This window comes from Silene latifolia, chromosome 1, assembly GCF_048544455.1.
Source record: "Silene latifolia isolate original U9 population chromosome 1, ASM4854445v1, whole genome shotgun sequence".
In the NCBI taxonomy this organism is placed as follows: domain Eukaryota; kingdom Viridiplantae; phylum Streptophyta; class Magnoliopsida; order Caryophyllales; family Caryophyllaceae; genus Silene; species Silene latifolia.
Window position 1 is genome coordinate 21,521,651 of NC_133526.1, and position 71,569 is coordinate 21,593,219.

At 40.1% G+C, this 71,569-nt stretch overlaps 6 protein-coding genes across 11 annotated transcripts; 3 read left to right on the forward strand and 3 right to left on the reverse strand.

Moving 5' to 3' along the window:
* Nucleotides 1-21,625: 21,625 nt before the first annotated feature.
* On the forward strand, nucleotides 21,626-23,868 carry LOC141601132 (NAC domain-containing protein 100-like). The gene is made up of 3 exons (XM_074421401.1): nucleotides 21,626-22,192; nucleotides 22,472-22,749; nucleotides 23,108-23,868. The coding sequence occupies exons 1-3, from the start codon at nucleotides 22,003-22,005 to the stop codon at nucleotides 23,654-23,656; spliced, it is 1,017 nt and encodes a 338-aa protein (XP_074277502.1). The 5' UTR covers nucleotides 21,626-22,002; the 3' UTR covers nucleotides 23,657-23,868.
* A 2,037-nt stretch (nucleotides 23,869-25,905) lies between these two features.
* LOC141601137 (uncharacterized) lies at nucleotides 25,906-30,383 on the reverse strand. 5 transcript variants are annotated; one of them, XM_074421408.1, is made up of 4 exons: nucleotides 28,144-30,383; nucleotides 27,316-27,410; nucleotides 26,760-26,926; nucleotides 25,906-26,646 (listed from the first exon to the last, which is right to left on the reverse strand). In XM_074421408.1, the coding sequence occupies exon 1, from the start codon at nucleotides 30,303-30,305 to the stop codon at nucleotides 28,269-28,271; it is 2,037 nt and encodes a 678-aa protein (XP_074277509.1). In that variant the 5' UTR covers nucleotides 30,306-30,383; the 3' UTR covers nucleotides 25,906-26,646; nucleotides 26,760-26,926; nucleotides 27,316-27,410; nucleotides 28,144-28,268. The 5 variants fall into 5 exon arrangements, with proteins under 5 accessions (XP_074277509.1, XP_074277519.1, XP_074277518.1 ...); XM_074421418.1 differs by adding an exon at nucleotides 27,506-27,569 and having other exon boundaries at nucleotides 25,906-26,926; XM_074421417.1 differs by having other exon boundaries at nucleotides 25,906-26,926; nucleotides 27,316-27,391.
* A 926-nt stretch (nucleotides 30,384-31,309) lies between these two features.
* LOC141601150 (protein NEN1) lies at nucleotides 31,310-36,315 on the forward strand. The gene is made up of 6 exons (XM_074421422.1): nucleotides 31,310-31,776; nucleotides 31,893-32,050; nucleotides 32,960-33,006; nucleotides 33,829-33,892; nucleotides 34,483-35,171; nucleotides 35,765-36,315. The coding sequence occupies exons 1-6, from the start codon at nucleotides 31,503-31,505 to the stop codon at nucleotides 36,000-36,002; spliced, it is 1,470 nt and encodes a 489-aa protein (XP_074277523.1). The 5' UTR covers nucleotides 31,310-31,502; the 3' UTR covers nucleotides 36,003-36,315.
* Nucleotides 36,316-38,421: 2,106 nt separating this feature from the next.
* Nucleotides 38,422-43,011, forward strand: LOC141601158 (mitogen-activated protein kinase 3-like). Of its 2 annotated transcripts, none has more exons than XM_074421430.1 (7): nucleotides 38,422-38,611; nucleotides 39,170-39,392; nucleotides 40,719-40,848; nucleotides 40,990-41,127; nucleotides 41,714-42,046; nucleotides 42,247-42,430; nucleotides 42,588-43,011. In XM_074421430.1, the coding sequence occupies exons 2-7, from the start codon at nucleotides 39,217-39,219 to the stop codon at nucleotides 42,755-42,757; spliced, it is 1,131 nt and encodes a 376-aa protein (XP_074277531.1). In that variant the 5' UTR covers nucleotides 38,422-38,611; nucleotides 39,170-39,216; the 3' UTR covers nucleotides 42,758-43,011. The 2 variants fall into 2 exon arrangements, with proteins under 2 accessions (XP_074277531.1, XP_074277533.1); XM_074421432.1 differs by having other exon boundaries at nucleotides 38,440-38,611; nucleotides 39,155-39,392.
* Nucleotides 43,012-43,051: 40 nt separating this feature from the next.
* On the reverse strand, nucleotides 43,052-43,588 carry LOC141641741 (uncharacterized). The gene has a single exon (XM_074450391.1). It carries the CDS (start codon nucleotides 43,586-43,588, stop codon nucleotides 43,052-43,054), a length of 537 nt encoding a protein of 178 aa, XP_074306492.1.
* Nucleotides 43,589-47,751: 4,163 nt separating this feature from the next.
* On the reverse strand, nucleotides 47,752-48,348 carry LOC141641755 (uncharacterized). The gene has a single exon (XM_074450405.1). The coding sequence runs from the start codon at nucleotides 48,346-48,348 to the stop codon at nucleotides 47,752-47,754; it is 597 nt and encodes a 198-aa protein (XP_074306506.1).
* Between the last annotated feature and the right edge of the window lie 23,221 nt (nucleotides 48,349-71,569).

Here is a 71,569-nt window from a genome sequence, read left to right on the forward strand (position 1 = left end):
AGTGGGACGTCGCCCCCACGCATCACGAAGAAACGCTGGGACGGCCCGGCAAGTCCTTAAGGGTTTATGCATGAATCGTAGCACTATGAGTAATGTTTTACTTTCCAACACTTTCTTTTCAAGTTTCACCTCGGAGGAAAAGACCCTAGAAACACAAAGTGTAACTAGTCCTCTTTTCCCAGTAGTCGCCAAATCGTGGACAAGGCCCTCGGGAACTGCGTCCGAGGGATCCACACCCGCATAATCGACTCGAGGTTCTTTCGAATCGAATTAAGACATATTAGAGTCGCCACCAAGTTTTTTGGGAACTTGGAACCGTTCAAGTCAACTTTACACCTTTCATCGAAAAGCATAAAGCCAATCGACTACGAGTGATTAAAGATAAAGACTTGTACCCTATATCACTCGATTTGAATGACTCTCATAATCCAATGGTATTTAGACGGATCCACAAACCATAGATCTTGAGTAAGGGGTGAGAGTACGTGTTGGGAAGCCCATAAGGACACCCAACCCCGCCCGTCAATAACGGCCTCTACTAAGTCAAGTGTCGGAGTTCAAACAAGGTCATAGCTACTGCGATGTATGATATGCAAACGTTGTTTTAACCCTATCATGTGACAACAATTTCTATGTCGTTTTAGATGCAACTAAACTAACTTTGTCAAAGTTGTAATTTAGCATGTGGGTTGATTAATCTAACAACATACAAATAAAACAAACAAGGCTTAAGGGGGAATGGGGGAGCCGTTGGGATCTACCTATTACAAACCAGGCATTTCATGCCGACACAACAACAAATTAAAGATACAACTCGATCTAAATACAATTGCTACATACGGAATCATAAATGACACAAAACACGGCCACTTGGCCTAGAAAACCGTGCACATGAGGGGTGGCCCACAGCTCACATGACCCACGGCCTTGGGTCACTCCTCGTAATGCGTGCTCGCGCTTAATCTCATCGAATTAGACATAGGGCTACGCACCAAAGCATGCATTAGCATAAACCGGGCCATGTTGCTTTAGACAACATGCGGTTTACTACGCTTCTACAAGCATTGGGAACAACCGTCTAACCAAACTAGACCAAGGTTTTTGAAGAGGTTTTGACTCAAAAAGAAGTAAAACAAACTTGAAAGATTACAACTCGATAAACAAACTGTAAATTACAAGCTACAAAACAACAAAGAACAAATGATAAACAAGGAACGGAAAACGAAACGAGAAGGGCAAGACACACGGCCAACTCACGGCCCAACCAACGGCCAAGACAAAGCCAACCTAGATCCTAAGTTAGATTCATTGGTTAGATCGAATGATTGCGAAAAGGGATAGGAAACAAGTTAGAAAACGAGTTAAAAACGATGTTGATTGATTGTCGCATGAGGGTGCATTCTACACGGCCCAAAGGGTCTAATTAGGTTAAATTCGCTAATTAATTTAACTCATCGAGTGTCAATAAGAAGGTGCTAATCACGCACTCTTATACTAGCGAGAAATTAGGTGAAAGAGAGAGATGCATTCAATTATTTATAGAATCGTCGATTGATTTTATAACTTACGTCGAAGCCACCTATCGTGTCTAATTAGGTTATTAAATTAAATTAATGTTATCTAAATACGTCATAGGTTAATAATCAGAGGTTAAACTAACATACAACGGCTCCTAGGGTGTGTCGATTTGGCCGAAACAAAAGGGGGTCGAAAGCGAAGAACGAAGTTAGACAATTGTTTTATTTATGCCCTACCTTGAACACGAGGATATGTAAATGAGACGGGGGTGTACGACCGACAGAAGGAGCGGTTTCTTTTCCCATCTCAAGTCAACGCGGGTGTTCATGGTGGTACTTTAACTCATACTCGGACTAACTAGTTTCATAGTTAATTAAAACAAACGATAAACAAAACGAAAACAAACAAAAAACAAACTATAAAAAAGACATAAAAAAAACGAAATAAAAAAGGAGAGAAAAGGGGATTTGATGCACCCTCAACCTACATGTATCGTTGACACCGTCTTGGGTCGTAATCGATGGTAGATTTTATCTCGAGAGGCCGTCGTCGACGAAGAATAAAGCAAACACGCGTTTTGGAAAGTTTCTGGACAGCGATTTTAAAACAGTGATATCTCCCTCGTTTCACGACGAAAATTCGATTCGAAAGATGTTTTGGAAACTAGAAAGAGAGGAGAACAAGGATCTTAAAGCAACCCCTGCTCGTTTTGGGTTATTGGGCACGAAAAACGAGCACAAACAGAACTGGACAGACAAGAAGAAACCGCGAAAACAGAGTGTTATTTCACTCTGTTTTTCGAGGGATTTCGTGTACTCTCAAGGGCAATTTGGCTCGTAAATCTTTGTCTAATGTGTAGATGGATGTTATGTGGTTAATTAGGAACAAGAAACTCGAGTTTTGATGGAGGTTTGATGGAGGAACGAAAGGGTTTTCGAAGAGGACACACAAACAGTTTCAGTTTGTGTGTCGGTTTGGTTTAGGGTTTTTGGAGGATGTTTAGGGTTTGTTTCTGAGGTTTAAAGCTTGTAGGTGATGGTAGGATGTATGGAGAACTTAGAGGAATGAATGTATGGTGAAGGGGTGGTATTTATAAGGGGTTAAAGTAGGTTAAAAGAGAGGGAGGGGCAATCGGGCTTGCTGAACATAGCTGCTGTCCAGCAGCTTTTGGGAGGCTTTCTAGGGTTCGTTTGGGGGGGTTTCTTGGTGATTAAGGTAAGGTAATATGGGTAGGATATTAGGGTATGGGTTAGGGTTAATGGGTACGAGTTTTGGTGGTGTTTGGAGCGGGTTTTGGGCTCGGGATTGAGCTGCCAAAACAGGGGGCTGCTCGGTTTAGTGCGGGCTGCTTGGGGTTGTTTTGAACGAGAATTTGGGCCATGGTATGGGGGTTCGAACATGGGTGGATGGGTATTGGCTTAGGTGGGTTAACATACTCGAGATTCGTGCCAATTCGTAAAAGAAACGGGCTCAAAAATCGAGCTAAAATCGAGCTCAAAAACAAGTGTTCAAAACGAGTTTTCTTCGTTTTTCAAATCGATTTTTCAAATCAAATAATCCATTGAAATAAATGACTTTTCAAATCAAATATACTCATAAAATGATTTTTCAAATCAATTATTTATTTTATTTTCAATAAAATAAACTTGGGAAAATAAATTCAAAATAAAATAAATTAAATTGAAATCACTTTAAAAAAGCTTTAATTTAAATATCATTTAAATTAAAAAAATGAACTCACTAAAAAACATTAATTTAAATATCATTTAAATTAATAAAATACTTCATCGACGACGCCCATTCTACCTCGTAAAACGAGCCCAAATAATGACAATGACAACTAAAGAATACATGTGTCCTATCATCATCGGGTGTTTGTCGGGTTCTCTATAAATTCCAATATCGACGGATACGGGTATCTACAACTACATCCTCGGGTGTCGAGTTATGTGCTACATTTAGCTTGGCCAAAGCTTACAGTAAAGCTTGGTGATGTGGGAATGAGCTTGCTACTAATTGCCAGACTGAAAGATCAGCCTTTGTCTTCTGTAATTGCTTGAGCAAATGGTCAGTGGAGTCCTCTTCGTTATCATTTGGGGTGACAACGTTGGTTGGACCATTTTGAGTAGTGCTTTGATATGGACGACCCGAACGAGTTAGGTGGTCCACATCTTGGTCTTCACCATTTTGGACTATTTCTTTGACTAGGGAGTTTTCAATGAGATACTCGTGTTCATCATCATCGGCCCAAACTCCATTGAGTGTAGCTAGTTCCCTCATTCTCATGATTTCATCTTCTAGTCGTATGATTTGGTCGACTAGTTTATCAACTACGGTGACTATTTCTTGCATAGTAGCATTTCGAGAGAAGATTAGTGGCACGTGCTCCTTGGGTGTTGCGTTGGGATCATGTAAAGTTGTCACCACATTTTCTAATTCCCAAACTTGTCTATCCACGCTCCTTGCCCATATGATAAAGTCGGAAATGGTAGGGGAGATAGTAGAGTAGAACCCCTCATTCTCGATTGTATGGATCTCATCTTCAATTGGGGAAATGAGGTGTGAACAATCTAAGGTAGATTCGTCACTTGTAATCACTAGAACTCCAAGAGGATTCTGAGTGTTGTTGGGTTTACCTCCTGGCGGTATCGGTAATCGACCATCTTCAATCATGTCTTGAAACACATTTTTCAATTTGTAGCATTTTTCTGTGTCGTGTCCCTTACCCCTATGGTATTCACAGTACGAGTTCTCATCCCAGAATTTGGATTTCCTTTCGGGTTCGGGAGTAGGTCCAATGGGTTGGAGTTTGCCCTGTTTCATTAACCTCTTAAGAGCGTTGGAGTAAGTATCCCCAAGATTTGTGAATTTCCTTGGTGGGGTACTTTTCTTGGATGGCTCGAGAAGGTTAACCTCGTCGGTCTTGCTAGTGGAGCCGTATGAACTACTTGTTGAGCCTTGATATCCTCGACCTACCGTTTTGGACAAGAGCCCTTTACGGATGTCATCTTCAACCCTTGTTCCTAGTACAGTTAAGTCCTTGAAACTTTTGATGTTTTGGTATCTCAAATGATTGGCATAGATGGGTTTGAGATTATCCACGAACTTCTCCACAAGGGTAGCCTCATCCGGGCGTTCAACTAGTTGGGTACTAGTCTTCCTCCACCTACTTAGGAAGTCGGTGAATCCTTCTTTGTCATTTTGGGTAAGAACCTCTAGAGTGCGCATGTTAACTTGGATCTCGGCATTATCCGCATATTGCTTAGAAAACTCGATTGCGGCGTCTTCCCAAGTATCGATGTTCTTGTGTTCTAGAGAGTAGAACCATTGCTTTGGGATGGTGTCAAGAGATGAAGGAAAGATCCTTAAGAACATCTCGGGTTTGATGCCTTTGATAGACAAGTAATCCTTGAAGGCACGGATGTGGTTCAAAGAGTTCTCGTGCCCCTTGAATTTAGGGATATCCGTCATATTGAAGTTGGTTGGCAATTTGGAATTGACGGCCTCGTACTTGCGATTATTCTCCCTATAAATGTCATCCCCTTTAAGGTACATCAATTGCTCCTCTAAGTATTGGAGCCTTTTCTCGGCTACAGTTAGTCCCATGGGAGGATTTTCGTCCCTGGATTCACTCGCGAAGTCACCTACTACTTTACTTTCGTGAGGAGGCAACCTCCCTTCTACGGCGTAGATCCGGCCCTCGATAGTCTCAAGGCGATCATGGACTTGGTCTTGGGTAACTTGGATTTGGGCTAGCGCGGCTATGATTCGATCATTACCATCTTGAAGTTGGTGGAGGTTTGTTTCGCTGGATCCAGGCATCTTGAAAACTGGATAAGAGATCGATGACGAATCAAAACACGATCGACCAATCTAACACACTTGCAAAAAGAAGAAATGTTTTGACTCGTGAAGTGGGTGTGTTCCACTTGTGTTGAGTGAGCTCCGAAGAAATGACAAAATTTTGAAAATGTGTATCCTAGTCAACTATAGTGTAGTCGTAGGAGTGGACTCGAAATGAGGTTTTGAAATGGGATTGTGGCCCGAATTTTGACTTGACAAACGGACAGAGTTTTGACTGGGTTTTGCGCTAATCAATGGCCTATTTCGAAATATTTATTTAAAAAAGGGTTTTGATTTTTGCAAAATCGTCATGGTTTTGTTTAGAAATGGTGATCACGTAAGGTACAAACATTTATACAAGCATTATAACGGGATGCTGAGTGCATTTAAAAGGGTTTTGGTTTAAATGGTGGGTTGCCATACCGAACCATCAAACCCGAAGTCTGTGGAGAGGCTCGTATCAAACAAGAGTAAGGCCGATTCCTAGTCCATTTCCTCAAGTAGTGAAGGCCCTTGATACAAACAAGAGTAAGCATCATGGTATGGATGACGTCAATCGCTATCCATCTTTAGGCCCAAATAAGAATTAGGACCGTTTAGACGGGACGATTGGTCGAATAGGTTGGGTTGGGCCTAGGAAGGCCGAATAAAACGGTCTAGGAAGACCGAGTTATGAAAACCGACGATTGTCTTGTACAAACTATTCCCTAACCTTGTTCAAGTTTCACCCTTAGCTACACGTAAGTGTATTATCCCCAGTGGAGTCGCCAAACTGTGGACAGCGGGGGCCCACGGGGGCGCTTGGGAGGAAGAGAACAAGTGTTTGCATTTTTGTTGGAGTCGCCACCAATTTTTATGGGAAATTGGAACCGTTCGAATACCTCGTGTCATGTCAAGACACAAAGTAAAGACATGAAAACTAAGCAATCGTTACCCTTAGCATTCTATGTCTAGAATGACTCTCGTGGATGCCAATGAACACGGGTGTTCACAGAGATCTGGAGTAAGGGGTGAGGGTACGTATTAGGAAGCTCTTTTGATCGAACACCTAATCCCGCCCGCCTCGATAGCGGCCTCTACTAATGATTAGGGACATCATCTATACTTGATATATCGTCAATTATATGCATGCATTGCAACATCCAAGTTTTGATCCTAGCATGTGAGAATTAGGCTAAGTCGGTGAACAATTAATTAGCATACAATTAATGTCGAAGTAGGATTTAATGTTCAATTACAGGTGAAAACATACAAATGATACAAGAAATAATGATAAATACAATAAAGAAATTACAATAATGAAAATTACAATAATTACATTGGGATAGGCGATTTATGTCGAAAATACCTCTAAAACGGATAATTTGGGAAAACGAATAAAAGAATAAGTTAACGAACCAAACAGAAGGTGATAATACGAATAATAGTTAATTATACGTAAGCTAATTAAACCATGTCAAGGCAAAACGGAGTTCAGGGACAAAATTCAACCCGGAACAGGCGCAGCAGAGCTGCGTCTTTTGGAATAGGCGCAGCAGTTGCTGCGTCTGTTCCTGACCTGAATTCTGGCTGTGAAGCCGGAAATGCGTGTTGTTAATATCGTTGGTGAATTTAATGATTGATTAAATTATTTACTCGGATGAAAGTGATTAATAGGTTATTTACATGTGAATGATGGGTCATAAAACAATAAAACACGGATGAGACGAAATTAAACGAATTAATATAAGATTAATGAGAATTATTAACAAGTTAACAAACTAAATCAATTAATTAGGTTAAATACAACGGATTAATGACGAATATATGATAGATATGACAAATAACAGATGTAAATATGTCAATGATGAATTCCAGAGACCCAATATTGGTGAATTGAATCTCTAAAACCCGAATTGAGTTTAGTGACGAAAACCCGCAAATATTGATTACTTGGGATTTAAGTCGAATTTATGATAAATTATGTGTGCTAATGAATGATAAACAATATACATGTGAAATTATTGTGCTATGATAACAAAGATTTAAAGAACAAACGAAACAAAACAAATACTTGACGAATTACAGAGGACGAAGGAAGAAGAAAGGAAGCAGGAACTGCGGCAGCCTCACGAAGAGGCGCAGCAGGAACTGCGCTCCTTCGAAGAGGCGGCGATTGCTGCGTCCTTTCTCGATGCATCTGTCTTCGAAAATCCGTAAAAGGTTTTAAACAAGGTTTTAGAAATCGGTTTTAATTGGTATTTTCGACATAAACCTTACAATAGTGATACAATAAGATAAAATACGATAAATAAAATAAGGATTATACACCCTCAGACTTACATGTTTGACGAAACGAGAAGGACTAAGTTATCGATTAGTGATGCTCGACGCGAATGTAAAGAAAGTGCCCTCGTAAGAGGAAAACGAATAGATTAATTAAGTTGATTATTGTGGAGTTGGTCAAATTGGTCGGTCATGCAAACGAGGCTGGTACTCAGAAGGATCCGAGCTTACGTGGTCGAATGTTCAAGCACGTAGACGCCAAAAAGTAAGAACAAAGGTCTAGAATGCAAAGGGAGAAGAGAAGGGCGGACACTCGCGTGAGAAATATGAGGAGCGAAGTCTCCTATTTATACTAATCACGTGAAGGAATTAGGGTTTCGGAGACTCTTTGGAAGTGAATCTCGGAAAGATATGAAAAAGATACGAAAATACGCAGGAAAGGACCTGGGAAGAGGCGCAGCAGCCACTGCGTCTCTTGGAAGAGGCGCAGCACCTGCTGCGTCTGTTCCCAAGTGGTTTCCTCCTGCGAAAGAAAGATTTCCGTGTTTAAATTATGGAATAAAGAGATAATTCGGTTTTCCTTAATATTTTGTGTGAATATTACGGGAAATTGTTTACCAAAGATTAAAGATTGTGAAATATTCATAAAATATGGAATAGAAATGTCCGGAACATTCCAGAACATTCTGACTCGGGATTTAACGGTTATCAGAAAATGAAGACGGTTTTAGGCCCGGACTCCAAATGTACTCTGATTACTGTCAAAACGACCGTATCGGCACGTAGATGACAACTAAGAGGTAGACATTAGTGTTTGAGCAATCACTTGACGATAAACTTACGAACTGTCACAAATCGTTCCGCGTACCAAACATGCGGCCCAATCATCACCGGGTGGTTTGCGGGAGGTGCAGAAATGAGGCATCTACACCTGACAGATTCCAAAGGATTTTTTGAAACACACCCATACTTGCAGCAGGAACTCTTGATCGGTCTTTCGGGGAAGCTGAAGTGTTCCAATAATTTTGAAGGGCAATGTGATAGCCAATCTTAACTGAGTAATTCCCAGATGATGAGGCAGACCAATAGAAGATGTCGCTGCCTTCAGAGCATCGAATTGGAATAGCAAGAATGTCCTTAATGGAAGTTTCATCAAAAGACATAGACACAATTCTATGGTCCCAACTGTTGCCGTTACAAATAAGATCTTTGATTCTCAAATTACACAAGTTGGGTGATGCGGTCGTTTCTACACCAAAAATAAATACCTAACTCAACTAACAGAAGCTAGTGGAAGTAGGGTCGATCTCCACAGGGAGGCTAAGTTGCTATCTATCTGTTAAACTCGGTCTGTTAGGGTGTCACAGAAATGGGGGTTTTGTATTGATTGTGAACTAAACTACTGCAGCTAAAGGCAAGAGAAGGGAATAAAAGGGAATTCAAAATAAGAGAAAGGAAGTATGCTAGGAGTCGGTCTACCGTGGCAGCTATCAGATCTTATACTATCGGGAATACTAAGGCGATTAGACTATTGATAAGAAGAGCTATGGTCGTCACCTTTCGGTCCTTAAACCGCCCTAGAGCGTAAACAGCTTAACTTTCGCCCTCACTGCAATACCCTATTGTAATTAAGCAAGCCTTCCCTTCCAATCTTTCGATCTAGGTCGGGGTTAACTAGATTTATGGTCTCCTGCATGCATTCATTTGACCGGATAACAGTTAAATTGCCTAATACAATTCCTATCGCAGGGCTAATCTATTTAATACAGTTAAAGCATCGCTACCACGGCTTCCCTAATCCTAACATACTAGGGGGAATTTAGCTAGACATAGAATTAATAAGAGCAATAAATAAAGAGGGAGAGGGAATAATAACCATTAAATAAAAAGAGAGAAAGGAAGAAAGAATTACTGAATTAAAGAGATCCGGCAATGAACAGGAATAAAAGTAACAGTGTATAGAGAAAGGGGAAGAGCAACGTCATCCTTCGATGATTACAAATGACAACCTTTACTCCTATTTATAAGAAAATAGGAGTAGAGGTTAAACCTAATGACGGAATTAGAGCTAAAAAGCCCAGCCCGTAGCAAAGTCCACTCGATCGAGTGGACTAAAACCACTCGATCGAGCAAACCCGACTGAACGCTCGATCGACTAACAATGTCATCGATCGAGTAAGTGCATAAAAAGAACTGGTCGATCGACTACATAGTCTACTCGATCGACTGATTATTGACTCCTAAACCACTCGATCGAGTAACAAATCACTCGATCAAGTGAAACTTGACTTCAGCAGCTCATCATTCTCGTTAGTTTGACTTTGACTTGTCCTTTTAGCGCCCAAAACACCTTCACGCATCCCAAGACAGCAATATTTCCCGCTCCAAATCTACTCTTCTTCCAAATGCATGCTAAATGGACGGTAAATGACTTGATTTCGCTACTTTCGGGTTCATTCCTACAAATAAGACAAAATACACCAAAGTAGCATATTCGAGGCATTTCGTAGCATAAAACCACGATAAAAGCATAGAAATACGTGCATAAAATAGGCTAAAAAGACTATGTAAAATGCACGTATCAAATTTCCCCAAACCAAACCTTTACTCGTCCTCGAGTAAACTAAAATGCAACTAATGGAACGGAAAAGATAACTCAGAGCTAGCTACAAATGCCCACTTAAGCCAATTTAATGCAGACAAACTAACACTTATAGCTAAACAGTCAAATGCAAACGAGTTATAGGATGTTTATAAATAAAGCTGAACCGTCGACCTTGCAAGACCTTTAATAATGGACTCTCACGGGTCACTCTTTCTCTCATGAAGCAAAGGGTAAGCATATGAATGTAAGAGAGAAGAAGAAAAATAGTCGCTCACCTAGACTACGACCTACATAAACATGCATGCAACTAATATGATAGACAATTCTAGCTACCGTACACACATTCCAACCAACAAGGTCCTGTCACAGCCGAGGGCTTACAAAAATATGGAAAAGTGAGGCAATGGGTAAGAAAAGGCAAAACATTTATGGGAATGTGGAGGTATAGGTGACCAAGCTAGTACCTAAACAAAACCATATGAAACATATCCATTTCCAACTCAATTATGAATCTAAGCACATGCCCTTCAATTGACACAAAATCTCACCAAACCAAACTGAACATACTCCTCAAATGATATAAGATAGAACATAGGAGCAGAAACCGTCAACAAACAACATCTTTTTTTTTTCTTCTTTTTCGAATTTCTATTTCTTCACATTTTTCATTTTTTTCCGATTCTTTTTTTTTCTTCAACTTCTTTTTTTTTTTTTCATCTCACGTCTTATTTTTCTTTTTCATTTCTTTTTTTCTCATCCTCCTTCTCTTCATAAATTACCAACTCCGAATCAATAGATACAAGCCAAACTTGATACAATAGACAATATACCGCAGAAACAATCTAAACTAGCTTGACAAGGCAGGCTAAATTTGGATGTAGCTAAGGGTCAACTGGCAAATTTGGCTAATGTGGAGTTTATGGGTAGAAATGAAAGAAAGGGAAATGTAAGCACCTCCCTGCATGTGACACCAACCACTAACCCGAATGTATGCAGGCAAAAAGCAATTGAATTTCATATACGTGCAAATTGATGAACATGTTATGCAAGGAGTAACTACTCACAATCCTACATAAAACTGGTCATAAATGACACCAGCTTATAAGGCTCTAAATCTTAGAAATTATAAGTAGGTTGCCAAAATTTCAGGTCAAGTCTATTCGTTCAGCGAAATTTTAACATTAACTCGTAGATATGCAAAGAGACAAAGCTAATAAGATAATAAATTCAATGCAAGGCCTAAGCAAAAAGACAAACGCAGTGCAATATCATCATTGAAATCTACCGTTCCGACTCAACCTATATGCTAAATTAAACGTGAATTTTTTTGCATTTTTAACAATTTTCCAAATTTTTATTGAATTTTTTGAATTTTAACAAAAATAAATAACAATGCAAACATAAATTAAATGTGATAACTGAAATGCAATAAAAAACAATATGCAGACACAGATATGGATGCATAACCTCCCCAAACCAAACCGTACAATGCCCTCATTGTACCAAAACATGGAAAGGAAAATGCAAACTAAAGGAGGAAGAGAGTAAAAGCGAAAACTCACAAAATGCGCGAATAAGGGGACCTCCCCAAACCGACCATGAAATGGGAGGTTGCTAAGGCCCGGAAAACCGTCTCAGGAAGCTAATCCAAGTCAATAGCACTCGATCAAGAGGAATAGTAGCGGATCGAGTGAACTGGGCATTCAAAAACTGCTCGACCGAAAGGTAACTAGGTCGATCGAGTGGTTCTCCTTTTGCAGGTGGTCGATCGAGTAGAGGAAATGCTCGATCGAATGGATTTGGCAGCAAAAGTGCTCGATCGAGTACAACAAGTACTCGATCGAGGGATCCTCAGCGTATTCCTGCAAAACGCAATGAAAAACAGCCCGCAAACTAACTAGACAAGCATACTGAGATAGTTTTATGGTATAAGAACCATTTATTACAACTGAAATTAAATAAAAAGCAAAATAAAATCGCCGGGTTGCCTCCCGGGTAGCGCTAGCTTCAGTCAGGTCCCAGCTCGACCTTCTTTTCTTCAAGCCTCTCTAATCAATCACAATCAAAACGGCTCAAAGCGCGCAAAAGAACTTTGTCAAATAAATAGTCTGCGCATGTGCTACACAACAGCATAAGTAGCACCAAAGTGGAATAACAGAATAGGAAATTAAAATAATAAACCGTTTAAGTCTAACAAATTTCCTATGAGCGCTCCTAAATTTATCCACAAAATATAGGAGCGCGGGAGCAATTGTCAATATATGGGGGTCCCGATTCAGATTAGCAAACTTGAAATGATAAGGACGGTGAAAATTCGTTAAATTATGCGTCCACATATGAGGGGGTATAGCTTTGAAAAAGGAAGCATGAATAAGACGAGGCAATTTACAAATAATAATGAAATTACCGTTTGCTACCTCAGGTCGATCACTCTTAATGACGGAATCATAGATAAAAGAATTCATTACCTCTTCCGTGCTAGGAGTAATTACCGTCTCAGCTGCTTCTTCATCGACCTCCTCAGTGGAATCCATCCCGTAGATCGCAGCTTCGAGTGTATCCGACTCGGCTGTGAATAAGGGAGGTTCACCGTAACCTTCATCATCGTCAAACTCGTCATCCAATATGAACCCAAGTGACGAATTAAAGCTCCCAATGGCCAATTCAGTCGATCGAGCAGAATAATCACTCGATCGACCACCTTCCTCCCGCATCTCACTCGATCGAGTAAGAAAATCACTCGATCGAGAATCATCCTCCTGCATCTCACTCGATCGAGTAAAAATACTACTCGATCGAGGGCTTCCTTCTGAAACTTCACTCGATCGACTAGTTTTAGTCACTCGATCGAGTGATTTTTCCTGTATAGGGCTGAAATCTTCGCGTGGGGCAGTGAAATATGATAGGAACTCGTCGTCTGAGTCATAGAAGTCATCCTCATCATTGGGCAACACGGTTTCCTCAGGAGAAAAACCGCTCTCAGCGAGATAAACCTCTTCTTCTTGCATCTCAGCTGCTAACTGAGCTATTTGTGACTTCAGCGCATGGATTCGAGTGTCCATATATCTATCACTCTCTTGCATTTGGGATACTAGGGTCCCCATTAAATATGTCAGCTCCGCGATTTCTTCTTTCTCCATCTCAGCTGCTAACTGAGCAACTGCAGACTCGAGATTATCAACTCGCGAGACATACTCTTGCGCTTGGAATGCAAGTGTCTCCATCAAGGATTTCAGCTCCACAATGTCTTCTTCTTGTATATCAGGGGGATCTTGTTGCGGCGGCCATTGATAGGGTGGATGTGGCGGCACAACTACAGCTGCATTGTGCTCGCAGAACCACATCTCCGTAGCGAGATCACCTATTTGTTCCATATAATGGGACATCGGTGATGGGTCAAAGGTACTCAAGCCTTCCCTTTGATCGTCTTTCACCTAGAACTGTCTAGGTAGTACCGGAAGGCCTATCAAAACAAAGACTCAAGGAAAAAGATTAAAACGGCCTCAAGGGAAAAATCCCCTGAGGCTAAAAACAGATAAAATTAAACAAATAAATAAATAGATTGCCTCCCCGGCAACGGCGCCAAAATTTGATGCGGTCGTTTCTACACCAAAAATAAATACCTAACTCAACTAACAGAAGCTAGTGGAAGTAGGGTCGATCTCCACAGGGAGGCTAAGTTGCTATCTATCTGTTAAACTCGGTCTGTTAGGGTGTCACAGAAATGGGGGTTTTGTATTGATTGTGAACTAAACTACTGCAGCTAAAGGCAAGAGAAGGGAATAAAAGGGAATTCAAAATAAGAGAAAGGAAGTATGCTAGGAGTCGGTCTACCGTGGCAGCTATCAGATCTTATACTATCGGGAATACTAAGGCGATTAGACTATTGATAAGAAGAGCTATGGTCGTCACCTTTCGGTCCTTAAACCGCCCTAGAGCGTAAACAGCTTAACTTTCGCCCTCACTGCAATACCCTATTGTAATTAAGCAAGTCTTCCCTTCCAATCTTTCGATCTAGGTCGGGGTTAACTAGATTTATGGTCTCCTGCATGCATTCATTTGACCGGATAACAGTTAAATTGCCTAATACAATTCCTATCGCAGGGCTAATCTATTTAATACAGTTAAAGCATCGCTACCACGGCTTCCCTAATCCTAACATACTAGGGGGAATTTAGCTAGACATAGAATTAATAAGAGCAATAAATAAAGAGGGAGAGGGAATAATAACCATTAAATAAAAAGAGAGAAAGGAAGAAAGAATTACTGAATTAAAGAGATCCGGCAATGAACAGGAATAAAAGTAACAGTGTATAGAGAAAGGGGAAGAGCAACGTCATCCTTCGATGATTACAAATGACAACCTTTACTCCTATTTATAAGAAAATAGGAGTAGAGGTTAAACCTAATGACGGAATTAGAGCTAAAAAGCCCAGCCCGTAGCAAAGTCCACTCGATCGAGTGGACTAAAACCACTCGATCGAGCAAACCCGACCAAAACGCTCGATCGACTAACAATGTCCTTGATCGAGTAAGTGCATAAAAAGAACTGGTCGATCGACTACATAGTCTACTCGATCGACTGATTATTGACTCCTAAACCACTCGATCGAGTAACAAATCACTCGATCAAGTGAAACTTGACTTCAGCAGCTCATCATTCTCGTTAGTTTGACTTTGACTTGTCCTTTTAGCGCCCAAAACACCTTCACGCATCCCAAGACAGCAATATTTCCCGCTCCAAATCTACTCTTCTTCCAAATGCATGCTAAATGGACGGTAAATGACTTGATTTCGCTACTTTCGGGTTCATTCCTACAAATAAGACAAAATACACCAAAGTAGCATATTCGAGGCATTTCGTAGCATAAAACCACGATAAAAGCATAGAAATACGTGCATAAAATAGGCTAAAAAGACTATGTAAAATGCACGTATCATTGGGTGAATCAGTAAGAAGCTCAACACATCGTGGTCTCGGCACCGTTCCATGAACCCGTTTAGTATTCAAAACACCAAGGTCAGAAAATGGGGAGAAGTTCCACGCTAAATGAGGTTTGATGAGTTGAAGGCCCCAAACAATACATTTCCATCCCCACGAAGAATTACTCTTGCCATCGTTAAAAAACAGATCACCATCACGCCACTTTAGGCCATATTTAGCACCAATAGACTTACAAAGGATAGAATCTGGATGAGTGATCATTCTCCATCCAATCTTTGCAAGAAGTACTTGATTGAACTCCTTCATACGTCTAATACCCAGACCACCATTCCTTTTGGGTTGACTTAGGAAAAGCCTGCTACACCAGCTAATAGAGGGAGATTTCTTATGACCCGCCCACCAAAAATGAGATAAAATAGCATCTAATCTTTTTGTCACACTTACCGGTATTTTGAATACCGATAGAAAGTAAACCGAGAGGGAGGACAAGACAGAAGAAATCAGAGCCAATCTACCCGCCGGCGATAGAAGAATGCAATTCCATGAAGATAATCGCTTCCTCACCTTATCAATGATAAACTCAAAAATTTCTCTTTTACTTTTATTCCCACCTGAGAGTCCCACGTCCGTAGGAATACCCAAGTAAGATCCCAAATTAGTGCCACACGGTATGTTGAAGGTTTTCAAGCATTTTCGAGCAAAGGACAGACTAGAGCTCGAACTTAACATCATAGAGGACTTATTATCATTAATAACCTGGCCGGAGGCATGACAATAATCCTTAATAACTTTGTCAAGGCTTTCGCAACTCTTAGAATTACCTTCAATAAAAAACATAGAATCATCCGCAAAAAGCATATGGGAGATAGGGATACTATTTCTGTTGATCTTTATTCCCCGTATAATCCCCTCCTTCTCCATACGTAGAATGTTTAACGAGAGAATTTCCGTGCACATAACAAAAATATAAGGGGAAAGAGGATCGCCCTGACGAAGGCCGCAACTCGGGTGGATACGTCTTAAAGGAACTCCATTAACCAGAATTTCATACGACACCGTCGTGATACACTTCATAATCAGCTGAATGAAATTAGGAGGGAAACCCATCAAGATAAGCGTGCCTCTGATAAAGTTCCAGTCCAACCGATCATAGGCTTTACTCATGTCAGCTTTAAAGGCCATCCTACCCATCCTACCACTTCTAGATGAGGAAATTTTGTGTAATATTTCATTCGTAATTAAAATATTATCACCAATATGCCTCCCAGGAACAAAAGCATTTTGAAAGTCACCCACTAGTTTTCCCATGTACTTTTTCAATCGGTTAGTGATACATCTAGTAATGACTTTCATTATAACATTGCATAAGCTAATCGGTCGGAAGTTATCAACTGCTTCAGGTGCACTAGAATTCGGGATAAGAACTAAGAAAGTCTTATTCAGAAATTCTGGTGAGCTATTACCATTGAGGATAGCCAAGACAGTCCCAACAACATCATGCTTAATAAAATGCCAACACTTATGGAAGAAGATAGCGGGAATACCATCGAGTCCGGAGATGTTAACGGACCAAGTTGAAACACAAAAATGCATTTAACCTCCTTAGGGGTAAAACGAATGCAAAGTGCATCTCTGTCATCAGGAGAAAGGAACTCCTTATTAATACTGAACAAATTTTTCACAGTCGGGCGGTACTCATCAAAAGTGATTTGATTCACTCCTTCTTGAAAGAGTCTAGAGTAGAATTGGACAAATAATCCCTTAATTCCTTCACTGTCAAAATTCCACTCTCCATTATCCATTTTAATCCCAGCAATGTAATTCCTGCCTGCCCTACCCTTAACCCAATTAAAGAAGTACTTGGAGCACGTATCTCCCTCGGTGTTCCATTTCATCTTGGCCCTCTGTTTCCAATATTTAGCCGAGACTTTAGCATACTCCACTTGACTAGCATATGCAGTGGTAAAAGTTCGAGTCACTCCCTTCGTCTGAATTTCGTGGAGCCCTTCAACCAAATTGTCATCAAAATCACTCCATTTATTATTCCATTCTTTCCTCTTGGAAATAGACCAAAGACGCATACAATTTCTAGCTCTTGATAACTTACGTATCATTCTCGGTGGCGAGCACGAGACAGCTCGACCCATTCGTTATGTACCAGGCGAATACATTCCTCATAATCCAGGTTCCAAGCCTCCATACGATAAGGTCTTCTACCATTACAAGTAATTAAATCTGTTTCAAAGATAATAGGCGCATGATCTGAAACTTGAATAGGAAGATGAGTAATACCGGAATTCGGAAAAATATCATTCCAATCCCACGATCCGTAACCCTTATCAAGACGTTCCAACACTACACTATGATCTTCTCTCTTATTACACCAAGTAAAACTTGGCCCCTTAAACGGAATATCTATCAGAAGATGCTCAGCTTTCCATTTATTAAAAAGAGCAGCCCCCGGAATCCGGACCCTTACTACCTCCCCATTTATCTTCTTGATAATCAACTTGGTTAAAGTCCCCTATAAGGAAAAAAGGGTTGTCAAAAGATCGAATCCATTCACTAAGATCATTCTAAACAACTTCACGTTTATGGGTGACTGGTTCGCCATAGATAAGACATAAGTACCAAAAACAACCGCTACATTGCGTGACTTTGATAATAATGAAATTTTGACATGCTAGAAGACATTCAAAATTGGCATCGTGTCTAAATCCAAACCAGAGACCTCATTTGGTTTCATCAGCATCGACACCAAAGCTCCGAGAAAACCCAAAAGAACGGAACATAGGATCAACTAAAGCTACTTTACATTTTGTCTCAGCTAAGAAAATAAAATCAAAATAAGTACTCGAAAGAAGCGCCCTAGTCTTAGCGATAAAGGGGCAAAGGGATTATTAAATCCCCTAACATTCCAACAAAGTCCTTTCATTAAGAGAAAAACCACCACAGCAATACCAACCAACTCCACCCCAGGCTCATAACGACACAACCCAACGATTCCCCCACCACGAAACCAATCCATAAAGGCTCACCGGAGGCAGACAGAAGAAAACAATAGCCATCCAAAAGTCTCACAGAAAACCAATTGAAAAACGGAGCGAAAAGGCCACTACAAACCCTTACCAAATCAATCTCAAACACGCACAACACAACCCACCAACACTAGAGAGAACCAATTAAAACCCGCAGCAAGCCCAGGGACATTAAGTAATAAACCACAAGACCACAGTCACCCAAAAGTCAAAATAACACCAACATGACAGAAGCCACCTAGCCAAGGGCCAACACAGACCCTTACCATAAAAGGCAAAAAACAAGGAGAGGAGCACTGAACACAAACCCCGCAAAAGACGCCCAATTTCACCAACCGACACCTCCCAGGACCACCGCCATACAAGCAAAAGGCCGAACAAAGGGGCGACAAAGACAAAACACCAGAGACACAAGAAGACAATAAACAGGCCAAACCAGGGGTGGGGGGAATGGGGGGATCACCCCTAGGTTGCAAATATGGTTTTCGGTGACAGGACAAGGGTACGGAGGGACGGGGGTCCGACTCAGATGGGGCATAAAACCGACCTAACAAACGGTCAAAGACATCCCATTAAACTAAAATGGAACGACAAACAACTCCACACGCCTTCCATGAACACCAAAGTGCATGGAATTCCGAAACTCCTCGGAAGAGCACAACTCCAGCCACCAGGCTCGTACACCAAACCTTCCCGCACGCACCAAACACCATCACAGGGTGCGACGGAGACTGAAGACAAAGAAGGAAGGCCGCAACAGCGAATCCGGCAGCAAGAGCGACAACAACAAACACTACAGACATCAAGCTCGGCAGCAACAAGCTCGAACTATATAAATGAAAATAAATTTCGACCGATGGGTTGACCGCTAACAAACGTCTAAGTTGAAGAAAGCCAGAAAGAGACGACCCAAACCAAAAACGCCATTGTTGTTGACTGGCATTACACCTCACACGGTCACTCCATTCAACTTCAACAACCGTTTAGAACATAACATCCCCAATAAAACCTGCAAAATCAAACAGTGACATCCCAGATGCGACATATTGATTTTAAGGAGTTTTTCTTCAAAATCAAACAGTAAAATTGAATTCAATTATTGTAAAACTTTAACAATAGATTATAATTCTTCAAGTAGTGAAGTAATTACTCGGTATTTGTTTAGCAATTGTTAGTAACTTGTTTATCAATTATTTTGTTCAAAAATTCGGGTTTGTCAATTAGTAACTTGGTAATCAATTATTATCAATTATCAGTATCAATCATTAACTTTCCGTATGACTTGGCTTAGCCATTGAAAAAGCCATATGCTGTCAGAAACTGAATTAGAAATTTTAAGCATGCTTAATGCAGAGAAAAGAAGGCAAGGCTGTGTAATTGTATCACCCTTCTCCGAAACCCAAAAGTGATTGCCAGTCACCTGAAACAACACCAGTTGACCAAACGAACAGTGTGAATTCTGTTATATGGGTTGCAGAAACTATAGAGTATAAAACGAAATGAATGCATACATTGGATGAAGGGAAATAGGGAAGGGAGGAAAAAAAATCAATTGGTGAGGTGATGAAAAAATGACGAGGGTAAAATTGTAAAATTCGTATGTGAAATAGTAAAATTTGTATATGGCTAGAAATTTTGACATAGCAAATTAAGCAACAAGCCCTTGTAGCTTACCATCGTAGATGCTCTTAAGATTTGAGTGATAATGGACTTTTTGAGGTTGAAAAAAGAATATTAAGTGCTTGTTTGGTTGCCCATTCAATTCATGGGAATTCTAAATTCCATGAATTGAGTTTTTAGAAACTCGTTTGGTTATCCAAAATATTGCAAAATGGGGGAATTCAGAACTCCCGAGTTTCCAACTCCTACTCACACTTGTAGGAGTTTAATTATCTAGCTCCCCTGGGTAATTGGAAACTCCTTCATCTTATCCCCACCAAATTTACTCATATAACCTCTAAAAAATTACGGGGTTGATATTAGTAATATTATAGAGGGATATATTGGTATTTAGAAATTAGAATCAGGTGAATTACTTGGTTTAACCAAACATGAGAATTAGTAAAATGAGTTATAAATCAAATTAAAATCACATAATTAGACAAACAAAAGCAGGGTAGGAAATAGGAAAAAATACGATGATATCCAATGGTGGAGCTAGGGGGCGAGGGCAAGATTTTTGGGATTTTTAGTTAAGTTTTCCGAAATTTTTTCGAGTGTACCTTTCATAGTTAACCGTTCGTTCTTAAAGATTTTCACCCCTAAATTCAAATTCTGGCTTCGAAACTGATGTTATCCATACGACGAGTTTTTCGGTGTGACAAATGATTGTGCCGACTATAATTTGTATTCATATAAGTACATCAATCATATATTTTTTTATTTAATTATGAATATATCACCATAGGTTAAAAACAAAATTACGTGAAATCAAGTGACTTGGCCTCAATTTTAGCTAGATGCTAAACAGTCGTTTGTCAAAAGATATCAACACTGACAGCTTGAAAGCATTTGTAAATGGATATGTACTCTGTACTACAATGTACTAATTTAGTAATTTCCAAGAGAGACATTTTAGGGGCAGTTGTGACCCGGAGAGGGCTAGTAGAGGCGCTGTTCTTCACTATTGTAGAAAATTTTCAAAATTTTTAAAAGTTATTAATATCATTATGTATTCACCTCCACTAAAAATTTTTCGCCCTATTGACTTTCAATTCTGACGCGACCACTATTTAAGGAAGTTATGATCGAATTAACTTGGATTATGGCTTCTTTGAAGTCATTTTAGCTTCGCACTTCACAATGCACAAATGACGGATGTTTGTCTGTTGGAGTCAGTTGGAGATGGAAAATGGAGGGAGGAGAGAAAGATGTACTATGAAAATAAAGACACTAAATAAAACTGTTATACTTAATTATGCTTATGTGTAAAAGCTAGATTTGGTAAACTGGACAATCTGGTCGGGTGCACATCGGGTCATATTTGGGTTTCACAGAATTCGGGTAAGATCGTGTCAAGTCGAATCAATACAGGCCCGGTCACTTTCGGGGGAGTAATTATCACGTTATTTACGGATAACCGACCGTATGTAACAATAAACATTGGGCTCCGGTCATTTTGATCAAGTCAATTCGGGTTATTGGGTCAATCTCACGTCCTCAATTCGAGAGTCGAGTACAGATCAGTTATTCGGGTCAGGTCGGTTCATTTTCAAGTTTCAACGTTAAAAGGCTAATTACAAATTAAACTTTTTAATTTCACTATTGATAGAACGAAGGGGTTCAATTACCGCTTTCACACCCTTTTCAATAGAAATGCAATTCACAAATGGCAAAGCTTCCTTCCATCCCACGTCTCTTTCAATCAAGAATTCAAGACCAGTAGTATTGAGGAAAGTCATCTACCCATTTATACAAAATTTTCATCTCTTAAATCCCCCCAAAAACTTTCTCACTTCTTAATCAAACATATTCTTCTTAATCATCTCATCTTCTCCTTTGATCTTACCTAAACAACTTTCTTAACTAAACCCCATTTAGAATCATTAATGATTTCCAACACACCCTCTTAAACTTTCTTGTTTATTTTTTTCTACAAAAGAAATAATTTGCATTTTATTGGAAATTCTATGATTTAAAAAGAGGTGTTTTAGTTTAGACAAGAACGAAGAAATTACTCGAAAAGGCTACATATACACGACGTGTACAAGACCTTATCTATCATCAAGATCACTAGCACTTTCAAAAAGTACTTATTTTTGTTGAGGGTTTTAAGAAAAATAAAAAAAATGGAGAACATGGAAATGGTTGATGGAGGAGAACAGGAAGCAATGGATTTACCACCAGGATTTCGGTTTCACCCGACCGACGAGGAGTTGATCAGTCATTACCTGACCCCTAAGGTCGTCGACAACGATTTTATTGCACGAGCTATTGGAGAGGTCGATTTGAACAAGTGCGAGCCTTGGGAATTACCAAGTAATCAACTTCTTACACAAAATTTCACTACACGTCAAATTTTAATCGTTCTCGAATTTGTCATATAAAAACCTCGCACCTCAAATTGACTAATTTATGTAATTATGTTACTCGACTTAAATTATAGGTTGAATACTTCTTTCAAGACCAAGTCGAGTAGCATATGGTTAGTCGATTTGAGGTGCGAGGTTTTGAAAGAAGTCTACAATTTATCTATGATTCATGGATTAAACATGTTCATTTTTTTTATTTGATTATGGTATTTTCGATTGTTCATAGGTCGGGCGAAAATGGGAGAAAAGGAATGGTATTTCTTCTGTGTAAGGGACAGGAAATACCCGACAGGGTTACGGACAAATAGGGCAACCGAAGCCGGGTATTGGAAAGCCACAGGGAAAGACAAGGAAATCTTTAGAGGAAAAGCCCTTGTTGGTATGAAGAAAACATTGGTGTTTTACAAAGGACGAGCTCCGAAAGGCGAGAATTCCAATTGGGTTATGCATGAATATCGGCTTGAAGGTCGATGTTCACCGCAATACCTCCAATCTAATACAAAAGTAAGCATTCATTTCCTGATTCCCTTTCCATATAGCTTAATTTCCTTTCCCCTGTATTTCCTCTGTTTTCCTCTGTTTTGCATTGTTTCCGTTTTTAAATATACTTCTACGGACCATATAAATGGTTTTTTCGGGTTATAAACCGGTTCGGTCATTATTAGTCGAGTCCGTTTAGTGTGATTTCGTCATTCCAAATTGTGTTCATTAAGTTTATTTTAAAATTTGTGTATGTAGAGAAAATTTCAGTTTAATACTCGTATCAAATACTCTCTCTGTCCCAGTGAATAGTTTACGGTTGCTTACGGAGGTAGCAAGTCAATTTGAGTCGATTTAATTAATTTCTTATTGCGCCGTGCAGAATGAATGGGTGATATGTAGGGTATTTCTAAAGAATGCAGCAGGAGAGAAAATCCCTTTTCCGAAGTTAATTAGACCGGAATCATACAACAATGAGTTTAATCCTTTCGGAAATTTACCGCCATTGACGGAGTCATCACCTTATACTACGACCACGACTACGACTACTAAAAATTGTGCATCTCACGTGCCCTGCTTCTCCAACAACATGCCCATGGATACCTCATTTGATGGGTTTGTCAGCAACCAATTCCACTCGATTCCAGCGAATTGCGATATCAATGGTTACGCTAGAATTGGTGATGGTAATTCTTATTTTCAGTCAAGTTATACAATGTCAGACCAAAATCTTCTAAGGGCTATTCTTGAAAATCATGGAACAGAGACCAAACAGAGTATAAAAACAGAGACAGTTAATTTCGGTGCATTTATGGATAATTCTGGTTTAAGCAATGATAATTACGACATGGGTCGGACACCGTTTGATTATACTCATGACCCGTCGACTTCTGGTGGACCGGCGGGTTTGGAGCATGTTTGGAATTATTGAAGAAAAATATAGGTAGAGATGCTGATGCATGTAGCAGGAATAGAAGCAAAGAAAATCATAGCAACTTGAAAAAAAAAAAAAAAAAACTAATAATATTATAATGTTAATTATTTCATGTAAAGAATTATTGCAATTGGAATTTGGAAGGTGAGATGGTGATTGAATTACTATAATAGGATGTGTCAACTATTTGATCATCTTGTTTTTTTCGTCGATTGATATCGTTCTCATTAATTAATTTTGTTTCGATTTGATTTTGATTACATTTGATTTAATATTTGACGAATTAGTTAGTTGTCACTGTTGATGGTAAGACTTACTTTCCGGGCTATCCGTAAGGTCGGATGTCTTACATTGGTCTGTGCGGTTGAGGTCGAGTGCCACGAGGCTTAGTGACCGGCTTCCTACGGGAGTACGGGACAACCACTTTCCGATTGGAATCACTCTATATGATACAATTCGGGCAGACTACACTAGTGACATCGCCTAAGTGATGTCACACGATGACTTCAAGAGAATGATGTCATCTTACATTATCAAGGACTATGGGAAGATGATGGAAAGGCAACATAGTAGGCATCCTCTGCCCCCTCTCTATTAGAGACAGCGAATGAATAATAGTATAAGAGAAACTTAAAAAAAGGTTAAAACTATTAACTAAAAATTTCAAAGTTTTCATCATTTAACGGGAGTAAATGCTCTACTAACCCTCTCAGTCCACCATTAAACTCGACTTATTAAAGATAGACAACCCATTTAATTTCAAAGTGGTAATGTCATGAAATTCATGGCCATGGGTCACAACAATAACTAACCAATTAATCATGAATACGTTGTTTCTGTACTATAATACGATATTGCCGTTTTAAGGGAGATTTATTGATACCAACTTGAACAATAAGATTACAACGTTCTGTTATTATTATGGTATACACATCATTTGTGAGTCATTTTCTTTCTATGAGCTCAGAATGCATGAATCTAAATCCATCATAGGATAAAGTTTGGTAAAAGGACCATTTTCATGTCCTCATTCATCGATTGCTCTCTTTGTCTTTATTCAACTCAAATTAATGGAAAAAGAAAATAGGTAGTGCTGCTATAACCGTTTATGCCTTCTCATTTTTTGCGTCGAAAAAGATGTTTTATCTACGTCATGGATAACTACGGACTACGGTATGTCGGTATGGAAAAAAGAAAACGATAAAAACCGAATCAAACAACTTTTGACGAGCATTTTATGGTTGGATAGTTGGTTGAAACTTGAAAGTGATCGTCTTGTAGTAATTTTTTCGAGTATATTGGTTGGTCTTTTGCTCGTCGTAATTTACATATGGAGCCACTATGGAGGTACATAGTTGGTGCATGTTATACCATGGTTTCTCAAAACAAAAAAATTAAGATTTTTATTTAGTTTTCGTTAATCGGTTAGCCTTTTAAGTTATAACCAGATTGCTCGTTTTTGCAACTTTAAACCAATTTCTTTTTATTATGTCATAAGTTAACAAATCTTGTATGATCACAAATTTACGGTTGATTATGTTTGTCAAATACTCCGTATATTACATTTTGATTGTGATTCGTGGTGTGACGATCAAACCGTAATTTTAGTTCATCACGCCGGTTTGCCTATTCATAATAGATACGGAGTACTTGAGTGAAACAATTCCTCGATATCGAACTCACCCATCGTCTTCCATTTTCTTTATTTGGTTTGATAAGTTAGTCTAAACGTATGATTATAGAAGACACAAGAGGTGAGTGCGTGCCTAATTAATCAATTTGAACCAAGCAGAGCAGATTATGAGACCACATAATATTACTTTTTTTTTTCTGACTATGAGGAACAAAATAAAAAAAGTTGCGAGACGGTACGTAAACTTTTTTTTTTTTTTTTTTTTTTTTTTTTTTTTTTGCAATCGTCGCACTACATGTCATTAATTGCTAAGAGTTTTTACTTTAAACGGAGAGGCAATTTTAATTTCCCGATTGGTTTGTTACAACACATTTGATTTATAGCCGGCGCAATATAATTTCTCGCCTTTTACGTGTCTTAAAGTAAAGACAGTGATGAGTAAATTAAGGTGACCACCAATAACATAATAATACGGAGTAACTCTTTTGTAAGACCATTATACGTGTACGACTACACGATACAGTCTAATTAGAAGGCCGATGTACGACAGAGTCTAATTTGATAACTGTGATGACGTAAATATGATGAAAGAAAAAAAAAAAAGGCTACAATAAAACAGAAGCGATGACAGTAAATCAATTTATCAGGGTAGCAACAGTCAGATTTTCAATAACACTTGCCGGAGTATAAAAAAGAAAATTAAAAAAATCTTCTCTGTTTCCGATAATAGTTGTGCAGGAATCTTGTGCATCACTATTCACAACAGATAATGGCCATGAGGGTCTCCAGTTACGAACTCCGGTTCTCACTTGTATCCTGAAGTGAACTGATGTAAACTGATATCAGGAAACATAAACACAGATCTCATATCTGCACAAAGCTGCCTGGCATTTATGTTGATTAAAGTCTCACATCACACACGAGGCTGTAAGCCACAGACAGCAACACCTGTACGAACTAATCCACTTTTTGAAATACGCAATCCCAGCTGCTGGCGATATAGTTTCATCAAGCTCCAAATTAATACCAACTTCTGCCCGAGTATTCTAGGACCTGCTTTACTCATCATTTGTGAACATAACAGTATCAAAACAAAGTCCAGCAGACTAAATACTCCATTTGTCCTTGCTGATAGTTCAAGGACTCCATCTGTTGAGATATGTTTGCTGTAGTATTGGAGAATGAATGTGGGTTCCCCTAGCCTACTTTCATGTGCTTAAATAAAATCGATCCAAAAGCACGCCCAAAGAATCAAGTCTTTTAAGTATTGTTTTCAGCAAGGAGTTCAAGTCCATTTTGTGGACACGGTATGCAATCAACAAACCTCTTCCATAGAGGGTTCTTGGTCACAAACCTTGGAGATAAACATAGATGAGCATGAGTCCGCAGGACCACAGCAGAAGATTTTCACTTATAAAATCTGGAAAATAATATGGCCGAGAAAGCCTGAGAGAAGCTTAAGCTTACATTTGAGTCGAGTACTTCATTGATGAGAACTGGCATTCCTCATAAGCCCCATTCTGCTAGAGTGCTAAATTTCATGAAAAGTTGGAGATATACCTTGCCGAAATTGGCCTCCCAAGTCCCAAGTCTTCCACAGCTAAGATTTCATAAAATAATAGTCCCACAAAGGCCTGTAAAGAAACAAAAGAAAGAAATTGTAGGTGCATACTGAGTTACTGACACAGTAACGTAAATGGTATACTTCCAGTGACGCAAAACTATAAAAGACTTATGCATCCTAGGTAACATGAACCAGACCTGATATTAGACAAACATAACTTCAGAGTTAGATGAAAAAACACAACTGCCAAAACAAAACTAACTTGAAGATAAGTTTGCAGACCCGAGATCATGTTGTTTAGAGGGAGAAAACAAATGAGGGCAGAGAGGATTGTTGAAGGAAATTTTGTATTGATCGAATGAATGATTTACATTTACAGGATGCTATATATAGACTAGCATCAGAATGCTCAGCTTCTTCTACAATCTTCTAACAAACTACTAACAAACTACTAACAACCTCTAACAAACTCCAGCTGTCTGCTCCGCTCTGCTGTGATCTTCTGCTTGTTAAGGATTCTGCTATTGCTCCTGCACTGCACGTCCAATGATATTCTACAAAGGTTACCAGATGTACCAAAGAATCAGCCTTTATTAGACGAGTCAGAAGGGCCATAGCTACAGGAATAAAAAACTAAACTACATCATACCTGAATGAGACGGGGAGGAGAGAAACCCATCATAATTTTTCAATTGATAATTTAACAGCATAATCTGAATGAGGCGTATAAGGGGGCTGGAGGTAAGCAGCCTTATCCCGTGTAAACAGTACAAAGCGGCAGTATCCACATAACCCATAAATAATAATTGCGTCGATAATCGAGATTGCATCAAATGAATGCCACTTGATAAATAGAAGTAAATCTAGTTTAGTGTGTCATTACATAATCTACGTTGTTCCAACTCTTCATACTTTCTAGCATACTTGTGCCCGACACTCAACAAATGGGCATGTTTATGACACTTAAGCCAGAAACACGTAGATTTATCTTATATATCTAAAGTGCGACAGGTGGTGTGTTGAACACTTCTAAATGAGTTTGAGTAATGTAGTTGATGATAATAAACTCAATTCTATCTGTACTGAACCTCATGCAGACAATAACAGCAACAACAACATTACCCCAGTGCCTCAAGGGCTCCCACAAATTGCGGGGGTAGTAGGGTCGGATGTAAGCAACCTCATGCATACAATATTGAACTATATAGCAGCTGCAGGATGACGTAAGAAACCTGTAGTTGTAACCCAGTAATCACATCAAAATCAACAAGGAGCAATAGGTCTTACCAGGTAAGGTTCAGAAAACTAGAGATTTTAAAGCATGACATCCCAATCTGAAGTATTCAGTATTCACGTGTTTCATCAGCAAAACCGTTACTAATTTATATCATTCTCGAAAGCCAGTTTGCTTGTTACAAAAACAGGCCTCGTATCTCCTGTGGCTTCCCAATCCCCGAACTGGGTAGCTCCTCTAAGCACTTCGAAGCCGATTTAACAGCCCCAATTTTTTGGTATGCCTTACATAGGAAGGGGTATATGACTTCGTCTGGCAAGAACCCTAGCTTGAACATATCTGCCTGGAGCATCAGCAGATTAATAACATGATGCGCTCGAGCATGGGCGAATATAATGATTATGTAGGTTAGTTGATCAGCTCGTAAACCATGAGCTCTCATATCTGAGAAAAACTTACTGGCTTTAAATATCCTCCCTTCCTTGCACAGACCTTGTATAAGGGCTGTATATGCAACATGATTCACAGGAACTTTGTTAGCATCAAACTGATTTTTAATCCCTTCCAAACTTGCCGAACTAGTAAGTTGGAGAAAACGTTTGAACGCATCATTGACACGCCCATTTTTGCATAACCCATCAATAAGACAAGAAATTGTGAACGCATTAGGGTGAACCCCAGCCTCCTCCATTTCTCTGTATATCAGTAGAGCAGTATTTGTGTCCCAATTCTTGAAATAACCATTTATCAAACTTGTGTAGGTGACAACATCAGGAAAAATCCCTTTTATTATCATTTCCCGATATATTCCTATTGCAGCCTGCATATTCCCCTCTCTGCAGTATTCATGTATAAGTGGAGAAAAGGTGAGAGCATTTGGTTTTATGCCCTTCTCAATCATTAGTGAACATAATTCCAGAGCTTTCTCCATGTTCCCTTGTTTGCAGTGACCGTCTATTAGTGAGTTGTACGTCACACAATTTGCAGGAATCCCAACATTTCTCATATTTGACAGTAGCTCATCTGATTCTGTGACTCTCCCTACTTCAGATAGACGCTTCACAAGTATACTATAAGTGAACACATCAGGAAGAACATCAACTTTTCCCATTTCGGCAAACAAAGCTTGAGCTTCAGAGATATTTCCAGCTTTACATTGTCCATCAATCAAACTATTATACACAAATACATTGGGAGGAGCACCAACCTTCATCATACAAGGAAAGAGGGCCCTTGCAGCATCCATTTTACCGTCTTTACAAAAACCATCAACTAAGATCCCAAACGTAACCACATTGGGATCCAAGTTATGACCTAGCATTTCCCTAAACAACTCTAAAGCGCGCCTTAGGTTGGTCATTTTGCAATACCCATCCATCAAAATATTGTAAGTGTATAAGTTGGGAGCCACACCAGACTCTTTCATTGCTTTAACCAAATCCTCTGCCTCTGACATATTACTCTCGTTGCACAAACCACGCATCAAACTCGTGAATATAACAACCGTGGGCTTGAGGCCCTTTCGGACCATCTCGTCAAACAACTTCCGAGACTTCAAAATGTCACTACGACAAGCACCTATTAACGTACCATAAGTATGAACACTAGGTACCAATCCCCGAACAACCATCTCCTCATACATCTCCCAAACAAAACCAATCCTACCCAACTTAACTAACCCATTAAGAAGTGCATTACAAGCCTGCGTAGACGGCAACCCCCCAATTTTTCTATACACCCAAACAGCCTCATCCACAAGACCCAACTCACACAATGCAATCATCAAAATCCCAAACACATTACGATCAAACTTACCTCCATCCACCCCCTCCACCCTACTCAAATCCCTAAACACAATAACACAAACACGACGAGACGGGCAATTCAATAGAAGGTCCTGGATGAGACATTTCAACAAATACCTTGCCTGCAAGTACCATTTAGCCTTACTTAACACATGAAGAATCGCCGAATGCGCGTATCGATTCTTCATTACATTAATTTGAGACTTAACTGAATCAAAATAACTCAATGCTGCTTCAGGGGTTTTGCTACTAAGAATTCTAAATGTAAGTTTTTTCATATAATCATTTGATGAAGAAGTAGAACAATCATGGGATTCATGGCTAATATTACTACTGTTACTACTAATTAAACAAGTAAATTGTCTATTAAAGTAACAATTTTGAATCTTTGGGGCATAATGTTTCAACATTTTGTATGATCAGATACAACATACAATTACATAATGCTGTAAATGAGATTGAATCATCACAAATTAACAATTAGAAGATGTTACCTGAAAGAGATTAAAGTACCCAGATAAGAAATTAAGGTATTTAGGTTAATTATGTTCAAAAAATGTGTTTTTATTGATCAATTGAAAGATTTAGGATGTATAATCAGAGAGAGTGCGAGATTTTGACTACGGAGAGCGCGGATCGGGTATCCGTATCCGGAAATCTTAAAATAATCAATATTCAATATCCGATTCAAATGACTTTGGACATCCGAAATTTCAGAGGGGGAGTTGTGAGATTTTGAAGAGTAAGAGCACGGAGGTCGAGTCATCTCTAGTGCATGTTGTGTCGGGTCAATGAGGGTTTGGACCGGTTACAGTTCAGATCGCGTTATCATCAAGGACAAGTTCGATCGAATTGGGTACAAGAAAGTCCAATCGAAACCAATTAATGACTTTGGGTCATCGTATCATACATAATAAGTTGCTTGTATGATGTACTACGTAACTAAAAGGCACAAGTGTCGTAGGGGAACCATTATTCGAAGTTCGAACTAATGCCTTGGTGGTAACTTGGTACGACGTATGATGGATGACTACAAAAGCTGAGGAAGATCTAGCACGCAGCTTTCATTTCATAATCAATATCTACCCTAATTTACAAAGGAGTTAAGGACGTCTTAATCTAAATATCTACTGTAATAAATACAGTACTCCGTAGAAGAGAATCAAAACGTATATATGAATAATAAGTCGAACGATCAAAAGCCCATTTGTAATGTCGTTGTGACGAGTTTTGTAGAACTACAACTTTTCAAATATAACAACTTTATAATACCTTAAAACACACGGAGTATACTAATATTACGATTTTAACTTATTTGAGCAACTGACTTGTACAAACCTTAAATATCAATTTGTTCTCAACTATTCCCCATAGATAAACAAGGTTACAAACTCGTAAACAACGGTTTTACAAGATACGCTCTTTAGAAGCACGAAGGAGAAGAAGGAAGGAAAACTAACTTGACAAAAAGGGTAACCCAAATAACTAAGCAACCTCACAACTCACAAGTCACACATACAAATCCATTTCCTCCTTTGGCGCCTTATTAACAACCTCAATTCCTCAACCCCAACAAACTAAACTCAAAACTCAAACGACCTTCATTAATGGCGGAACAAAGGTCAGAAATCGCCTTCTTCGACGTCGAAACGACAATCCCATTCAAACAAGGACAAGGTTTTGCACTCCTTGAATTCGGCGTAATTCTCGTTTGCCCTCAAAAGCTAATCGAACTCGACAATTACTCCACTTTAATTCGCCCTAGAGATCCCTCACTAATTACCCCCAAATCGGAACGCTGTAACGGTATCTCACGCGCTTCTGTGTCCTCCGCCCCTTCCTTCGCCGACGTTGCCGACAAAATCTTCGACCTTCTTAATGGTATAAACTATAAACCCTAATTATTTGGATTTATTGATTTTGAGCTGATTTGATGTGGCTGTTGAGTTGTTGATGTTGATTTTGATGAGAAAGTTTGTGTCTTTTTAATGATGTAGGGAGGATTTGGGCGGGGCATAATATATTGAGGTTTGATTGTTTTAGGATTAGGGAAGCGTTTGCGGAGGTTAATCGGCCGCCACCGGAGCCGAAAGGGGTTATTGATTCGTTGGCGTTGTTGACGGAGAGGTTTGGTCGCCGTGCTGGTAATATGAAGGTTGTTTTCTACATTATTATCTCACTTAATTATGGTTTACTATGATTATGAAAAGACTTGGATTTTTGAAATATATAATTTTTAACTTTGTTCTTCATTCTTCAATGGTGGTTGTCTAGTATTCGGTAGATGTCAGCTAGATTAGTCGTTGTTGAGAATTCCGTTTGAAAGAAAGAAGAATTTTGTTTCGTTGTGCAATGGAAGTGTCCGTCTTTGATGTTATTCTTGGTGCAATTTTCAATTTGGGTCATTCGGAAACAGCCTCCTCAAGGGTAAGACTACATACATGTAAGTGATGTAACTCCTCTTACCCCGATTTGTGGGAGTTATTGAGGCACTGGGGTAATTTTGTTATGGTTGATGATATGAAGTAACAGTCTTTTGATTCTATTCTCGAAGCAATCTTCATTTTGAAAAGGCGTGATGTTGTGCTGTTTGACAGATATTTTGAATCTTCTGGATATTTGGTAAAGGTATTTTGGTTTATAAAAAGCTGCTTCTCTTGACAGTGGCTTATGCTACATCATGTTTGATTGAGTTGAATCACAGATTGACTTATGTATCCAAAGCAGTTATCAACCAAATGGGAGGAGGTTGCAATGATTTTCAATGGCTGAATTGATTTTGATGGTTACATTATAATAGAGGTCGAAACTAGAAGAAATAATATGCTTTCCTATGGGTAGGACACATTTTTCCCCTTTTCATAGAGGTTGATTGTGAATTTGATATTAAAGGTTTAACTTGATATGTATTTGTACTACATCGTATTTCTTACTTCTGTTCTGGGTCATTTCCTCGAAATTGATTTGTGGATATCTGGATATTTTCTAACTGGTTTTTTTAGGTAAGGTTTGTAAAGTGCTGGTTTCTGTGATCTGATCAATATTGTTTGGTGGTGCTTTTCAGATGGCCACTCTTGCCACATACTTCGGTCTTGGTCAGCAAACACACAGGTAATATACTCTTTCTGAATCCCACTGTTACTGTTTCCCATTCTGTTTTGAAGGTCTACAAGCAATTATTAATGACTTGGTGAATTTCGCAATGTCGTTCCGTGGCTTAAAGTAGAGTACTTCTCCAAAGTCATGTTCATATTGGTCATAAGTGAAGCTATTTACCCTCTTACTAGGCCTCAATTGTGGAGGTTGCAAGGTTCTATACATTTGTTATTTATCTTCTTTATAGGGGAAAAAAAAAGCATGCTGTGATGTTTGATTTCATCATATTTTACAAATGAATATCTTGATCTAGGCTAGATACTGTTGTGTATTTATGAAGGTTGAGCTAATAAATGCGGTCACTAGATCTAGTCCCTGTAGTATATCTGAATCCTATGCATTTGTTTCTATTGGTCAGTAGTTTTCAGATATACTACCGTGACTAGACCACATTTGAAAATCTATGTTCACTAACGAAAACTATGTCCTTCTATTATATGACAGACAATGGAAACTATGGAATGCATAGGATTCAGTTATGTGATCTCGTTAGTGAACATAGATCTATGTTACTCCGACACGTCACTTAACAGCCGTGTCGCGTGTCCGACACGACACGACACGACACTTTGACACTTCAATTTAGACCACAACATAGGAAAATTCACCCAAAATAGCCGTGTCCGACACTCCGACACGTGTCAGACACGACACCGTGTCGGAGAGTCGGAGTAACACAGACAGAGATTTTCAAATCAAGCTACTCTGTTGTGTTCAATAATTCAGCTCAATATATGTTACGAATTATGACTGTTTACTGTTCCCAAATGATTTCAGGAGCTTAGATGATGTACGCATGAATCTTGAAGTTCTCAAGTATTGTGCAACAGTGCTTTTCTTGGTAACTTATCTTTACTTGGTTTATTGTACTTGTTATCTTGTATGGTAGAATATTTTTATAGAGCTGTGTTGCTGATTCTTTGTAAGCTGGTTTTTAATTTTCTTGGGGAAACGGTGTTCAATGTTTACTTTGAATTTTCACGCAGCATGTAAAACTTTTCAAACCAAGTTATGTTGTCTTTTGACCCATTTGTTTGAATGTCATTCTGTTTGGTTTGAGCTTATGATGGACACAGAACATGGTGTGTTAGTATTTAGATTTCATAGAGCTGTAAGGAATGAAGGACCAACATGACTAATACCCGCATCTATTGACAAAATTTTCTAATTCTAGGTTGCCTTGTTGGTTTGCATGAATTGCCAATTAGTAGTATTAGATTACTCATCTGAGTCATGATAATCTCATTGGATATTTAACTTAAATGACCTATATTGAAGCTTCAATTTAACTTATGGCTTGTTTGCTATTCAACATGCGATTCCTCTAGGGGTTACTTGGCTCATTGTCAAATTAGGTATGCTTCTCCGCCTTCCCGGAAAAAATGAAATGAAATTATTCTCTGAAAATACCTAGCCTCTTTGTTTGTGCAGGAGTCAAGCCTCCCCGAAGTTCTAATGAATGACAGTTGGGTATCTCCAAGTAGTACATCTAGAAGAACACGAAGTGGTGGGAGGGTTTTACCAGTGGAGACGAACTACACTCCTAATGCTGGCCGCACCCCTGAAAGCAATGAAAATCAAGCCTTGGGAGTCCAAATTCTGAGTTTTGCTGAACCTTCCAGGCATGTAATAGAGTCTTTCGACTTGACACGACTTTCCGAGGAGATAATGTCTGATGCTATCCAACCTGACAATGTCGTGGAGGAAAGGCCTACTTCTGAAGCTTTAGATACCTCTCACTCTATGATGATATCTGAAAGCTCAAATAGTTTATCTGAGTTTCTGGCTCCTGATAATGTATCTATTTCTTCCATTGCCGCATCATGGATACCTATTTACTGGGGAAGTCGAAGGATTCAACTATTGCACAATTCTTCTATGCTAAAGCTCCATTGTACTCATCTGAAAGTGCGTTTTGGAATCAGTACTAAGTTCGTCGATCAAGCTGGGCGCCGTAGACTTAGTTTCGTGGTAGATGCTCCTCCCAGTTTATCTCAGGTTCTAGATGCATGTGATAGTCGTGCACAGAGCTTGTTCGTGGATTCTGATAGCACATCTGAGTGGAGGCCTTTGGTGAGCAGAAAGAATGGTTACTGGAATTCCCCTACTGTGCGTCTCCAGTAAGTTTTTTCACCTTGCTCTTTGCCATTTGATTTTCGCAGCTGTAACCTTATATAGTTTCTCATGTCTTCAAATCCTTAAATCACCTAGTTCTAGGTACCTGTGCATTTGAGCAGCGATTAAGAGTCAATTGCACCCTGCTTCATTTCACAGGTCAGCATCGGGAAACAGAGAAAAAATCAAATTTTCTTGAATGCGTCATAAATTCTGTCATGTCTGGCGCAGTTATTGCCTCGTCAGTGTCCATTTTTATCCACAAGAGAACTACTCCTGAGATCAATTACAGGTCAAAAGTGATATTGGTGCAGTATAATTCCGTACTATATTAATCTCGAGGACATATCAGCCAATATAGCTGATAAAGTCATCATCCCAGTGCCTCATGGGCTCCCACTAATTGGGAGGTAAAGGGAAGGTTGGATGTCCGCCAATTTATCCCTTGTTAGCAACACAAAGATCACAAAAATAAATAAATCGTGCAGCCACAAAATTACTAATTTGTCCTTTATTATCCTTCCAACCATGTCGGAGCTTAGCTTGCAAGATCCTTTAAAAATTTAATCAATCCATGGTTTTTTTTTTTTTTTTGCAGCATACCTACCGTTGTAACAGCGGATGTTGCAAGATATGGTTCTGAGATTTTCCAAAAAGAAGCTTCTTCGGGTGCTGAACAAAAACTTATATTCAGTAAGTTCGATCCTGGCGAGCTCGAGAGCTTGTTCGTGCCTGGTACTTTAATTGATGCATTCATCTCTTTGGATCAGTATGATTATCAACAGAATGCAGGCATCCGGTTAGTGGCAGTAAAACTTGTCATCCATTCTCCATGATACCGCACTTGTGGCTTGTGACATCCGTTAATCTGACTGATTACTAGCAGTAATTTATTTTATTTATTTATTGAAGTTCCTGTAAATAAGTTGAATCAAATGAACTGACATCAGGTGAGTTAACAAGTAATACAGGACCAGAATTTGTGTAGATCATCCCTATAATTAATGTACGAGTTCTGGATTGCTAAGAATGAAACTAGGGAAAATGTAGTGTCTTATGTTGTTTCTGCTGATGTTGTTATTTGTACAATTATCTGTTGTCAATTACGGAAACGGTCTTCGAATGAATATTTGGTTAACTTGTATGGGTGCAATACTGCAATTGTGTAACACTGTCAAATGATATTCTTTCTGTGAACTATATTTAATTGAAAGTGACCAAGAACTGCGTAGCCTGGATTTGTGCCGTCTAGGCAGCCCATGCCTCGCTTAGACCCGCCCCGAACTCACAAACTGAGTCATTGTAGAATTGGAGCCAAACATAGTTGAATAGTCCGGTTGTATGCGCGGGATTGAGCTCTTGGTCTTGAAATGGGTCATTGTGGTGCAGCTGTCAAGTACACTTTGATCTTTGATTGTTGGCCGTGCTCGGATAATCTCCTTGCCAGTGCAACGCGGTAGAATCTGTCATTTTAGTTTATTTATACGTAACTTATCGTTAAATCACTACAAGGTTATTTAAACAAATAATACGGAGTAAATTTAAAACTAGTTAACTTTTAAATTGTCATTTGTAAGTTGTACTTGTAAGCCTTTGTTCATCTCAACTTAATTTCACTCCATTTCAGTTCTGTTAAGTTCAGTTATGTTCAGCCGCTCAGTTCCGTTACTATTTTGTTATATTAATCATAATTCAAAATTCCTTCCAAAAACCACTCAAAATAAGCAAAAAGTCATAAATCTATAAAATTTTCTTTCACCAAAGTTATATATTTTCTATTCTAATTTTAAAGGTACTGGACTAGGGATGGCAGTGGGTCGGGGACCCGACCCAAACCCTGAGGGTCGGACCCTAATGGGTCGGGTATGGGTCTCATTTTTTCAGACCCAATGGGTATGGGTCGGGTATGGGTCTTAAGAAAATATTTTTGTCCCCGGGTCTAAGTTATGAGACCCATACTCGACCCTTAGACCCTTTATTAAAGAAAAAAAAAATCAAAATTACAACTTTTCTCAATTCATACTTGTGAGATCAGTAAAACCCAACTGAAGTCTCTTTCTCTTCCCTCATCCCATAAAGTGATAAAACTCAACCAAACTCTTCTGACAATACCACCACTACACCACTGACACAAGAAAACCATCACCACAAAGACGATACGCGACCGAACCACATCTCTAATAGCCGTGACCGACAACCACCATTAACGACAGATTAATAAACTCATAATGTTAAAGTAGTATGGATTTTTTTTTTAATATCATAGACCCTATAATTGTTAATTTTGTTCTTTAAAGTGGTTTGAAATTGGACCATGGTAGACTGCAGACTCTACCCTTACCCATGCGGTCCAGGATATGGTCCTCAATTTTAGACCATGCATGTGCCTGGGTGACGGGTCCAGAAAGGGAAAATCTCGGGTCGGGTCCGAGTCTAGGCGGACCCTACCCAAACTCTACCCATTGCCATCCCTATACTGGACTACTAGGAAAGAGGCACCCCACTTCCAAGTTCCAAGTCGAGTTATAAAACGTGTCATGTGAGTAGTGATGTGACCTTGACTTCCCACAGCATTGACTCAAGTTTAAGTGTTTAACTTGTCCTACACGAAGCTGAATTATGAACACATTAAATTTACCGTAAATCTTCTTTAAGACGATACTCTATCCGTCTTAAGTTTTAAAAATTAAAATTAATCAAGTACGGAGTGTGTACCCGTTATGTATATGTATAAGAATGTAGAGAAAAATAATATATTTGTGTTATATACACACACGTGGTTGATACTGACACTATTCATTTTAAATTTAAGACGGATCAACGTCGTATCACTATAAATAAGAAGATTAAATAAGAATTAAGAATGCATAGGGGAAAGCATCTTAAAACACAAGTAATATGATACTGATACCATCTGTCTCAATCTTAAAGATGAGTCCAGTACGTATCACTTTTGCACATAAAAATGCATCAAAAAAAAAAAGCAATATAATTTATCTTATATATATAAATAATATAATATTTAATCCGTAAATTTAAAACGAGAATGATGTCTTAAATAAAAATTAAATTTATTCACCACAATCATTCCTGGCAGACGTCGAAGAAGACCATTCAAAAGAAGCTAAGTCGAGACTCGAGAGTAGTAAAATAAGAGAAATGAAGATTGGACGTAGATTAGACCGGCGGCTTGAATTTAGAGCGTTAGATGAGAGTACCCCACTTCAAAACCCGCCCGCCCATTAAATATCCCGCGCCTTTCCTCCCACTTACGGAGTACTTCATATACGGTTGACTTCTTGTGTCCTCTCTCCCCCAACTCCCTTTACAATTTTCCCCATTTCTCATCTTCTTCTATTCATTCACTAGCTCTTACTTAAGACGGTTTTAACTTTAAGACGGAGATTGTGAAGCAAGAACTTGTGCAATTGATTTGATATCCTTGGTAAGTAATTGCTTATTATTCTTCGATTGTTACTTTTTTAGTGTGTTTAGTAAATTGGATCGAATACTTGTTTATTTTTCCAAACCCTAATTCCCCCCTACTTACTTAATTAGCTTCATTTCTGTTTTTACTGCTATGTTTTCTATTGATTATTTAGTTAACTTTACTATTTAATCTCTTGTTATTTGCTACTCCTTCCATCCTAGTCATTTGTCGGCAGTCATTTGTCAGTCAATTGTTTACCTTTTTATTTTGGAAATGCTTTGATCGGCAATTTGAACCTCCACATTCAATTTGGTTCACTTGTCATCCAATAATTGGCTCCCCTCCCCTTTCTTTGGTCCTTGTGCGAAAACCAAAGCTAAACAAATGACTGGGACGGAGAGAGTACTTATTATTGAGTTGTTGATAGTCAATACCCTGAAAGATAATGAAAAATAAAAGACAATAATAGCAGCAAGAATTATAGGAAAATATGTATTAACAATGATTTGAATTTGAGTATAACAGTTTACCATTACCAAATAATCCACTCATTGTTAGTCGATCAATAATTAGGTTCCGTCGGAAAAAGTCTAGTGAATTGATCATATCAAAACTGAGAGATGGCTGCGGTGGCACAAAATACAACGGGAAATGGAGCATTCCCAGAGTTTCCAGCAACGTATACAAATGGTGGTCAGTTCATCCAATACAACATCTTTGGTAACATGTTTGAGGTTACTTCCAAGTATCGCCCTCCCATCATGCCCATTGGCCGTGGCGCTTATGGTATTGTTTGGTATGTTCCTTTCTTTTTTTTACTCTTACTTTTATGTTCTAACAATACATCATCAATTTCATATTACGGTGTTATCGAGTTATATGTGTTCACAACCTAGTGAGGCTGTTTCCAGATAACCGGTTAAAGTTGCATCCAAATCATTTATCCAGTAGGAATAAGTGAACAACCACTAACTCATAGCAACCGGTTAAGAGCTGTAGCTCCCTCTATGGCAGCTCTGTGCTATCAGTTATGGCCCATTCGAAATGAGTGTTGATTTCAACAAGCTATCATTACTGTTAAGATGGTTATGAAAAGGATAAGATACATGGTTCTTTGTAGAATGAATGCCCAATTGCCTGATGATTTAGGAGGAAGCACCATGTGTGGATCATGTCCCTCTAGTCTTCCTTCTTTATGTTTTGATACTTAGGTGACTTAAAATTGTAATGTCAGGGTAAAATATGGATTATGGTTGTATGGTGTTTGATAGATTAATATAATGGCTTACATTCCACCAAAAAAAAAAAGAAATAGTTGGATTTTCTTTTGTTCAAATGAAATGTTGTAGATTAATGTAGGTGCTCTAGTAAGTCAATATGCCCAACTAAAAATGTGGTTTTTTCATTATAAAATGATTTTTCTAGCAGTGGATGAAATAAATGGTTTTGTCATTAAAATCGTAAGAGTATTTAGGGGAGTTTACCACTCGTATTGGGTTGGAAATTGATTCCTAATAGCAAGTGTTTGGTTCATTGTCGAGATGTGTCAGGAATCAAATAATGCTTATAAAAGAAAAGTAAAATAATGCTTATAAAAACGTCATTGATAGATTCATAGAATCTCATTCATGTATAAAATAAAATTTTCAAAAACATTTTCCTCCAAAAAAAAAAAAATTCAAAAACTTCAGGTTTTTATTAAATTGTAGCTAATGCTCTCTATAAAAAAAAATGTATTAAAAATATTTAAAACCAAAACTAGGGAAATCAAGCAAAAATTTAACTCATGAAATGGACTTTGAAAGATGGCAGAAAATTTGGGCGTTTTACAAATTTTTTCGAAGGTTGAACTTTTTCCTGTTAAACTATACGATTTTTTTCCAATAATGAATTTGATACCTGTGGATGGTACCCCTCGTATGGGAAACTCATGCCTCAAGGGTTTGAGGTATGGGTATCAAACTACAAAAAACTCAAAACAAACCCAAGGTATGGGTTTGGAACACGTAGCTGATTCCAAAATTAGGTGAACCAAGATTGTGACTTGTAATAAGTTTGCTTTGTTTAAAATTAGTGATTTATAAATATTTGAGGTTTGAGGTGTTTTGTTTGGATTGTGTAGCTCGGTGTTGAACACGGAGACGAATGAGATGGTTGCGATGAAGAAGATTGCTAATGCTTTTGATAATTACATGGATGCCAAGCGTACTCTTCGTGAGATCAAAATTCTTCGCCATTTTGATCATGAAAATGTAGGCAAATTGCTTCTTTTGTTATGTAGTTACTTTTACTAGCAACTCAACTATCCAAGATCACTATAAACCTGCAAGTGAAGTATATATGAAATCTGATAAAAAAATGATCTGAACTTGTGATTACTCCTTGTTAATCAGGTGATAGCGCTGAGAGATGTCGTTCCTCCAACTCTCCGGAGAGAATTCACAGATGTGTATATTGCGACTGAGCTTATGGACACTGACCTTCATCAGATTATTAGATCCAATCAGAATTTATCAGAGGAACACTGTCAGGTGAATGCACTATAAATGTTGCATGATGGTTTTTCATATGTCAGTTGACATCTTATTTCTCTCGTTCAGTTAACTTTTTAAAGTTCCAGAACAGCTCAAATGTTCAATGTTAGCTTGAATTTTTTGGGGACTATTAGCTTGATATGTGACCAATGTGGGTATCAGTTCTCCATTTTCAGTGGAACCAAATATTTGGTACGCTTTAGATTTAATATATCGTGGATAGTGTAAAAATTATGTTAACCTTTCAATGATGTGAAGCAACAGTTGGCTTACGAAATTCTGAATGTGGTGGTCGTTATGATTCATTCAAAAACAGTATTTTTGAGTAATTATGGACATGTCTCCCTTTGTACATACATATGTATTTCAGTGTGTAAATCATGAGATCGCGCCATTAGTTGTGCTTCTAGGCTATCAGAAATCTTTATTATGTTTCACCTGCTTCTCTGTCTATCCGTCATACACGAGAATATCTACAACTATTAGAGTAATGTTTCTTGTTGTATGCGAGTATTATCTGTCCTCCAATAATATAACATTATAATGCCTAATAAACACCACAATTTTCTTTGTATACTTGCAGTACTTCCTATACCAGCTTCTTCGAGGGCTGAAGTACATTCATTCAGCAAATGTCATCCACCGAGATTTGAAACCAAGCAATTTGCTGATAAATGCAAATTGTGACCTGAAGATTTGTGACTTTGGACTAGCACGTCCAACTGCAGAAAACGAGCACATGACTGAATATGTCGTTACCAGATGGTACAGGGCACCTGAGCTTTTGCTCAACTCTTCTGATTACACTGCCAAAATTGACGTTTGGTCTGTTGGGTGTATATATATGGAGCTAATGAACCGAACACCTCTCTTTCCTGGCAAGGACCATGTTAACCAAATGCGTCTTTTGACAGAGGTGAGGCACTTAACAAATGAACATAATGCATTAATAAATAGAATCGACTTGACTGGTTCAAATATATTTAATATGGGTGGCATTAGTGATTGTCAACTTGACTTATTTCTCATCCACTTTCCTTAAAAGTCAAATAATTGGTGTAATCGCGGTCTAGTTTAGTTACAAACTAATGCTATTGCCCTGTCGTCATTCCTCAGCTGCTTGGGACACCCACAGAATCGGATCTTCAATTTCTTCACAATGAAGATGCAAGAAGATATATCCGTCAACTTCCACCACAACCTCGCCAGGCATTAGGCCAACTATTCTCACATGTTCATCCCTTGGCAATTGATCTTGTTGAGAAGATGCTCACATTTGATCCCACCAAAAGAATTAGTGGTAATTACTTCCGACTTCTCTATGTTAAATTAGATGATGTTGTAAAATTGAATTTCTTTACTATAAGACCGATTCATTAATTGTTGTAATTGAGCTCTCAAACCTTGCTTATGTTTTGTTTCGCAAGAGTAAATTGATGTTTATGTTTTTTTGGCAGTTGAAGAAGCACTAGCACACCCATACTTGGCAAGGCTACATGACATAGCTGATGAGCCTACTTGCACAGAGCCATTCTCATTCGAGTTTGAGCAACAAGCCTTGGGAGAAGAACAAATGAAAGAGATGATCTACCAAGAAGCTTTAGCACTCAATCCAGAATACGCTTAGGCTGCTTATATTTATTTTCCGCTGAACAACACGTATATTGAGTCGCAGGATCCAGATAGAATCCATTGCATGAGAAAAAAGAAAACTTTGAGAAGTCCTGTGTGGTTTTGTGTTAGCCTTGTTGATTTGTAAGCTTATATTGGGTCGGACTGTAGGAGAGTCCGTTGTACATACACTTGTAATCTTTGTAATAATGATGAGATGAAATTTTATCCTTCTGAAGTACTGTAATCTGAAATTGTAGTTTCTGCTGATTTTTTTTTTTTTTTTTGAAATGAAAACGTGCCATTTTATTTATTCATTGTTGGTAACCAAATAGCAATCGGTGAGAACTACATCCGAGACAATGTCCGGCACCATCCCGACCCACATTCTGGTAGAGTAGGTCAGCGGGAGGAGATGGGCTAGACACTGAGCCGCTCTATTCCCATCTCTTTTGACAAAACTAAATTCAACAACATTAAAACAAGAAGCTAGACTTAGAACCGACCGTCCCACATTACCCAAGTAATTCAAAGGTAAACTTTTCGACTTCAACATGCTCACTAGCACCATGCAATCCGATTCCACGATTATGTTTGCAAGCCCCATCTGGACAGCCGTTCTTAAACCAAATTCCATAGCTTTTGCTTCAGCGATACCCGCATCCCATCTTTCTCTCGTCTGCTGCACTCCTGCCCACTCCACGGTGCCATTGTGATCACGAATTATCATGCCCAAGCCGCACCCCATTGGCCCTAAGACCGCTGCGTCAATGTTAATCTTACTGAAACCTGCCCGAGGAGGTTTCCATTGTACTACCTCTAGCCCGCTACTCCTCCGCTGCTTCATTCCTATTCCTTATGCATCGTTCCACACCCGCCAATATCCCCACGCAGATTCGAACACACGACCAGCGTCCCACTCCTCTCCCCCATGCAGCTCCCTGTTTCTCTGCCCCCATATGGCCCACATGACCATTGCAAGCTTGCTCTGTTCCTCCTCTCTATTGATGATGGAGTCAATTACGTCGGGCAGGTTCAAAAGACGATCCCAAACTTCACTAACCTCTATTCTCGCCCTTTCCCAAACTACCTGTGCGTGAGGGCACCAGACTAGAGCATGAGCATCACTCTCTATCTGTCCCTGACACCGGAAACAAGTCGGGTCCGCTTCATTTACCCGTCTCTGAATGTTCATCGCACTCAGTAATGCTCCTTTAAAAGCCCTCCAGACAAAACTCTTTACTTTTGGTGGTACCCGAAGCTTCCACAAATGGCCCCACACCTTCGACCCTTCACTCGAAACCCCACCACCTTCCCTTTGTTCTTTTTTCCATCGGAAAAAGTGATAGCCCGTCTTGACAGTGTATCTCCCGCTCTTCTCATAGTGCCAAATTAACCTATCATCATCTACCCCTTCACATAGAGGAATTTGTAATACTTCTTGTACTTCAAAGTCAAGAAGATGTTGCTGCAATTTTTCGACATTCCATCGTTTTGGTCCATCACTAATCCAGTCCGCAACATTGCTCTCAAGCTCTCCCCTAATAGGTGAGATAGGCCGAAAGGATGGCCCTCTGTTTAGCCACGGGTCTTTCCAAAACTTTACTTCTCTGCCATCTCCGATAAGCCATCGACTACCCTCCTTAAAGACCCACATTGCCTCCATTAGACTCCTCCAAATATAAGACGGATGATGACCCAACTCAGCGGAAGCTATGTCTCCATTCGGGAAATAACGTGCTGCGAGCAACCGTGAGACTAGAGAATTCGGATTCTCATAAATTCGCCAAATTTGTTTCGCGAGCATAGCCATGTTAAAAGATTCAAAATGCCTATATCCGAGTCCTCCATCTCCCTTTGATTTACACATTTTCTCCCAAGCTATCCAATGAATTTGATGCTTCTCTTCTCCATGACCCCACCAAAACCTCGCCAATCCTCCTTCAATGTCCGAGCATAGCTTAAGAGGGAATTTAAACAGTCCCATTTGATAGGTAAGGATCGATTGGGCCACTGCCTTAATGAGGATCTCTCTACCTGCAAATGAAAGTAATTTTTCTTTCCATCCCTTAAGCTTTTTCCATATACGTTCCTTGAGCGATGTAAAAGCTTGTGTCTTATTCTTCCCTATAGTGGCCGGCAATCCGAGGTATTTTGATGGACTATGTACCACTGTAGCATCAAGGCTCTCCCTCACTCCTTCTCGTGCTTCCTCGGTCGTACTCGGGCTATAAAAAATCTCAGACTTTTGCATATTAAGGCGCTGTCCCGAGGCTTCCTGGTACATATCAATCACTTGCTTTATCGTTTCACCATTCTTCTTATTGGCACAACACATTATGAGTGTGTCATCGGCGAAAAAAAGATGGGACAGAGTGGGTGCGTGACGACATATTCGAATGCCATCCATATTTTTCCTCTCGACCTCCTTGGTAACTAGCCTTGAGAAAACATTAGCACATAAGATGAACAAATAAGGTGAGAGAGGGTCACCCTGCCTTAGGCCCCGTCGAGGACAAAAATATGGCCTGGATTTCCATTTATGAGCACGGCAGAGTTTACAGTCCAGACACACCGCAGGACCATATTAATCCATCGGGCTTCGAACCCCATCCTGATCATAATCCGCTCCAAGAAAGCCCATTCCACTCGGTCACACGCCTTACTCATGTCAAGTTTGAAAGCCATGTATCCCTGCTTTACTTGATTATGGGATTTAATATAATGAAAAGCCTCGAAAGCAATAATAGCATTATCAGTAATAAGTCTACCCGGGACAAATGCACTTTGCTCACCATCCACTAGCTCGTCTAAATAAGATTTAAGCCTATTAACAATTACTTTTGCAGCCAACTTGTATAATACATTGCACAGTGAAATTGGTCGAAACTCGCCCATATGACGAGCCTGCTTAACCTTTGGAATTAACACAATAAAAGTGTTATTTATTTGAGCTATGTCTTCCTCCCCTCTAAGGCATTTTATCACAAAGTCAGCCACTTCATTCCCAAAAATATGCCAATAAGTTTGGAAGAAGTTTGCATTTAGGCCGTCCGGTCCCGGTGCTTTCGAAGGTTTCATTTGACATAGGGCCTGATACACCTCTTCCCTCTTGAACGGTCTGACGAGGTCGACATTCATCTCCTCCGTCACATTTTGCGAAAGACATTGGACAGCCTCATCCATTCTTGTCGGGTTCGATGATGCAAAGAGATCATTAAAATACTTATTGGCTAGCTTTTCCAGCCTCTCCTCATTCGTCACCCAATCTCCTGCTTCATTTTTTAACCGGTCAATTCTATTCCTTCTCTTTCTATTTGAGGCTCGTAAATGGAAAAAGAAAGTATTTCTATCTCCTTCTTCAAGGTAAGTGACCCGTGAGCGCTGCCTCCAATAGCCCTCCTCCGCCATGAGCAACTCTTCCATGCGGGTACATGTCTCTCTCCTATCAGCTACAGTCTCCGTAGTCGGCGCACACGAGTCCAAAAATATTAACCTTTTCCGAGTCTCTTCAATCTGATTTCTCAAGTTCCCATATCGATGTCTACTCCACTCCACCAGCCTAGCCTTGCACCATTCTAGCTTCCCCAACGACTCATGTCCACTCTCCCAGGCGTCTTTGATGACTCCTTCACAAGCCTCATCCTTCACCCACATGTCTTCAAACCTGAATTTTTTTGTTTTTACAGTCCTCGGGGCCTTGTATAATTCAAGTTTAATAGGTACGTGGTATGATTTATCGAATTCCAAATGTTTTAGCATGATGGTAGGGCAATATTCGATGAAGGATGGTGTTACAAAAGCTCGGTCCAGCCTCTCAAAGACCGCCTCAGAGTCACCCCTCCTGTTCCACCACGTAAACGGATTCCCACCATACCCAATGTCAATCAAGCTGCACTCATCGATCACTTCCCTGAAGTCGTCCATGACCGACTGCTCTCTTGTGTTTCCTTCTGATTTCTCGTGCTCGAAAATAATTTCATTAAAATCCCCAATGACAACCCAAGGAAGGTTCGACATTGTGTGAAGCTCCCTTAATAATTGCCACGACCGCCACTTGTCTTCATGCCTTGCTCAGCCATAAAATCCGGTCAATCGCCATACGTCTACACCAAAGAGTCCCTTTATAGAGACGTCAAAGTGATGGGCTGAGGTTGAAATCACTTCCACCTCCACTCCCTCCTTCCACAAAAGAGCTACTTCTGCTGAGCGGCCTATCGAGTCAGCCCCCACGCCTTTATATCCTCCCAGTCTTACAATCACCTTCCTCATTTCCTCCGTACTCAGTTTGTTTCCATAAGAATAACCATATCCGCTCCCTCCCTCCGTAGCGACCCCCTCAATCTAACAACTGCCGGGTCGTTGCCTAGCCCCCGACAGTTGTAGCATAGTAGACTCATTGTTCCCGGCGGGGTTGAGCGACCTCAACCTCCGCCTCAGGTATAAAAGCACCCCTGCTAGATTTTGATTTCTTTACTCCGTCAAACTCAAAGGCCTCCTCTCCCTCTCTCTCCCCCTCTTCCCGTAACAGCTTAAGGTAACTCCCTGATCAGATATGTTCCTCCTCTCCCCCTGTTTCCTCGTCCATTTCCTTCCCTTCACATCAGCTGTCTCATTCTTCCCACCTCCCGTCCACCCACCTTCACCTTCCTCGCGTTCAACCCCTATCATCTCCCTAGACCCCAAACTGTCACACCGGTCTGTAAGGTAAGTGTTCCCCTGTATCTCTCCCCCTTCCCCATGCTCCCTATCGCGAGTCCCTCCTCCATTGCCCTTGTCAAAAATATTAGTGTCAACAGGACCCTTTTGTGGTTCCAAATCGTGCATAGCTACCACATCCTTATTAATGACAGTATTCTTATTTATTCCAGAATTCTCATTTAAAGATGACAGCATAACAATACCTTTGGGTTTTATAGCGACTTGTTGAAGCCTGTTGATCATGTTGGAGATAGCCTCCTCTTCCTTTGCTTTAAACTCCGTGTCAAATATCCTAGTCAAGGAGCGAGATTAGCTCGTTTTGACATCGACCACCGTCTTGGTTACTTTCCAGGGTGACGCCCTCAGTGACTCATCAAATCGCAGTTCACCCTCGTCATAAGGACCTTCATCACAATCCTTCTCGCCGTGTCCGAGTAGCCCACACCCATAACAGTACGTTGGGAGTCTCTCGTACTTTACTTTGAAATTTTCATATTTTCCTGTCTTCATCCCTACAACCACTTCTTCTTTAAGAGGTTTCCTGACATCTTGAATAAACCTAAGCCGGACTGCACGCTCCATCTCCAGGAAGGGAGCGCCATCCACTTTCACAAACGTTCCCAACTGTGCACTCAATCTCCTCAGGTTCTCCTCGTTCGTTCTACCCCGCAACGGCAGGTCATACACCCTTGCCCATAAAGGCACAAAGGATAAGGGCACTTCCGTCATCTTCCTATCGTAATTTGGTTCGCCCAGGCACCATATGAATTTGTCAAAGTGCCAAGGTTGCCCATCGAGAACCTTATTCTTATCTCGTTCCTCATCAAAACTGAACATGAAGATTTTTTCTTTCGCATCTATAAGTTTTCCCATAACAGAGCCTTTTGTGTTCCATAGTTTTATCATGGTTTCGACTGCCGCCTTTGCGTTAATGGCTTTTAGTGACCAAATCTTTCCGACCAGCAGTGTGACACCCCCATATTCCAAGTGCCTTACCAGGACCACTTAAGGTATAAGAACGTCACCATCTCGGTTACCCGAGTCAATGATAATCAAATGACAATGAAGAAAAATCATCTAAATAACAATATAGTTTAAAGTGATTACATGATCAAACCAAAACTGTTAAACTGAAATACAAGATTCTCAGACGGTCTACTGATAAAACTATCAAAGCTATAAAACATCGTCTGACACAGCGGGAGACTTCTAACTGCCACGTGATGACTCATTCCATCTATCCCATACGCGTCTGTAGATACCTCATTTCTGCACCTCCCGCAAACCACCCGGTGATGATTGGGCCGCATGTTTGGTACGCGGAACGATTTGTGACAGTTCGTAAGTTTATCGTCAAGTGATCGCTCAAACAGTTATGTCTACCTCTTAATTGTCATCTAAGTGCCGATACGGTCGTTTTGGCAGTAATTAGAGTACGTTTGGAGTCCGGGTCAAAAAACCTTCTTCATTTTCTAAAACCGAGTCAGAATGTTATGGAATGTTCCGGATATTTCTATTCCATATTTTACAATATTTTAATCTTTGGCAAATAATTTCCCGTAATATTCACACAAAATATTAAGGAAAACAAGATTAATCCGCTATTCCATAACCAAAACACGGAAATCTTTCTTCCGCAGGAGGAAACCACTTGGAAATGGACGCAGCAGGTGTTGCGCCTCTTCCAAGAGACGCAGTGCCTGCTGCGCCTCTTCCCAAGTCCTTTTCTGCGTATTTTTCGTATCTATTCATATCTTTTCGAGATTCACTTCCAAAGTTTCTCCGAAAACCCTAATTCCCTCCACGTGATTAGTATAAATAGAGACCTTCGGTCTCACATATTTCTCACGCGAGTGTCCGCCCTTCTCTTCTCCCTTTGCATTATAGACCACGTTCTTACTTTTTGGCGTCGACGTGCTTGAACTTTCGACCACGTAAGCTCGGATCCTTCTGAGTACCAGCCTCGTTTTGCATGACCGACCAATTTGACCAACTCCACCATAATCAACTTTAATCAATCTGTTTAATTTCATCTTACGAGGGCACTTTCGTCTACATTCGAGTCGAGCATCACTAAACGTATACTTAGTTCATCTCGTTTCGTCAAACATGTAAGTCTGAGGGTGTATAATCCCTATTTTATTTATTGTTCTTTACTATTGTAATCATAATGTAAGGCTTATGTCGAAAGTATTTCGAAAACCGATTTATAAAACCATGCTTTAAATTCTTTTTTACGAATTACCAGAAGATGACCGTCGAGAAAGGACGCAGCAACTGCTGCGCCTCTTCGTGAGGCTGCCGCAGTTCCTGCTTCCTTTCTTCTTCCTTCGTCTTTTGTCAATTCGTTTCTTTTAATTCGTTTGTTCTTCGGTTCTTTGATATAATAGCATAATAATTCTAACATGTAATATATTATTCATAATCCATTGTTAATTAATTCGACTTAAATCCCTTTTAACCAATATTTGCGGGTTTTCGTCATAAAAGTCAATCCGGGTTTTAGAGATTCGATTCATTAATATTGAGTCTCTGGAATTTGATCTTTGGCATAGTTGCATCTGTTATTCATCGTCACCATTGTTAATTCATCACTAATAATCTGTTTAACCTAAATAATTTAGTTTGTTCAATTTGTTAATAATCCATTAATCTTGTATATAATTCATTCTAATCGGTTTCATCCATGTTTGCTGTTTTTACGACCATTAATCGCATGTAAATAACCTGCTAATCACTTTCATTCGAGTCAAATAATATTAATCGATCATTAAATCACCAACGAACATTAACGATTTGCAATTCCGACTTCACAGCCAGAACTGAGCCAAGAAACGGACGCAGCAAGTGCTGCGCCTCTTCCAAGAAACGCAGCTCTGCTGCACCTGTTCCTTGTTGATTTCTGTCTCTGAACTTCCGTTGTTGCTTTGACCTAGTTTATTAATTACGTATTTAATTAACTATTAATCGTATTATCGCCTTAATTCCTGTTCGTTGATTTATTTATTTATTCTTTCTTTTCCCAAATTATCCGTTTTAGAAGTATTTTCGACATAAATCAATCAATCCCATGTAATTATTGAAATTTTCATTATTGTATTTATTGTTGTATTTCTTTATTATCACTTGCATGCTTTCACATGTAATCGATTTAAATCTCTACTTTGACCTAAATGCATGTTAAATTACGTGTTAACCGACTTAGTCTAATTCTCACATGTTAGAATTAAAACGTTGGATGTTGCATTGCATGCATATAATCGACAATATATCAAGTATAGATGACTTCCCTAATCATTAGTAGAGGCCGCTATCGAGGCGGGCGGGATTAGGTGTTCGATCAAAAGAGCTTCCTAATACGTACCCTCACCCCTTACTCCAGATCTCTGTGAACATCCGTGTTCATCGGCATCCACGAGAGTCATTCTAGACATAGAATGCTAAGGGTAACGAGTTCTTGGTGTTCATGTCACTACTTTGTGTCTTGACATGGCACGAGGTATTCGAACGATTTCCAATTTTCCACAATAAATTGGTGGCGACTCCACAAATGCAAACGCTTGTTTCTCAAGCGCCCCCGTGGGCCCGCGTCCACAGTTTGGCGACTCCGCTGGGGATAATACACTTACGTGTAGCCAAAAGGGTGAAACTTGAACAAGGTTAGGGAATAGTTTGTACAAGACAATTGTCGGTTTGCATAACTCGGTCTTCCTAGATCGTTTATTCGGCCTTCCTAGGCCCAACCCAACCAATTCGACCAGTCGTCCCGTCTAAACGGTCCTAATTCTTATTTGGGCCTAAAAATGGATAGCGGTTGACGTCATCCATACCATGGTACTTACTCTTGTTTGTATCAAGGACTTTCACTACTTGAGGAAATGGACTAGGAATCGGCCTTACTTCTGTTTGCTACGAGCCTCTCCACAGACTTTAAGTTTGATTGTTCGGTATGGCAACCCACCCTTTAAACCAAAACCCATTTAAATGCACTCAGCATCCCGTTATAATGCTTGTATATTTTTTGTACCATACGTGATCACCATTTCTAAAACAAACCATGACGATTTTGTTTTTTGTAAAATCAAAATCCTTCTTCAAAATGTAAAATTTTCGAAATTGGGCCTAATATTAGCGCAAAACCAGTCAAAATTCTGTCCAATTGTCGTGTCAAAATTCGGGCCTCAAAACCCATTTCAAAACCTCACTTCGAGTCCACTCCTACAGGCTACAACTACACTAAAGTTGACTAGGACCAACATTTTTCAAACTTTGTCATTTCCTCAAAACTCACTTGACACAAGTGGCACACTCCCACTTCACAAGTCAAAACATTTATTTTCGAGTAAGTGTGCTAGAATGGTCGATCGTGTTTTGATTCATCATCGATCTCTTATCTAGTTTCCAAGATGCCTGAAACAAGCGACGCGAACTTCAACCAACTCCAGAATGGTAATGATCAAATCTTAGCCGCGCTAGCTCGTCACTCAAGACCAAGTGTATGATCGCCTTGACACCATTGAGGGCCGAATATATGCCGTAGAAACAAGGATGCCTCCTCGAGAAAGTGAAGTGTCTGACGAATTTGTGAACAACTTCGGGGACGAAAACCCTCCCATAGGTATGACTCATAGAGAAAACGACTCCAATACTTGGAGGAACAATTGATGTATCTCAAAGGGGATGACATTTATAGGGAGAACAATAGCAAATATGAGGCCATGAGTTCCAAGTTGCCAACCAACTTCAACATGACGGATATCCCTAAATTCAAGGGGCATGAAAACCCTTCGAACCATATCTGTGCCTTCAAAGATTACATGTCTATCAAAGGCATTAAACCCGAGATGTTCTTAAGGATCTTTCCTTCATCTATTGACACCATCCCGAAGCAATGGTTCTATTCGCTAGAGCACAAGAAAATCGCTACCTGGGATGACGCCGCAATCGAGTTTGTTAAACAATATGCGGATAATGCTGAAATCCAAGTCGACATGCGCACTTTAGAGGTTCTTACCCAAAATGACAAAGAAGGTTTCAACGACTTCCTAAGTCGGTGGAGGAAGACTAGTACTCAACTTGTTGAACGTCCGGATGAAGCTACCCTCGTGGAGAAATTCGTGGACAACCTAAAGCCCATCTATGCAAATCATTTGAGATATCAAAACATCAAGACCTTCAAAGATTTAACCGTACTAGGGACAAGGATCGAAGATGACATCCGTAAAGGGCTCTTGTCCAAAATGATAGGTCGTGGATATCAAGGCTCAACAAGTCATTCTTACGGATCTACTAGCAAAACTGATGAAATTAACCTTCTCGAGCCATCTAAGAAGAGTACCCCTCCAAGGAAATTCACGAATCTAGGGGACACATATTCCAACGCTCTGAAAAGGTTGATGAAGCTGGGTAAACTTCAACCCATAGGCCCTACACCCGAACCGAAAAGAAATCCAAGTTCTGGGATGAGAATTCGTACTGCGAATACCATAGAGGTAAAGGACATGATACAGAAAATTGCTACAAACTGAAAAATGTACAAGATATGATTGAAGACGGTCGCCTACCAATACCACCTGGAGGTAAGCCTAACAACACTCAGAATCCTCTTGGAATTCTAGTGATTACAAGTGAGGAATCTACCATAGATTGTTCACACCTCATTTCTCCAGTCAAAAATGAAATTCATGCAATAGAGAATGAAGGGAACTACTCCACCATTTCTCCAACCATCACTGATTTCATCGCATGGGCAAAAAGTGTGAATAGGCAAGTCATGGAACTAGAGAGTGCAGTGGCAACCCTATGTGATCCCAACGCCACACCTAAAGAACGTGCATCACTAGTTTTCTCTCAAAACACCACAATGAAAGAAGTAGTAGCCATGGTTGATGAACTAGTCGACCAAATTATCCAATTAGAGGCTGAAATCATGAGAATGAGGGAACTTGTTACTTTCAATGGAATATGGGCCGATGATGATGAAGGCGAGTATCTCACTGAACACTACTTAGTCAAAGTCAGTGAGTAAATAGTCCAAAATTGTGAAGATCAAGACGTAGACAACCTCACTCGTTCAGGGCGCCCATACCAAAACACTTCTCAAAATGGTCTCATAGTAAACGGTCCAACCAATAGGGTCATACCAAATGATAATGAAGAGGGCTCTACCGACCATTTGCTAAAGCAACTACAAAAGACAAAGGCTGATCTTTCAGTCTGGCAATTAGTGGCAAGCTCATTCCCACATCGCCAAGCTTTACTGCAAGCCTTGGCCAAACTAAATGTGGCACATAACTCTACACCCAACGATGTGGTCAACTTGGTCTTCCAATAATCACCAAAGCTAAGTAATCCTATTACTTTCTCGGATGAGGATTTGCCACCCTTCAATGCTAGTCATAACTTGGCTCTTTATATCACTGTCATCTGCTTAAAGAAAAATGTGCCAATGACTCTGGTAGATGATGGCTCCGCAGTCAATGTCATACCCTTGAAAACGGCAAACAAGTTAGGCATTAAAGAGTTGGATTGGACTCCTACCAACCAAGGTGTTCGCGCATATGATGGTACACGACGAAAGGTAGTAGGACTTGTTGACCTAACCATAGCCACAGGGCCGATTGAGCGAAAGGTTAACTTCCAAATAGTGGATATTGAGGCACCCTTTAACATACTTCTAGGAAGACCCTGGATTCACGCTTCCAAAGCGGTAACATCCACGCTCCATCAGAAAATCAAAATCCCACTAAATGCTAAAGTGGTGATGATCACTTCGTCGCCCATCATGGCAGTAATCGAAAGAAAGTCAAGTAATCAAGTCCCTACAGATCCAGTACATGAACTTGGGGGCTTCCATATCATAAATGTCATAGAAAGTGAGTTGGCACCCTTATATTTCAATCCCTACTCTAACTTAGTGGTCAACCACATACTCAAAACCCAGGGATACTTCCCGGGAATGCCTTTAAATCCTATCCGAAGAAACACCTTTGCACCCTACAAGGAGGGTAAATCACAAAGAATACCCCTTGGACTAGGATACAAACCCACTAAGGAAGAAGTTCTTGAGACGCTCGCTCAAGTTCAAAACCGTAAGGACATAGGAATCCAAATGCGACCCTACCTCTGTACCCTAAATGGATACTTCGTTAGGGAAGGAAGTCAAGATATCTTTCAGGGATTTCCTGAGCCTTGGCACTATCTCGAAAGGAAGCTAGCCGGAATCGAGATCTTTCACGATTGCTACTTCATTCCTCCAGAAACGGTTCCTACCGTCAAGACTCGTCAAGCACCTTGCTTAGACGAACAAGCTGTGAGTCTACTATTTGGAGAAGATCGATTTGTTAGAGCCGCGCAGGATGAGATCATTACCATGATACTTCAAGACGATCACTTCAACCCTACCGCGTTAATCGCAGAAACCAACACCAATCAGCAGAAAGGATGGAGAAAATCGATCAAGTGGACAAACAATCAAGGAAGACTCTTCAAGATCACTACTGGAGAAGGAGAGATGTTCAAAGGAGAACCAAAAGACGATGAATTCGAGTCAGAATCAGAGTCGGAGTCAGAGTCGGAGTCTAGAGAAGTTCCTAGAGAGTCTCCTCCTGTCGTCATTCCAGTCCCCTCGTTTCTCCTAGCTTAGTGTCAAGTAGCAACAGTAGTTCGGGAAATGTCCCAACCGCTGTCTCTTTACCGCCACTGACTACAGATCAGATGGCTTCTTTGTTTCAACTTTTCTCAAATCTTAATATGAATAAATCAGGTTCTGCTTACTCTTCGTGTTATCTTGAATGCAATTACATTTACGATGATAATGAGGATGACCCAGACCCAGACTCAATCGAAATACCTCCCTACATAGCCAAAGAAATATTACAAGAGGGGGAAGGGGGACCAGTGATAGAGAATACTGAACCCATCAACGTAGGAACTGAACTAGAACCCCAAGAACTTAGGATAGGGACAACCTTGATCCCCACCGAAAGGGCCAATTTCATAGACTTCCTACATGAGTTCAAAGACGTTTTTGCTTGGTCCTACAAAGATATGCCAGGGATCGACAGGGACATCGTAGAGCATAGAATACCAATCAAACTAGGTTTCAAACCCGTAAAACAGAAGCTTTGTCGAATGAGGACAGAATGGGCTCTCAAGATCAAAGAAAAAGTCGATAAACAATTCAAAGCTGGGTTCATCAAAGTTTCTGAGTACTCAGACTGGGTAGCTAACATAGTACCCGTACCCAAAAAGGATGGGAGAATCCGTGTTTGCGTTGACTTTAGAGACTTAAACAAAGCAAGTCCTAAGGATGACTTTCCTCTACCACATATCGACATATTAGTGGATAATACGGCGGATCACGCATTGCTATCCTTCATGGATGGATACGCAGGATATAACCAGATCAAGATAGCCTTAGAAGACATGCATAAGACCTCCTTTGTCATCTAATGGGGAACCTATTGCTACACGGTTATGCCATTTGGGTTAATCAATGCTGGAGCTACATACCAACGCACCGCAACTACGCTCTTACATGACATGATGCATAAAGAAGTTGAGGTATACGTAGATGACATGATTGTCAAGTCCAAGGAAAGAGAGGGACACATTGCGAACCTTCGCAAATTCTTCTTAAGGCTACGGAAGTACAACATGAGGCTCAATCCTCAGAAATCCGCATTCGGGGTAACATCTGGCAAACTCCTAGGATACGTTGTTAGCCAACGAGGTATAGAAATAGACCCTTCCAAGATCAAAGCTCTAATCGAAATGCAGCAACCTCAAACAGAGAAAGAAGTTAGAGGATTTCTAGGCAAGGTGCAATACATAAGTCGATTCATATCGAAACTCACCATGATCTGCGAACCTATCTTCAAAATGTTAAAGAAAACAGATCACACCATGTGGGATGATGACTGTAGATACCTCATTTCTGCACCTCCCGCCAACCACCCGGTGATGATTGGGCCGCATGTTTGGTACGCGGAACGATTTGTGACAGTTCGTAAGTTTATCGTCAAGTGATTTCTCAAACACTTGTGTCTACCTCTTAATTGTCATCTACGTGCCGATACGGTCGTTTTGGCAGTAATTAGAGTATATTTGGAGTCCGGGCCTAAAACTGTCTTCATTTTCTGATAACCGTTAAAATGCCGAGTCAGAATGTTCTGGAATGTTCCGGATATTTCTATTCCATATTTTATAAATCTTTTAATCTTTGGCAAACAATTTCCCGTAATATTCACACAAAATATTAAGGAAAACCAATTTATTCCGTTATTCCATAAACTAAACACGGAAATCTTTCTTCCTCAGGAGGAAACCACTTGGGAAAGGACGCAGCAGGTGCTGCGCCTCTTCCAAGAGACGCAGTGCTTGCTGCGCCTCTTCCCAAGTCCTTTCCTGCGTTTTTTCGTATCTTTTTCATATCTTTTCGAGATTCACTTCCAAAGTTTCTCCGAAAACCCTACTTCCTCCGTGTGATTAGTATAAATAGAGACCTTTGGTCTCACATATTTCTCACGCGAGTGTCCGCCCTTCTCTTCTCCCTTTGCATTCTAGACCACGTTCTTACTTTTTGGCGTCTACGTGCTTGAACTTTCGACCACGTAATCTCGGATCTTTCTGAGTACCAGCCTCGTTTTGCATGACCGACCAATTTGACCAACTCTACCATAATCAACTTTAATCAACCTGTTTAATTTCCTCTTACGATTGCACTTTTGTTTACATTCGAGTCGAGCATCACTAAACGTTAACTTAGTTCATCTCGTTTCGTCAAACATGTAAGTCTGAGGGTGTAAATCTCTCTTTTATTTATTGTTCTTTATTGTTGTAATCATATTGTAAGATTTATGTCGAAAATACAATTAAAACCGATTTCTAAAACCCTTTGTTTAAACCCTTTTTACGGATTAACAGGAGACAGACGTCGAGAAGGGACCCAGCAACTGCTGCGCCTCTTGGAAAGGACGCAGCACTTGCTGCGCCTCTTCCTGAGGTTGCCGCCGTTCCTGCTTCTCTTCTTCTTCCTTCGTCCTCTGTTGGTTTCGTCCTTTTGTTTTCCTTCGTCTTTGTTTGTTCTTATCTCATTCACATGGTAATTTAACATGTTGTCCATCATCATTAACATATAATTCATCATTAAATCCCGACTCAAATCCCAAGTAACCAATATTTGCGGGTTTTCGTCATTAAAGTCAAACCGGGTTGTGGAAATTCGATTCATTCATATTGAGTTTCTGGAATTCGACCTTTGATATATTTCCTACCTGTTTATTTATCGTTAGTTCATCATTAATTCGTCATATTTAACCTAATTAATTCGTTTAGTTCATTAATTTGTTAATTAACCCCTTTTAGTCGTGTAATTAATTCATATTAATCGGTTTTATCCATGTTTATCGCTTTCATGACTTTTAATCGCATGTAAATAATATGCTAATCACTTTTACCCGGGTCAAATAATATAATCAATCATTAAATTAACCAACAAACGTTAACGATTTGCAATTCCGGCTTCACAGCCAGAACTGAGCCAAGGAACGGACGCAGCAACTGCTGCGCCTCTTCCAGAGGGCGCAGCTCTGCTGCGCCTGTTCCTGGTTGATTTATGTCTCTGAACTCCCGTGTTGCCTTGACTTAGTTTATTTGATTACGTGTTTAATTTATTGTTATTCATATTACCGCCTAATTCCTGTTCATTTTATTTATTCTTTCTTAAATTATCCGTTTTAAAAGTATTTTCGACATAAATCGTTTAACCCATTGTAATTATTGTAATTTTCATTATTGTATTTATCATTGTATTCCTTCTATCATATTGCTCGTATGTTTTCACATGTAATCAATTTAAATCTCTACTTTGACCCAATTGTATGCTAAATTACGTGTTCACCGACTTAGTCTAATTCTCACATGTTAGGATTAAAATGTTGGATGTTGCATTGCATGCATATAAATCGACAATATATCGAGTATAGATAACTTCCCTAATCATTAGTAGAGGCCGCTATCGAGGCGGGCGGGATTAGGTGTTAGATCAAAAGAGCTTCCTAATACGTACCCTCACCCCTTACTCCAGATCTCTGTGAACATCCGTGTTCATTGGCATCCACGAGAGTCATTCTAGACATAGAATGCTAAGGGTAACGAGTTCTTGGTGTTCATGTCACTACTTTGTGTCTTGACATGGCACGAGGTATTCGAACGGTTTCCAATTTTCCACAATAAATTGGTGGCGACTCCACAAATGGAAATGCTTGTTCTCCCCCCAAGCGCCCCCGTGGGCCCATTGTCCACAGTTTGGCGACTTCGCTGGGGATAATACACTTACGTGTAGCCAAAAGGGTGAAACTTGAACAAGGTTAGGGAATAGTTTGTTCAAGACAATTGTCGGTTTCCATAACTCGGTCTTCCTAGATCGTTTATTCGGCCTTCCTAGGCCCAACCCAACCCATTCGATCAATCGTCGCGTCTAAACGGTCCTAATTCTTATTTGGGTCTAAGGATGGATAGCGATTGGCGTCATCCATACCATGATACTTACTCTTGTTTGTATCAAGGACTTTCACTACTTGAGGACATGGACTAGGAATCGGCCTTACTCTTGTTTGGTACGAGCCTCTCCACAGACTTTGGGTTTGATTGTTCGGTATGACAACCCACCCTTTAAACCAAAACCCATTTAAATGCACTCAGCATCCCGTTATAATGCTTGTATATTGTTTGTACCATACGTGATCACCCTTTTCTAAACAAAACCATGACGATTTTTTGTAAATTCAAAATCCCTCTTTAAAATGTAAAATTTCGAAAACTTGGGCCTAATATTAGCGCAAAACAAGTCGAAACCCTGTCCAATTGTCAAGTTAAAATTCGGGCCTCAAAACCCATTTTAAAACCTCACTTCGAGTCCACTCCTACAACTACACTAAAGTTGACTAGGACCAACATTTTTCAAACTTTGTTATTTCCTCAAAACTCACTGACACAAGTGGCACACTCCCACTTCACAAGTCAAAACATTTCTTTTCAAGTAAGTGTGCTAGAGTGGTCGATCGTGTTTTGATTCGTCGTCGATCTCTTATTCAGTTTCCAAGATGCCTGAAACAAGCGAGGCGAACTTCAACCAACTCAAGAATGGTAATGATCAAATCCTAGCCGCGCTAGCTCGTATCCAAGTTACTCAAGACCAAGTGTATGATCGCCTTGACACCATTGAGGGCCGAATATATGCCGTGGAAACGAGGATGCTTCCTCGAGAAAGTGAGATCGCCGATGACTTCGTGAACAACTTCGGTGACGAAAACCCTCCCATGGGTATGACTGCAGCTGAGAAACGACTCCAATACTTGGAGGAACAATTGATGTATCTCAAAGGGGATGACATTTATAGGGAGAATAATCGCAAATATGAGGTTGTGAGTTTCAAGTTGCCAACCAACTTCAACATGACGGATATCCCGAAATTCAAGGGGCATGAAAACCCTTTGAACCATATCCGTGCCTTTAAGGATTACATGTCTATCAAAGGCATTAAACCCGAGATGTTCTTAAGGGTATTTCCTTCATCTCTTGACACCATCCCAAAGCAATGGTTCTATTCACTAGAACACAAGAAAATCTCTACTTGGGACGATGCCGCAATCGAGTTTGCTAAACAATATGCGGATAATGCTGAAATCCAAGTCAACATGCGCACTTTGGAGGTTCTTACCCAAAATGACAAAGAAGGTTTCACCGATTTCCTAAGTCGGTGGAGGAAGACTAGTACTCAACTTGTTGAGCGTCCAGATGAGGCTACCCTTGTGGAGAAATTCGTGGACAACCTACAACCCATCTACGCAAATCATTTGAGGTATCAAAACATCAAAACTTTCAAAGATTTGACCGTACTAGGGACAAGGATCGAAGATGACATTCGTAAAGGGCTCTTGTCCAAAACGATAGGTCGTAGATATCAAGGCTCAACAAGTCATTCTTACGGCTCTACTAACAAGACTGATGAAGTTAACCTCCTTGAACCATCTAAGAAGAGTACCCCTCCAAGTAAATTCCCAAATCTAGGGGACACGTATTCCAACGCTTTGAAAAGATTGATGAAACTTGGGAAACTTCAACCAATAGGCCCTACACCCGAACCAGAAAAGAAATCCAAGTTCTGGGATGAGAATTTGTACTGCGAATACCATAGAGGTAAGGGACATGATACAGAGAAATGCTACAAATTGAAAAATGTACTTCAAGACATGATTGAAGACGGTCGCCTACTAATACCACCTGGAGGTAAGTCTAACAACACTCAGAATCCTCTTGGAATTCTGATGATCACAAGTGACGAATCTATCTTAGATTGCTCACATCTTACCTCTCCAAAAGAAGAGGTGATCAATGGGATATGGACGGATAACGAGGAAGATGTCTACCTCCAGGATCCTCCCTTAATCAAGAGCGCCGAAAGCATCATAGATGAGATCATTGCCACACTGGACACGGAAATCAACACCAATCAGCAGAAAGGATGGAAAAAATCGATCAAATGGACAAACAATCAAGGAAGACTCTTCAAGCTCACTACTGGAGAAGGAGAGATGTTCAAAGGAGAACCATAAGACGATGAATTCGAGTCAGAGTCAGAGTCGGAGTCAGAGTCGGAGTTTAGAGAAGTTCCTAGAGAGTCTCCTCCTGTCGTCATTCCCAATCCCCTCGTTTGTCCTAGCCTAGTGTCTAATAGCAACAGTAGTTCGGGAAATGTCCCAACCGCTGTCCCTTTACCGCCACTGACCACATATCAGATGGCTTCTTTGTTTCAACTTTTCTCAAATCTTAATATGATAAATGAGGTTCTGCTTACTCTTCGTGTTATCTTGAATGCAATTCTGTTTACGATGATAATGAGAATGACCCAGACCCTGACTCAATCAAAATACCTCCCTACATAGCCAAAGAAATACTACAAGAGGGGGAAGGGGGACCAGTGATAGAGAATACTGAACCCATCAACGTAGGAACTGAACTCGAACCCCAAGAACTTAGGATAGGGACAACCCTGAACCCCACCGAAAGGGCCAGTTTCATAGACCTCCTACACGAGTTCAAGGACGTTTTTGCTTGGTCCTACAAAGATATGCCGGGGATTGACAGGGACATTGCAGAGCATAGAATCCCAATCAAACCAGGTTTCAAACCCGTGAAACAGAAGCTTCGTCGAATGAGGACAAAATGGGCTCTCAAGATCAAAGAAGAAGTCGATAAACAATTCAAAGCTGGGTTCATCAAAGTTTCCAAGTACTCAGACTGGGTAGCTAACATAGTACCCGTACCCAAAAAGGATGGGAGAATCCGTGTTTGTGTTGATTTTAGAGACTTAAACAAAGCAAGTCCTAAAGATGACTTTCCACTACCACATATCGACATATTAGTAGACAATACGGTAGATCACGCGTTGCTATCCTTCATGGACGGATACGCGGGATATAACCAGATCAAGATGGCCTTAGAAGACATGCATAAGACCGCCTTCGTTACTCAATGGGGAACCTATTGCTACACGGTTATGCCGTTTGGGTTAATCAACGCCGGAGCTACATACCAACGCACCGCCACTACGCTCTTACATGACAAGATGCATAAAGAAGTTGAGGTATACGTAGATGACATGATTGTCAAGTCCAAGGAAAGAGAGGGACATATTGCGAACCTTCGCAAATTCTTCTCAAGGATACGGAAGTACAACATGAGGCTCAATCCTCAGAAATGCGCATTCGGAGTGACATCTGGCAAACTCCTGGGATACGTGGTTAGCCAACGAGGTATAGAAGTAGACCTTTCAAAGATCAAAGCTTTAATCGAAATGCCACAACCTCAAACAGAGAAAGAAGTTAGGGGATTCCTAGGCAAGGTACAATACATAAGTCGATTCATATCGAAACTCACCATGATATGCGAACCCATATTCAATAAGTTAAAGAAAACAGACCACACCATGTGGGATGATGACTGTCAGAAGGCTTTCGACCGAATCAAAGAAATACTAGCCAAACCGCCAGTGTTCATGCCACCCCAACGAGATCAACCTCTTGGTTTATATCTCACGGTAACTGAAACGGCCATGGGCGCAATGCTAGCTCAAACTGTAGGGAAAGAAGAAAGAGCCATCTACTACCTTAGTAAGAAGTTCTTGGAGTACGAGTGAAAATACACGCCACTCGAGAAGACGTGCCTCGCTCTTGTGTGGGCAACAAAGAAGCTACGCCACTACATGCTTAGCTACTCCGTCAAAATATTCTCGAAAATGGATCCTGTCAAATACTTCTTCGAGAAACCCGTTCTCAATGGACGTCTAGCGAGATGGATTTTGATGCTCTCTGAGTTCGATCTCAAATATGTACCTTTGAAAGTCATAAAATGGCGCGCCGTTGCCGAATTCTTCTCAGAAAATCCCATCAATGATACACAAACGATAGACACCTGGTCGTTTCCGGATGAGGATATACTCCAAATGGATGTAGACTCCTGGGACCTCTATTTTGATGGAGCATCAAACTTAAGAGGATTTGGAATAGGTGTGTTGCTCATTTCTCCTGAAGGCGAGCATACACCAATCTCTGTCTCATTGGATTGTAAGCGGCAGTAAGTTTAGGCATCAAGAATCTTCGAGTACATGGAGATTCATCTTTGATCATCAATCAAATTACGGGATCTTGGAAAATCCGAAGCGAAAGCTTGGCACCTTATCAAGCCAGAATAGACCAAGTAGCCCAATTCTTCGATCAAGTAACCTACTTACATCTACCTCGAGAAGAAAATAAATTTGTGGATGCTCTTGCAAAACTCGCATCTTTGATTAACATGCCGGATAGTATGGTAGAAATGCCTTTATACATGGAACGACGATCAGAGCCAGCTTATGTGCACCAAGTCACCGATGAAGAGGAAATTACAGAAGAGCCTTGGTTCCAAGCAATCCTAAACTTCAAACTCCATGCCACCTATCCACCAGATATGGACAAAAAGGGACAACGCGCTATCCGTTTGCTAGCTTCCCAATACGTCCTCATGCAAGGAGAGTTATACAAAAGAACACCTCTTGGTGTCATCCTACGTTGTCTTGATCATCCACAGGCACGGAAAGTGATGGAAGAAGTCCATGATGGAGAATGTGGCCCTCACATGAGTGGACCCATGATGGCAAAGAAAATCACACGTTTAGGATATTATTGGACCACGATGGAATCTGATTGCATCAGATATGTGAGACATTGCCATAATTGCCAGATCTTCAGGAATGTGCAACATGTTCCTCCCTCATTGCTTTACACCATGACATCTCTCTGGCCATTTTCTGCTTGGGGAATTGACATCATCAGCAAGATCACTCCAGCCGGAATAGGAGGTCACTGTTTCATCCTAGTAGCAATCGATTATTTCACCAAATGGGTAGAAGCGGCGTCATACACCAGTCTTACGTCCAAGAACGTGGCGAAGTTCATACAAACCAATATCATCTGTCGATATGGTTGCCCACATGAAATCATCAGTGACAATGGGTCACATTTCCAAGCTGAGACTGAACAATTGCTAGCCAAGTACAAAATCAAGCATCACCACTCCTCGCCATATAGACCACAAACCAATGGCGCGGTAGAGGCAGCAAACAAAAACGTTGTCACAATTCTCAAGAAACTGATTGACAACTATAGAGATTGGCCAAGTAAGATACCCTTTGCTTTATGGGGATACCGTACATCCGTTAGGACGCCCACTGGGGCTACTCCTTTCTATTTGACCTACGGCATGGAAGCCGTACAACCAGTCGAGCTAGAAATACCATCCTTGCGTATTTTACTCGAAAGTCAAATACCCGAAGCCGAGTGGAAGAGGGATAGATATGAAGAACTCATCCTCCTGGATGTATGAAGGTTACGTGCATTACATAATGTGCAAACATACCAGGCGCGTATGTAACACCTGCGAATTTTCTATTTTGACATTTTTAAATTTATTAAACTGTTCGATTACTTTATTTCATACTTTTGAATTATTCAATTTAATTAATTTTATGTCAAACACGATTTTTATAAACATATTATATGAAAGCTCGTTTATATGAAAATACGTACGATTAAATTATATATTTAAGGCATGATTTATATAATAATAAATGTATACATATTTTGGTCAGATAATAATAAAGACAGTAATGATAATAATTCCCGTCTCAACATCCGTCTAGCTATAGACCGTCACATTTCACTTTGTACATGCTTTAATCCGGACCAATAAGAATTCGACAACACATCACACCCACCTAACATCCTACACTCTACTTTTAAAAATATCTCTTTATTATATTTATATATTATTATATATATATTATTATTATTATTATTAATATTATTACTTTATTATTGTTGTTGTTTGTTCATACAATGATACGTGACCCCCACCCCCTTCTTTCCTCTTCTTCTTTTGTCTTTCCTGCGTGAAACAACAGCAACAACAACGAAACACAAGCAGCTCCGTACCGCCATTTTTACGCACCTTCAACCATAGATCCCTCCTTCATTCCCAAACCAAATTCCATGAATTTTGCATTAATAGCTTCCCCATCTCGTTCCCCTTCTTCATACGCAAAAAAGAACCTAACTTTCTTCCGATTTCATTTCGGCCCTCTTTCAAGGATGCTGTTTCTGGGCTAATATCTTCCGTTTTTGGGTTTAGAATCACCCTTGGATGGTTCCTTGGACGTTTAGGAGGTCATAAACAGGTAACGGTGATAGGTTACTCGACAACCATGTCGAGATTTTCGTCCTACTTGTGGTATTCTTACTCTTGTTTAATAAAGTTTAATTCTTTACCTTTCTTTATCTTTGGTGTGGTATTTGGTCTCGAATGAATGCTGGAAATGAATGGTATCGTCCTCTGATTATGAATTGTTGAATAGTTGTTGCGTACGTCCTGTCAGGGTATGGGGTTAGGTTCGTTTTAATGGTTTTTAGCTGAATTTTCCGTCTCAAAGGACGGGTGTGTGTAGCTCCTCATTCTGGTTTTTTTGGTCGAGTATGATGGTAATGGGTCTCGGTGGTCATTCACGCTTTTAGTCGGGTTTATTTCCGTCGCAACCCTGCTTTTATTTTCGTCATAATTTCGGGTCGAATAGATTGTTGTGAGTCTCTCTTTGGAACCGTAAAAGGGGACTGATTGGGCTCTCTTTGGGGTGGCCGAGATGGTGTTTGTTGAGTAACCGGTAATAGCCCGTATTTTGGTCTATTGTGGCGGGTCGGGTGGTCTGTTTTAGGGCTCTGATTTGGCTTGCTGTTGGTGGCGTTTGGGCAGCGGAGTTGGGGGTTAATGGTGGCCATTGTGGTTGTGTGGGTGGCTGTTTTAAGTAGAAGTGTCGATGTAAATTTCCCGTCTCAAGTTACTCATGAACTCGTCTTGTGGTCCTCTTGTTTTGGGTCTTGAGTCGTAATATTAGTTGCCCTTGGCGCAAATTCGGTCATTGAAACTATTTAAATTTCCGTCTCACATTTTATATAACGTAATTAGTTAATATCATCACACATTTATTTGGTGGGCTCGTTTGATTTAGTTGTTGGGTTCTTTTATTTGTATTGGGTTCTTGAGTTTTATTTTTCGGGCTTACTACAATTTATGGAGCGGGCTTACTATTTCCCTTGTTGGGCGCTAGTTTGGTCTAACTAAAATATTATTAATTCTCGTCTCGTGTTTTATATAAGTGATCCGTTAATTATCGCTCTTTTACACATCCTATTTGTTGGGCTTTACATGTTTATTTAATTGGACATGTCTAGCTTGCTTGTGGGGCTTGTCTTCTTCATTTAATTGGGCTTATCCTAGTCCATTCATTGGATTTCACATGATTTATTTATTGGGCTCATAAATGGGTCACTTGAACTTGGTCACATTTTATTCCGTATAATTCATATAACGTAAATTATCCATTATCATTCTTTATATTTTATTTAACCGGCATGATAAATTATAAAATGAAATATTTATCTGTATAAGACAAGTATGAGATATTTATTGTTAAATAATTATTTGTGAAGGGTCATATCCTTGATAATGTCTTGTATTGTTCGGTGGTGTGAGTCGTGGTCCTATCGGACACTAGGGGTGAGCCATAGGCCCTCTAGTTACGATATGATCGTCGGAACTGATGTTCCTTTCCGTACTTATGGTGAGATGCAAGCCATAAGTATGAGTGTGACATTAATAATCCCGTCCTATGTACTTGTTTGTTGTACTCGTTTATTCTATTTAACTTGAGCGTATAATTATGAAATGAAATGTTTATTTATATGTTACAAGCATGAAAAGGTTATTATAAAAAATTACTTGTAAGAGTCGTATTCTTGTAGAAATGCCATATTACCATCGTATATGCTTGACATACATTTTTGCCCTGCTTGTGCTGTTCTGGCAAGCACGGGTTTGACCTACTTGTGCTGTTCTAGCAAGTACGGTATTGGCCTACTTGTGCTGTTCTGGCAAGTACGGCTTTTGGCCACTTGTGATGTTCTGGCAAGTGAGTCTTATCTTAGTCTTTCCGCCATTTTCGTGCTGTTCTGGCGATTGGGGTACTCGATCTCCTTAGTAGTCGAGTCTTGGGTGTGTGCTGTGCTGGCGCACGTCGAATCGGGATGTACATCCGAGAATCTGCAGATTTAGACTAGGACCGTATTATTATCGTAGTCCTACCCGGGGAAATTATAGTCTAAGAGTGATAAATGTCTTGCTTTATTTGGATGGTTACTTTGGTCATATCTCTTTGAAATACGTGCTCGTGGCTATGTGGTCGTGTCTGTTTCCTTGTCTTTCTTCTCCATTTATTTATTGTTGCTTATGCCTTACCTGTTTATTTCCATCATTTTTTTTATTCCTTGTTGGTTTAAACACGTATGTTCCCATGTTTAGTTTTGATTCGATTCACCCATGTCTTATCTAATATGATTGTTTGTTTATGTTCTTTGTTATGTTCGTTTCGACATATTGTGGCTGGGAGAACCTTGAGTTACTCCCTACTGACTGTGGCGTTCATGTTTACATGAATGACAAGTGGTGAAGATGCTTACGTGGGGAAGACGTGTGGGCTAGCGAGAACTAAACCCTTGGACCTTAGTTGCTAGTTTAGAAACCCCTTATATGTTTATTCGTGGGATATCTTTTCCCCGTTTTCTAGACTTGGGTTGTAATAACCTAAATTTGTCTATTGTTGTATTTGTTTCATTTCTTTTGGCACCCGCGTGTTAATCTTTAGCTAGTAATTTAAAAGTTTTTAAAATGTCATAAATTTTCGCTTTAATTTATTAGTTATATTTTCCGCTTTATCGCGGGGTGTCACAGCGTATCAAAAGAGCCTTCAACAAAAGGGTTAAGCCAAGGAACATCAAAGAAGGAGACTTGGTCCTCAAATCAATTAGGGCTCTTTTACCTGTCGATCCACGAGGAAAATTCAAACCCAATTGGACCGGGCCATTCCTAGTCAAGTCCATACTTCCAGGAGGTGCGGTTAGGATCACAGACCTAGACGGGAACGAATTTGCTAACCCAACAAACCTTGACCAATTAAAACGTTACTATGCCTAGAATAGGAGCAAATACGCGCCTCGCGTAGCCTCACGTGTCGCTCTTGTGGCACGAAATAAACGGCCCCTGGCCAAGCTGAATCAAGCTAATGTCATCTTGCTCTTGCACTTTGACAATTTGTCATTCTCATATCATCAAATAAACTAAATTGCATTTTCGGAGTAAGTAAAGCACATGCTTATTTTATAAAGTTCATTACAAGCTCTTGCTTAGAACAATTATTCTTTTACATTAACTCGAACTACGTGCAAGGGTTTGATTTCATTTTTTTAGTGAATACGCAGGCAATCCTTCATGGGATAAAACCCACTTAAACACTTTAAATGTAAATAGAAGGACATTTGCAAATGCACTTGAAATTCGACAAGAATAATGAAAAGAAAATCACAACGGTTTCATAGCCATTTAACCTTTTTTATTTCATTCCTAATAATAATACGTTACATAATAAAATCATAATAAATAAATAGGCTATGATTCTAAAAACTCCACCTTCTTATTACAATAATAATAATAATAATAATAATAATAATAATAAATAATAAAGACTTAGGCTACTCTTCAATTTCCCCTTTGCCTTTGTCATTTTTATCATACTTCTTGTCACGACCTCAAGCCGGACGCTCTTGCGCCACTTCCGACCTAATCACCAATGGTCTCTCTCGTGGTCTTGCTTTGCCATTCTTGTCAACCACCATTCCGACGGCAGGAGAAGTCTTCGGATTCTTCGAAGGATGAACAACTCGAAACCCGGCTTCTTCCTCTCCCTCAGTCAGATGATTTTCCTTCTCCTTTTCCACCTCGCGAACCTTGTAGTCAACAGGTTCACGCTTCCTCAGTCTCTCGCGCTCCTCCGGAGTGGTACCTTTCCTCCACCGCATATAGGAATCGGACACCCATAGAGCACTGACAGAAGAATTCAAGAACCAAATGTTCCTTTGAGCCCATTTGATGGCCCATTCTCTTCGACTCTCAGTAGTAAGCACCACAGCAGTCTGCGGAACAGTGTCAAGCTTCGAAATCATCTGCTTCAATCCAACTTGCCTCATCAACCTCTCCGAAAAAATGCATATCATAAACTCCAAGCCGGGAATGCGAACAGATCGGGTAGGATCCAGGGAAGATACTCCAGTGACAGATTTGAGGTGCCACCATGGTACGATCCATCTAATTAAGGGGCCATCTTCACTTTTCAATTTGTTTTCCCAATAATTGCACACTCGAGTGAAGTCCACCATGTAAAGCCCGGTCCTCATTGCAATTGAGCGAGCATGATAAGCAGGAACATTAGCTGGGGGCTCGATCAATCGAAGACGCTCCATAAGCCAGACCTACCAAAAGCGGGTATTAGAAACGAAAAAAAAAAAGAAAGAAAGAAAAAAAAACGAACGAAAAAAAAAAGAACGAAAAAAAAAGAAAGAAGAAGAAAGAAAACGTTTCTTTTACCTGCAAGATAGTGGGACTTCTCAAGTAAGGTAGGTCGCAATTGGCTTTCCTGTTATCCAAGCCCAATAGGATCTCTCCTAAGCACAGACAAGCTGGGCTCCTGCGCAGCTCTATTTACTCAATCAGGCTCAAGAGACGAGGGTCGCCCCTCATGTCCTCATCGACATGCCCTTGAAGGACATACACATGCAATAGGCAAAATCCGAATGCCCTTCGCCTTGCAACATAAGAGACAGTGGGATCAGCCATATTGATGAAGCGATCAATGAAATCCAACATTCGCACTCCTTTAGAAGTCACAAGACGGTCAACATCAGCTCTGGCCAATCCAAGCAAGTCTCTAAAATTATTCTTATACCCTTGAGCAGTGGAGGGAATAGCAGGCAAATGTTCCGGATCACAACCACCAATCGCAACAATCTCCTCGGGAAATGGGCAAATGTCGCCTCCAGGGAAGGCAAATACATGATAATTCGGGTCCCAATAGTCAAGACAAGCATCCAGGAACGGTTTGACTACCTTGATCAATTTCAAGCTCAAAAGTGCTCCAAAATTATAAGCACCATGTCGTATTTCTCCACGCTGGAGAACTAATTTGTCCATTCATTTAGACAAATTTCAAGAGTATTCATGATGTAGGCTTATTTTGGGAGTTTTGTGTAATAAGACGAAGAAAGACGGAAGAATTATGTGAATAAAACCTCCCTCGACGTCTCTATTTATACTAGAAGCTGTTTCCTAAAATCCGTCAGAACGGACGCATTGATTGGGAACAGCGCAGCAGTCTTTGCGCCTCTTTCGAAGGGACGCAGCTCTTGCTGCGCCTCTTCCTCAGCACTTTTTCTGTGATTTTCTGCGTTGGATCTTTCCTAAATTCCTCAACGAATAATTTCCTATACATACGGGTTATTATTTTGGTAAATGCGTCAGGTTGCCATATTTCGTGTTTCCTAATTTCGCAGGCATGCATCTCGAGACGATATCGACATTTTCGTCATTTTAGCACACTTGTACATTTCTTTTTTAATTTTCTTTTTGGGGAATCATTTCACCAATTTAATATTATTTATTCATTTTTCTACTTTTTCGTATCTAATTATATCATTTTTTCGAACTTTACATTTCTCTTTCCATTCTTTTTTTCCTTTTGGGGAATCATTTCACTCTCCATTCAAACTTATATGTTTTTTTTTTCTTCTTTTTTAGGGGGTAACCCTCCCTACCGTCCGGTCATTTCCGACCAAATTTTTGCCATTTCCGACCAAATTTTTCATTTCTGGTCATTTTTTTGCTTTTTTCGAGTCATTGTTTTGCGCTAATTTAGGCCATGTGTATGTTCTATGAGGTTTCTGTGTAAATTGCGGAAGCAAGACGGCGTAAACCGTCATCTACCAAACATGTTCAAAGCTAACCTGCAGGTACAAACAAAGCAACCCAGCAGCAAAGGCACGCATGCCATCATATATACAACCAAAAGGGGATATGTACACCAAACTGGGGGCTCGAGCCCCAAAACAAGATCCAAGTGTCCAAAAGTAGGTCCAAAATGTATAAATGTACAAAAATACAACCAAAACAAGAAGCAACACGGAAGCTACTGCTGGTCGCCGTCTAGCTCAGCGACTCTCGAGAGCAGCAACCTCGGCGTCGCGGATCTCAAGCTCCCTCAGCAGGTGACCCGTCTCCTCCCGGGACTGGGCAAGCTCTCGCTCCAGCTCACGCTCCTTCTGCAAACAACAAAACTGGCTCATGTCAATCACTCCAAATGTAAAGGAAGATTAGAAAATTCAAAAATAAATTAAACGGAAGGTTCATACCTGACGTCCTCGGCCACCAGCAAGTGCCTCGACGGCAGTAGCCCGTAGCCGATTGGCTACCCTCCACAAAGTCACGAACCGGGATGGCGCAACCCACATTTTTAAAGAAATATTCTTAGCGATTGGACAAACTTGAGCAAATGCGTTCTTACGCAAAACTACACGAATTAGAAGACTCACCCTCCGAATCAGATGCTGCCAATCGTCCAACCCAGCATCTCTCACCGCCACGTCAAAGTCGC

What these genes read in the sequence shown, in the direction of transcription:
- LOC141601132 (XM_074421401.1), top strand. Translation starts at nt 22,003, where the DNA reads ATGGAGAACATGGAAATGGTTGATGGAGGAGAACAGGAAGCAATGGAT. An exon ending in CGAGCCTTGGGAATTACCAA is followed by an intron (nt 22,193 to 22,471) that starts GTAATCAACTTC and finishes GATTGTTCATAG; the next exon opens with GTCGGGCGAAAATGGGAGAA. An exon ending in ACCTCCAATCTAATACAAAA is followed by an intron (nt 22,750 to 23,107) that starts GTAAGCATTCAT and finishes TGCGCCGTGCAG; the next exon opens with AATGAATGGGTGATATGTAG.
- LOC141601137 (XM_074421417.1), bottom strand. Translation starts at nt 30,305, where the DNA reads ATGTTGAAACATTATGCCCCAAAGATTCAAAATTGTTACTTTAATAGA.
- LOC141601150 (XM_074421422.1), top strand. Translation starts at nt 31,503, where the DNA reads ATGGCGGAACAAAGGTCAGAAATCGCCTTCTTCGACGTCGAAACGACA. An exon ending in AATCTTCGACCTTCTTAATG is followed by an intron (nt 31,777 to 31,892) that starts GTATAAACTATA and finishes TTAATGATGTAG; the next exon opens with GGAGGATTTGGGCGGGGCAT. An exon ending in GTGCAACAGTGCTTTTCTTG is followed by an intron (nt 33,893 to 34,482) that starts GTAACTTATCTT and finishes TTGTTTGTGCAG; the next exon opens with GAGTCAAGCCTCCCCGAAGT.
- LOC141601158 (XM_074421430.1), top strand. Translation starts at nt 39,217, where the DNA reads ATGGCTGCGGTGGCACAAAATACAACGGGAAATGGAGCATTCCCAGAG. An exon ending in TATCAGAGGAACACTGTCAG is followed by an intron (nt 41,128 to 41,713) that starts GTGAATGCACTA and finishes GTATACTTGCAG; the next exon opens with TACTTCCTATACCAGCTTCT. An exon ending in TCCCACCAAAAGAATTAGTG is followed by an intron (nt 42,431 to 42,587) that starts GTAATTACTTCC and finishes TTTTTTTGGCAG; the next exon opens with TTGAAGAAGCACTAGCACAC.
- LOC141641741 (XM_074450391.1), bottom strand. Translation starts at nt 43,588, where the DNA reads ATGAAGCAGCGGAGGAGTAGCGGGCTAGAGGTAGTACAATGGAAACCT.
- LOC141641755 (XM_074450405.1), bottom strand. Translation starts at nt 48,348, where the DNA reads ATGATAAAACTATGGAACACAAAAGGCTCTGTTATGGGAAAACTTATA.